Source organism: Suricata suricatta, chromosome 9 (assembly GCF_006229205.1).
Source record: "Suricata suricatta isolate VVHF042 chromosome 9, meerkat_22Aug2017_6uvM2_HiC, whole genome shotgun sequence".
Classification (NCBI taxonomy): domain Eukaryota; kingdom Metazoa; phylum Chordata; class Mammalia; order Carnivora; family Herpestidae; genus Suricata; species Suricata suricatta.
Genome location: NC_043708.1, coordinates 110,874,088 through 110,941,522, shown reverse-complemented (window position 1 = coordinate 110,941,522; position 67,435 = coordinate 110,874,088). Strand labels below are relative to the sequence as shown.

At 50.3% G+C, this 67,435-nt stretch overlaps 5 protein-coding genes across 19 annotated transcripts in view; 4 read left to right on the top strand and 1 right to left on the bottom strand.

The window, feature by feature from the left end:
- LOC115302924 (cytochrome c oxidase subunit 5A, mitochondrial) overlaps positions 1–2,013 on the top strand; it is a 13,064-nt gene extending 11,051 nt beyond the window's left edge. The window contains exon 5 of the mRNA XM_029952917.1: positions 1,850–2,013. The gene's annotated coding sequence lies outside the window, so the exon portion shown is untranslated. The remainder of the gene's footprint in view (positions 1–1,849) is intronic.
- Positions 2,014–15,585: 13,572 nt separating this feature from the next.
- On the top strand, positions 15,586–21,365 carry FAM219B (family with sequence similarity 219 member B). Of its 4 annotated transcripts, none has more exons than XM_029950692.1 (5): positions 15,586–15,860; positions 16,062–16,149; positions 16,847–16,924; positions 17,310–17,468; positions 18,889–18,977. In XM_029950692.1, the coding sequence occupies exons 1-5, from the start codon at positions 15,647–15,649 to the stop codon at positions 18,893–18,895; spliced, it is 546 nt and encodes a 181-aa protein (XP_029806552.1). In that variant the 5' UTR covers positions 15,586–15,646; the 3' UTR covers positions 18,896–18,977. The 4 variants fall into 4 exon arrangements, with proteins under 4 accessions (XP_029806552.1, XP_029806553.1, XP_029806551.1 ...); XM_029950693.1 differs by having other exon boundaries at positions 18,892–18,958; XM_029950691.1 differs by having other exon boundaries at positions 15,587–15,860; positions 17,310–17,358; positions 18,892–21,365.
- Positions 21,366–22,396: 1,031 nt separating this feature from the next.
- On the bottom strand, positions 22,397–29,830 carry MPI (mannose phosphate isomerase). 3 transcript variants are annotated; one of them, XM_029950688.1, is made up of 8 exons: positions 29,742–29,830; positions 29,133–29,260; positions 27,851–28,051; positions 27,051–27,192; positions 26,562–26,744; positions 24,624–24,797; positions 23,646–23,848; positions 22,397–23,099 (listed from the first exon to the last, which is right to left on the bottom strand). In XM_029950688.1, exons 1-8 carry the CDS (start codon positions 29,755–29,757, stop codon positions 22,881–22,883), a joined length of 1,266 nt encoding a protein of 421 aa, XP_029806548.1. In that variant the 5' UTR covers positions 29,758–29,830; the 3' UTR covers positions 22,397–22,880. The 3 variants fall into 3 exon arrangements, with proteins under 3 accessions (XP_029806548.1, XP_029806549.1, XP_029806547.1); XM_029950689.1 differs by having other exon boundaries at positions 27,851–28,067; positions 29,742–29,807; XM_029950687.1 differs by lacking the exon at positions 29,742–29,830 and having other exon boundaries at positions 27,851–27,991; positions 29,133–29,342.
- A 5,760-nt stretch (positions 29,831–35,590) lies between these two features.
- SCAMP2 (secretory carrier membrane protein 2) lies at positions 35,591–57,879 on the top strand. 3 transcript variants are annotated; one of them, XM_029950928.1, is made up of 10 exons: positions 35,591–35,769; positions 48,716–48,784; positions 49,207–49,320; positions 49,887–50,000; positions 51,085–51,202; positions 51,739–51,867; positions 52,548–52,707; positions 53,779–53,880; positions 57,289–57,409; positions 57,597–57,879. In XM_029950928.1, the coding sequence occupies exons 1-10, from the start codon at positions 35,713–35,715 to the stop codon at positions 57,729–57,731; spliced, it is 1,119 nt and encodes a 372-aa protein (XP_029806788.1). In that variant the 5' UTR covers positions 35,591–35,712; the 3' UTR covers positions 57,732–57,879. The 3 variants fall into 3 exon arrangements, with proteins under 3 accessions (XP_029806788.1, XP_029806786.1, XP_029806787.1); XM_029950926.1 differs by lacking the exon at positions 49,887–50,000 and having other exon boundaries at positions 35,592–35,769; positions 49,207–49,305; XM_029950927.1 differs by lacking the exons at positions 49,887–50,000; positions 53,779–53,880 and having other exon boundaries at positions 35,592–35,769; positions 49,207–49,305.
- A 1,699-nt stretch (positions 57,880–59,578) lies between these two features.
- ULK3 (unc-51 like kinase 3) lies at positions 59,579–66,140 on the top strand. 8 transcript variants are annotated; one of them, XM_029952363.1, is made up of 16 exons: positions 59,579–59,759; positions 60,423–60,563; positions 60,652–60,772; positions 61,290–61,394; positions 61,995–62,138; positions 62,355–62,437; positions 62,782–62,937; positions 63,078–63,183; positions 63,383–63,423; positions 63,650–63,752; positions 63,881–63,945; positions 64,028–64,106; positions 64,185–64,225; positions 64,614–64,661; positions 64,867–64,933; positions 65,052–66,140. In XM_029952363.1, the coding sequence occupies exons 1-16, from the start codon at positions 59,658–59,660 to the stop codon at positions 65,066–65,068; spliced, it is 1,419 nt and encodes a 472-aa protein (XP_029808223.1). In that variant the 5' UTR covers positions 59,579–59,657; the 3' UTR covers positions 65,069–66,140. The 8 variants fall into 8 exon arrangements, 7 of the variants coding, with proteins under 7 accessions (XP_029808223.1, XP_029808224.1, XP_029808219.1 ...); XM_029952364.1 differs by lacking the exon at positions 61,995–62,138; XM_029952359.1 differs by having other exon boundaries at positions 61,995–62,437.
- The last annotated feature ends 1,295 nt before the right edge of the window (positions 66,141–67,435 follow it).

The following is a 67,435-nucleotide window of genomic DNA, read 5'->3' as shown; positions in this document are numbered from 1 at the left end:
TTCAAAAATAAACATTAAAAATAATTTAGAAAACTTATTTGATACCTCGTTCTCTGTGGGAAGGCAGGTAATAAAAGCAGCCATAGATTGTCTAGGTAGTGAGGAATGTGCAGAAAATCCTTCATAAAACAAAATATATAAACAGTAACTCATTTAACACACATAGTGTGTATAACTCTTACTATGTTAGGTATTGCTTTAAGTGCGCTAAATAACTTTTTTTAAGTAATGGAGCCCAGTGCGGGGCTCTCATGACTCTCAGATCAAGACTTGACCTCAGATCAAGAGTCACACACTTAATCGACTAAGTCGGTCACCCAGATGCCCCTATATTAACTCATTTAATCTTCATAAACTGTGCCATGAGGTAGTTACTATTATAATTTTTCCCCTTTTCCTATTTTATTGATGAGGAAATTGAGACACCTTGTCCAAAGTCATATAGCAAAATAGTGGAACTGAACTGTCTTATTAAAGTGCACCCAAGTGCTACCTGCTGGCTCAGTCAGTGGAGCATGCAATTCTTGATTTCACAGTCATGAGTTCAAGCCCCACACTGGGTGTGGAGCCTACTTTAAGAAAAGAGAAAGAGAAAAGTGCACCCAAAAATATTAAAGGATTTAATATCAGATCCCTCACAAGATAAAGATCCTTTGATCCTGGTTAAAGGTTGTTTTGCAACAGGAGTCTTAATTTTATCTTTGTCCACTCCCATACCTCCTCCTCCTCCTCCTCCCTCTCCCTGAACACAGATAGCTCATCTTTGTAATAAATGGAGATATTTTTTATTGTGTGTACTAATGATTTCAATGAGGCATTCAGAATAGAATATTTCCTACTTATATTTTTGAAGCCCTTGTCTGTTCTTCATATTCCGTAATAGATCTTACAAGGTTGTCTAAACCCTTTAGCTTAAATTTTATTTTATCAAGTAGTAGTCCAAGGAGTCTAGAAGATCTTTGTTACATAAGATATATTCCAACTGTGATGACATCCTTTTTAAAATATATTTGTTTAAATTTTTAAAAAATTGTTTTATTATTCTTTGAATGTTTTATTTTATTTATTTACTTTTTTGAATGTTTTATTTTTGAGAGTGAGAGAGAGCACACGCACTCCTGCGGGGGAGCGGCAGAGGGCGGGGGCGGTGCGGGGGAACGACAGAGGATCTCAAGTGGGTTCTGTGCTGACAGCAGAGAGACCTGTGCAGGGCTTAAACTCAGGAACTGTGAGATCATGACCTGAGTCAAAGTCAGGGGTTAACCAACTGAGTCATCCAGGTGCCCCTAAAAGTTTTTTTGAAGGGCAACTCCCCAGCATTTTTCTGACTGGAAAAGAGGACTACCCCAGTAAGTACTAGGTGTATAAGCCACAAAAAAGCCACAGATCTAGTCCCTTGTGAGTTGGGTATAGGCAGGATTAAGTAAGACCAGAAAAGGCTACACAGAGGCAATGATTTCCCTAGACTGTTGTTCTAAAGAAGGTTATTTTTGGGGCACCTGACAGGCTCAGTTGGAAGAACATACAACTCTTTATTTATTTATTTATTTTATGGCTGTTGTTGTTTTTAATGTTTTATTTACTTTTGAGAGAGAAAGAGACCACATGAGCAGGGGACGGGCAGAGAGTTGGAGACATAGAATCCAAAGACAGGCTCCAGGCTCTGAGCTAGCTGTCAGCACAGAGCCTGACATGGGGCTCGAACCCACGAACTGTGAGATCATGACCTGAGCTGAAGCCAGATGCTCAACTGACTGTGCCAGCCAGGGGCCATTAAAAAGGTTATTTTTAGTAAGATTTCTACCTTTCCTTTATTTTTCTGGCTAATGCTTTCTGTTTTCTCTTACAGATGGACTTCTCAAGGATTTATTCATAATGCTACTTGATTGTAAACAATGACCTGGAAATAACTGATGATAACATATTACCTTATTTGAACAAGTTTTCCTTTATTGAGTACCAACCGTGTAATAACTTGGACTTTAATAAAAGGGAAATGAGTTTGAACTGAAATTAGGTATTGTTCCATGTATTTGCTTTGAAAAAGCAGAAAATGAATTATCATAGAGCTGTTGGTTTCATGGGCTTTTTGCCGCTATATGCTGAGAAAACTTCTTAACTGGCTGTGATAGATTTGGAGGCTTTTCGGTGCTTAAAGAGCTAATGAATAGGTTTACTTCTTGAGAAAATTAATAAAATACACAGTCCCATCTTACTTCAGAAGTCTGCAGTAATATTGGAGACCAGCTGTTGGAGAACCAGACTTCTAGGTCTGAGTGACTCCTAGTATAGCCATTCAGACTGCAGTACCAGGGGAATAGGATCAGTACTAGGTTGAGGGTAAAGCTAAGGAAATGTTAGTGAAATCCATTTTGATAAGATGTCAACACAAATAACCTTTTATGAAAAAGACTGATTCCCTATGAAAAAGCTTCCCTCCCATTTTTAAGGAAGTAGAAACGTAAATATACAAAAACAGCCACATATGTTTAATTGTGTAGTTGGGAGGTATGGTTCTTAGCTTTGACCCCTTCCCCCTCGTTCCATGTAGCATAATGTCCTGCTCTGTTTTTCCTCCAGATTCTCATGCTGCTTCCCCTTAGGAATGACATCAACCATCAACATAGGTCTGCCCTCTCAAATCCTAGGGGTTCAGGGCAGGCGGTAAGTGGAACAATCACATATATAAAGACATCACAGCAGGTTTTAAAAGTTCTGTGAACATAGGTGCACCTGGAAGTGTCTGACATCAGCTCAAGTCATGCTCTCACAGTTTGTGGGTTCGAGCCCCACATCGGGTTCTCTGCAGTCAGCACAGAGCCCACTTGAGATCCTCATCCCTCCACCCTTCCCCAGCTCATGTATGTGTTCTCTCTCTCTCTCTGAAAAATAAACATTTAAAAAAAATTTTTTTTTAGTTTTGGGAGCTTACATATGGGACCTGTGAGAGAAGAAACGACATTTAAATTGAAGCCTAAAAATTGGTAGTTATCTGCACCTTTTCTAAAAGTTAATTTTATTTATTATATGACATGTTTGGCCTTTTTTGACAGCTCCCATATGTGCATACATAATCACATTTAAATTTGCTTTTTCAGTTCCCCAGATCTAAAGGATTTATTATAACTAGATGAAAAAGGACTGTGTCAGCATCATGGGCATATAATATATAGGAGGAATACAAAATGATGGAAATGGTTTTTGTTCTTAAGATCATGGGAGGGACCTGGGGCGCCTGGGTGGCTCAGTCGGTTAAGCATCCAGCTTTGACTCAGGTCATGATCTCATGGTTCGTGGGTTTGAGCCCCACATCAGGCTCTGTGCCGGCAGCTAACTCAGAGCCTGGAGCCTGCTTCAGATTCTGTGTCTCCCTGTCTCTCTAACCCTCCCCTGCTCACGCTATCTGTCTGTCTGTCTGTCTGTCTGTCTCTCTCTCTCTCTCTCTCTCTCTCTCTCTCTCTCTCTCTCTCACAGACAAAAATAAAAACATTTAAAAAAAAAAACAATAACACTGTTAAAAAGATCATGGGAGGGGCGCGAGGAGGGAACGTAGATTTATAACTACAAGGATAAGAATAGTGTTATGTGGGTTTTCACACCACAAACATTTTTTGAATACCTACTGTATACTAAGCATTGTGCTGGACACTGATAATAGAGCAGTGAATAGGAGAAACAGATTTGGAGGTTGGAGAAACTGGAGTTAGGGTCCCCAGTTCAAGAAATTATACAGTGTTGTTGTAACTTAAGGATTTTGAATTAGGGTGGTAGCTGTAGAAATGAGAAAAGAGGACTTTTTTTTTTTTTAAGTTTATTCATTTATCTTAGAGAGTGCACACAAGCATGAACCAGGGAGGGGCAGAGAGAATCCCAAGCATGCTGCAGGCTCAGCACAGAGCTTGACATGGGGTTCAAATCCAGGAACCATGAGATCATGACCTGAGGTGAAATCAGAAGTCTGATGTTCAGGGGCGCCTGGGTGGCTTAATCAGTAAAGCATCGGCTTTGGCTCAAGTCATGATCTCACGGTTCGTGGGTTCGAGCCCTGCATTGGGCTCTGTGCTGACAGCTAGCTCAGAGCCTAGAGCCTGCTTCAGATTCTGTGTCTCCCTCACCATCTCCTGCTCGTGCTGTCTCTGTCTCTCAAAAAATAAATTAAAAAAAAAAAAAAAAAGTCTGATGCTCAACCAGCTGAGCCACCCAGGTGCCCTTGAAAGAGATGAGTTTTGAGTCACATGATTTAGGTGTAGTTACTAATTTGGTGAGGGGGAATGAGAACTCGAGAAGGGCCATTGTACAGATTTGAGTGATGGTACTTAACATTCATGGGAAAATTGGAGTTCGCAAAACTAGGAGCTTAGTGCAGGGGCAAGAAAGTACTGCATTTGGGGCACCTGCCTGATTCAGTTGGTAGAGCATGTGACTCTTGATCTCGGGGTTGGGAGTTCAAGCCCCACGTTGGGTGTCAAGATTACTTAAATATAGGGGCGCCTGGGTGGCTCAGTTGGTTAAGCGTCCAACTTCGGCTCAGGTCATGATCTCACAGTTCGTGGGTTCGAGCCCCGCGTCGGGCTCTGTGCTGACCATTAGCTCAGAGCCTGGAGCCAGTCTTCGGATCCTGTGACTCCTTCTGTCTCTGACCCTCCCCTGCTCATGCTCTCTCTCTCTCTCTCTCTCTCTCTCAAAAATAAATAAAAACATTTAAAAAAAAAGATTACTTAAATATGAAAACCACAAAAGACTCTGAATGGGTAAAGCAGTCTTGAGAAAGAAGAACAAAGTTGGGTGCATTATGCTCCCTGATTTCAAACTATATTTCAAAGCTGTAGAATCAAAACAGTATGGTATTAAGAATGAAATTTGTTAGATACTAGTCCTTTATCTGATACGTCATTTGCAACTATCTTCTCATTCTGTTGGTTGCCTATTAGTTTTCTTGATTGTTTCCTTTGCAGTGCAGAAGCTTTTTATCTTGATGAGGTCCCAAGAGTTCAGTTTTGCTTTCATTTCCCTTGCCTTTGGTGGTGTGTCAAGTAGGAAATTGCTGCGGTGGAGGTCTAGGAGGTTTTTTCCTACTTTCTTCTCGAGGTTTTTGATGGTTTCCTGTCTCACATTCAGGGCCTTCAGCCATTTTGAGTTAATTTTTGTGTATGGTGTAAGAAAGTGGTCTAGTTTCATTCTTCTGCATGTTGCTGTCCAGTTCTCCCAGCACCACTTCCTAAAGAGGCAGTCTTTTTTCCATCGGATACTCTTTTCTGCTTTGTCAAAAATCAATCGACTGCACATTTGTGGGCCCAGTTCTGGGTTCTCTATACAAGGAACTCACCAAACTTCACACCCACAAAACAAATAACCCAGTGAAGAAATGGGCAGAAGACATAAATAGACACTTCTCCGAAGAGGACATCCAGATGGCCAACAGGCAGATGAGATGATGCTCAACATCACTCATCATCAGGGAAACACAAATCAAAACCACACTGAGATACCTCACGCCAGTCAGAGTGGCTAAAATGAACAAATCAAGAGACTATAGATGCTGGCGAGGGTGTGGAGAGACAGGCACCCTCCTACACTGTTGGTGGGAATGTAAACTGGTGCAGCCGCTCTGGAAAACAGTGTGGAGGTTCCTCAAACTATCAATAGAACTCCCTTATGACTCAGCAATAGCACTGCTAGGGATTTACCCAAGGGATACAGAAGTGCTGATGCATAGGAGCACATATACCCCAATGTTTATAGCAGCACTGTCAACAATAGCCAAAACATGGAAAAAGCCTAAATGTCCATCACCTGATGAGTGGATCAAGAATATGTGGTTTATATACACAATGGAGTACTACATGGCAATGAGAAAGAATGAAATATGGCCATTGGTAGAAAAGTAGATGGACTTCGAGGGTGTCATGCTAAGCGAAATAAGGCATGTAGAGAAGGGCAGATACCATATGTTTGCACTCATAGGTCTAACAGGAGAACAGGAGAAACCTAAAGGAAGACCAGGGGGAGGGGAAGAGGGATGCAAAACTTGAGAGACTATTGAATACTGAAAATGAACTGAGGACTGAAGGGGGAGGGGGGGAAGAGGTGGTGATGGAGGAGGGCACTTGTGGGGAAGAGCACTGGGTGTTGTATGGAAACTAATTTGACAATAAACGACTTTAAAAAAATAATCAGATTTAAAAAAAAAAAAAAACAGTATGGGGCACCTGGGTGGCTCAGTTGGTTAAGTGACTGACTTCGGCTCAGGTCATGATCTCACGGTTTGTGGGTTCAAGCCCTGCATCAGGCACTGTGCTGACAGCTCAGAGCCTGGAGCCTGCTTCAGATTCTGTGTCTCCCTCTCTCTCTCTCTGCCCCTCCACCTCTCATGCTCTGTCTCTGTCTCTCAAAAGTAAATAAATGTTAAAAAAAACAAAAATTGAAGCCATTTGTTATGTAAAAGCGTTTTAAAAAACAAAAAAAAGTATGGTATTGGTGTAAAAACAGAGATCAATAGAACAGAATAGTACAGAAATAAACCCATACATATATGATCAATGAATTTACAACAAAGGCAAGAATATACAATGGGGAAAGGACAGTCTCTTCAATAAATAGTGTTGAGAAAACAAAATGGAAGGCAACGTATGGAATGGGAGAAAAATCTTTGCAAATAATTTATCTGACAAGGGGTGAATATCCAAAGTATATGAAGAACTCCTACAATTTAGTAGCAGAAAAGGGAATGTTGGTTGCTCAGTCGATTAAATGTACAATTTTTAATTTCAGCTCAGGTCATGATGTCATGGTTCGTGAGATCAAGCCCCACAAGGGGCTCTGTGCTGACAGCATGAAGCCTGCTTGGGATTCTGTCTCTCTCCCTGCCCCTCTCCTGCTCATGCTCTCGGTCTCAAAATATAAACTTTAAAAAGGAAAAAAAGCCAATTTAAAAATGGGTAGAGGAAGGCACCTGGGTAGCTCAGTCAGTTAAACTTCCAACTTCGGCTCAGGTTTGCGAGTTCAAGCCCTGTATCTGACAGCTCAGAGCCTGGAGACAGCTTCTGATTGTTTCCCTCTCTCTCTCTCTCTGCCCCTCCCCTGCTCATGCTCTGTCTCAAAAAAATAAAATAAAAACATTAAAAAATATTTTTTAAATGGGCAGAGGACCCAAATATTTCCAAAGAAGACACACAAATAGCCAATAGGCACATGAAAACGTGCTCAAAATCACTCCTAAAGGAAATACAAACCGAAACCATAATGAGATACCACCTCTACCTATTAAAATGATTATTATCAAAAAGACAAGAACTATTGATGGGAATGCAAACTGGTGCAGCCACTATGAAAACATGTGGAATTTTCCTCAAAAAATTAAAAATAGAATTACTTTATGATCCGGGAATGCCACCCTTGGGTATTTATCCAAAGACAGTGGAAACTAATCTGAAAAGATATATGCACCTCCCCTGTTCCCTGTAGCATTATTTACAACAGCCAAGATACGGAAACAACCTGAGTGTCCATCGATGGATGAAAGGTTAAATAAAATATGGGATACATATACAATGGTATACTACTCAGAAAAAGGACAACATTTTGCCATATGCAACAACAGGGATGGACCCTGAGGGCATTATGCTAAGTGAAATAAGAGAAAGACAAATACTGTATAATCTCACATATATGTGGAATCTAAAGGTAACAAAGGGGCACCTGGCTGGCTCAATCAGTAGAGCATGTAACTCTTGATCTCAGGGTTCTAAGTTTGAGCTCCACATTGCGTATAGAGAGTACACTAAAAAATAATAAAAATAAAAGTGAGGTTCCTGGGTGGCTCAGTCCGTTAAGCATTCAACTCTTGATTTCTGCTTAGGTCATGATCTCACTGTTTCTGAGATCCAGCCTAGGCACAGAGCCTGCTTGGGATTCTCTCTGCTCCTCCTCCATTCACACACATGTGCTCTCTCTCTCTCAAATAAATTTTTAAAAAATAAATAAAAATTAAAAAACACCAAGCTCCAAGCTTGTAGATAGAGACAACAGATTGGTGAGTAGTGGGTGGTGGCCAATAAATGAGTTAAAGGGATCAAAAGGTACAAACTTCAGCTGTAAAATAAGTCATGGGCACCTCTCAGATGACTTCATTCATATGAGAAATTTAAGATACAAAACAAACATAAGGGAAGGGAAGCAAAATTAATATAAAAACGGAGACAAACCACAAGAGATTAAAATATAGAGAACAAACAGGGTTACTGGAGGGGTTGTTGGAGGGGGATGTGCTAAATAGTAAGGGGCATTAAGGAATCGACTCCTGAAATCATTGTTGCAATATATGGTAACTTGGATGTAAATTAAAAATTAAAAGAAAACATTGGGGCGCCTGGGTGGCTCAGTCGTTTAAAGTGTCTGACTTTGGCTCAGGTTATGATCTCACGGTTTGTGGGTCTGAGCCCCATGTCAGGCTCTGTGCTGACAGCTCAGAGCCTGGAGCCTGCTTTGCATTCTGTGTCTCCCTCTCTTTCTGCCCCTCCCCCATTCATGCTCTGTTTCTCTCTGTCTCGATAAATAAACATCAAAAGATTAAAAAAAAAAACTAAGTCATGGGATGTAATGTACTACGTGGTAACTATAGTTTATACTGTATTGCATATTTGAAAGTTGCTAAGAGAATAGACTTTTAAATTCCTCATCACAAGAAATTTTCTTGTAACTATGGTGATGGATAGACTTAACTGTAATGATTATTCTGCAGTGTATACAGATATCAAGTCACGCTATACACCTGAAAAAAAATAGTATTATAGGTCAATTATACCTCAACTAAATAAAAACCAAAAAACTTCACAACTGTCCCCTTTCCCTTCATATGTCTAATCCCAGATACTTGCCCAGATGAAGGAATTCAGTTCCAGTGGAGAGCAGAACCAAAATTCTCAACAGATGATGAAGATTCATCTGTCCCACCACGAAAAGTTAGGGAATGGGTGAGATTCCCGTAACCTGGAGTAAGGGATAAAGGATGTGACTACACAGTGAGGGCCAGAGAGCCTGAAAACCCCAACCATGAAGACTAGAGTAACTCTGAGAATCAGAGAGAGGAGGTGCCTTACGTGTCATGCTCATCATTAGAGCTGCAAGGCCTGATACAGCACCTGCCACACTTTAGGAGATGAATGAAGCTTTGCTGGATGGAGGGGCTAAGGCTCCCCAGGTCCAGCAGGGGAGCCAGCCCAGTCACTCTGGGGCTTTGTGCCCTGAGGACTCATCCTCTTACAACCTAGGTTGTATTCTTTGCTGTTTCTGTCACAGAGACTGACGCAGAGGCTCGAACCCACAGACTGTGAGATCATGACCTGAGCCAAAATCATATGCTTAACCCACTGAGCCACCCAGGCGCCCCTGAACATGGTATCTTAAGCAGAAAAGAGAATTGTCCACACCCAGGCAAGCACAGTTGGGCAATCACAGCTTCTTAATTAATAAAGTGAGTTTGGACTCTGTGATTCTTAAGATTCCTCTCAGCCCCAAAGTTCTATGATTTTTTTTCCCCAAAGTCATGGTAATTTTATTGAAATGTTTATCTATTGGGAGCCATAGGGCTAATAGGACTGGAGTGCCAGGTGGGCAGTTACACACGTGGACTTCTACACCATTAAACAGGAATGGGGGGTGGGGGGGGTGGGTTGTTGGCCGCAATCAGGTCTGGGTCAGCAGGCTGTAGAATGCCGATTTCAAAGTTTTATGATTTTAAACTAACTAAAATTTAAGAGAAGATATAACATTCATTCAACAAATATGAATTACGAGGATTTGGTGCTAAAAACAAGTTACAAAACAAATGGGGCGCCTGGGTGGCTCAGTCGGTTGAGTGTCCAGCTTTGGCTCAGGTCATCATCTTGCGGTTTGTGGGTTCAAGCCCTGCATCAGGCTCTGTGCTTACAGCTAGCTCAGAGCCTGGAGCCTGTCTTCAGATTCTAGGTTTCCTTTTCTCTCTGACCCTCCCCTGCTCACGCTGTCTCTCTCTCTCAAAAATAAATAAAACATTAACAAATTTTTTTAAAGTTACAAAATACGTTAATCTGCCCTTTAGAAGTGTAAAGCCAAGTGACAGAGTAAACACTAAGTTCCTAGAACACTAAGCTTTGTAAAGGTTACATTTTTTATTTTTTATTAAAAAAATTTTTGTTTATGTCTTTATTATTTTATTTTGAGAGACAGAGCAAGCAGAGTAGGGGCAGAGAGACAGAATATGAAGCAGGCTCCAGGCCCTGAACTGTCAGCACAGCCCAATGTGGGGCTTGAACCCACAGATCCTGAGATCATGACCTGAGCCGAAGTCGGACGCCCAACCGACAGCCACCCAGGTGCCCCAACATTACATTTTTTGAAAAGATTTTATTTTTAATTAATTTATGTACCCAATGTGGGCTCAAACTTGACAACCCCAAGATCAAGAGTGTATGCTCCGTCCTCTGAACCAGTCAGATGCCCCCACAAGTTTACATTTCTTGAGTCTTATGAGGTGCGATTCCAAGAACTTTACAATTTAACTTCACAATTCTTTTAGATATATACTAGTATCATCCCCATTTCTCTCTTAAAGAAATGGAGACATAAAGAAGTTAAATACCCTGCTGGTAAGTGGTAGAACACATAATCAAAATTCAGTGTCCATGTTCAATCACATAGCAGTTAACTGAGCACTAATGATAGAAGATCCAGGAGGGGCATGGAGGAGGACACTCAGACTCTTGCTACAAGTCCCTGGAGATTTTGTTACATGTATGGTTTTTTAATTTTTTATTTATTTTTAATTTTTTAATGTTTATTTATTTTTGAGAGAGAGAGAGAGACAGAGCACATGTAGGGAAGGGGAAGATAGAGAGGGAGACACAGAATCCGAAGCAGGCTCAAGGCTCTGAGCTGTCAGCACAGTGCTGGACATGGGGCTCGAACCCACCAACGGTGAGATCGTGACCTGAGCCGGTCAGCCACTTAACCAACTGAGCTACCCAGGCACCCCAGACATCATGTAGGTTCTGATCACACTTTCTTTTGCCCTTGGTGAAGTCCCCATCAGTTTAACAGCATAGCTGATGTGGGAAACAAAGGCAAAAGAAGAAAATTAAATTTTTGTACTATTTACAGCCCATTGAGACAGGCAGAGTGACCTTCCTCTCTGAACTCAACTGCCTCCATGTTAATGATAAGGACCATAAGGCAAGCTGAGGGCCAAGCACAAGCTAGCACAACCTCCCCACCCCCACCCCAGGTGGGATTTGTATAATATTCCTTAGGCACTCTTGGCTACCCAAGAACAAGGGAAAGGATGCAAAACAAATGGTTAAACTGTTAGAGTCTCCCTCAGTTTACAAATATTTTAGGAATATTAGAAGAAAAGGGCAGTCTTATCAATAGCCTAATCTGCAGGAACTCCCTTCTGTCTTAACGATAATGCTTTGCTAGAGAGCAAAACAATTTTAGTTTGACAATAGCTAGGCCTCCAGTAATCTGTCTTCTTTAGCATATGGAAATCCCTTTAAGAAACTTTCTCTTGGAGCACCTGGGTGGCTCAGTTCGGTTATCGCTTGACTTTAGCTTAGGTCAGGATCCCACAGTTCCTGAATTTGAGCCCTGTGTTGGGCTCTAGGCTGACAGCTCAGAGCCTGGAGTCTGCTTTTGATTCTGTGTGTCCCTCTCTCTCTGCACCTCCCCCCGCTTACACTCCCAAAAATAAATAAACGTTAAGAAAAAAAATGTTTTTTATCAAAAATGTCCTCTTTACTTCCCCAACTCCTCAGTATATAACCAGTCACTCTGCACAACCTAAGTGCAGCTCTTTCTGCCTCAGGGTCCTGTCCCTGTGCTTTAATAAAATTACCTTTTTGCACCAAAGATGTCTTCGAGAATTCTTGGCCTTTGCCTCTGAACCCCCACCACCATTCCAAAACCCATCAATAATACTTTTTGCTAAGGGCAAAAGGCAATCTTAGCTTAACATTATTTGACCTCCAGGATCTTGTAAGTCTCCTCTAATATATAAAAATTTCTTTGGAAACTTACTTTACCTCCCAAGATATATGTTAGGAATCATCCTCCAAGCATATGGCCCCCTGACATACATTGGAAAGGTCTCCTGACTAAGGTGGTATTAGATAATGACTAATTGACTTTTTCCTAACAATAGCTAGTCCCCTCAAGGTCCTGGAAACCTTGCCTCCAAATTCCTTAGACTTATGCTATTCCTAACCCCTTCCCAACTTGAAAGTATAATCAATTGCTCTTCATAATCCCAGTGTAGCTCTTTCTGCCCATGGGTCCCTTGCCTGTGCTATAATAACATCACCTTTTTGCACCAAAAATATCCCAAGAATTCTTTCTTAGCCATTTGCTCATAAACCCAATTTCATAATTATGAAAATTAAATATAGAGTTGAGCCATATGAAGTTGCTGTTTCTAGACATCAAAGACAGGGGTGGAACCTACCAAAATAGTTAACATTCCTTTGTACTTCAGATTTTTCGATCCAGTCCTAAATTCCTCTTTCCTGTCCTAAAGCACAGTTCCGCTCAACTGTTTGGGTGGCCTTGGGGATTCAAACTTGCATGTTGTTAATCTACCCTGTGGAGACCAATCAATTAAGCCTCATGGCAGCCTCATAAGATTTGGCAGTTCCTACAAGGATCTGGAGCTTCCTTCCAGCAAGCCACAAGCACATCCCTGGGGGGCCAGAGAAGCCAAGAGCCAGGACAGCTTCATGCCCTGTCACACACAGACTCAGTGCACTTTCACCCTTCTTTTCCATGGGCTGTTTTGCATTATTTGTTGCTGTACGACGGGTAGTAACATTTGGTTCCATTTTATCTTAAAAAAACTTTTTTTAATGTTTATTTTTGAGTGAGAGAGACACATTGTGTGATCGGGGGAAGGTCAGAGAGGGAGACACAGAATCTGAAGCAGGCTCCAGGCTCTGAGTTAGCTGTCAGCACAAAGCCCAATGCGGGGCCCAAACCCACGAAATGTGGGAGATCATGACCTAAGCTGTGTAATACCCAAGATTTCTTTATCGTTCCCAAAAAACCAGAAACCGCCAGGGAGACCGAGTCACGCATGCAAAAGCAAAGGGCTTTATTACGGGTTTAGGCTCACCGGGGCCTAAACTCCGGCTCACAGACTTTACCGGCATGGTGGATCCATGCAGAGAGCCCAGAACAAAGGGAGGGTAGGGCCTTTATGGGTTTGGGAAGGGGGAGTTACAGGAAATGGTGACACAGGTACAGTGATCCAATTATTATTACACAATATTATTGACAGCAGGTTTATCCAATTACAACCTTTAGAGTGTTAACCAATCACAGAGTAGACCCAGGACTCAGGACCCTCACATAGGGTGTAACTAGCCTTAAGCAATAACTGATTACCTATAGTTTCTATTTCTAGGCCTGCCCTTAGGAATGTTAAGGGTATTACAAGGGTGGTCCCTCTTGCCTTGGGCAATGTGTGCCCTTCTATTGTCTGAAACCTGCGGTCCTTACAGCTGAGGGCCATAGCTTAACTGACTGAGCCATCCAGGCGCCCCAGTTTGGTTCCATTTTAAAATGTAGAAACTGGAGCGCCTGGGTGGCTCAGTTAGTTAAGCATCTGACTCTTGATTTGGACTCAGGTCCTGATCTCACATGGTTCATGGGTTTGAGCCCTGCATTGGGTCTGGATTGACGGGTGAGAGCTTGCTTGGGATTCCGTGTCCATCTCTCTCTGTCCCTCCCTGCTCTCTATCTCTGTCTTTCAAAATAAATAAACATTAAAGATTTTGGGAGCCCCTGGGTGGCTCAGTCCGTTAAGGGTCCGGCTTCAGCTCAGGTCATGATCTCAGCATTCCTGGGTTCCAGCCCCGCATGGGGCTCCGTGCTGACAGCTAGCTCAGAGCCTGGAGCCTATTTCAGATTCTGTGTCTCCCTCTCTCTCTGACTCTCCCCTGCTCATGCTGTCTCTCAAAAATAAATAAAAAACAAAAATTTTTTTTTAATTTTTGAAAATAATAAAGTAATATGTGGAAATTGCCGAGGGAGACACAGGAAAGCTGAGGGCAAAGAACAAGTTAAGAGTCCCCTCTCCCCCCAGGTGAGATATGAGTGGTATTCCTAGGGTGCTCCTGGCTGCCCAAGAACTAAGGAAGGGGAAAAACAAAAGGTTAACTGATAGAGATCACAGTCAGGCAGGACATAAGTCTCCATCTGTTTATAAATGTCTTAGTAAACTACAAGAAAAATGCAATCTTATCAATAGCCTAATTTCCAGAAACCCATAGACTCAAGTTTCCTGGAGCCCTAATATCACTCTCTCCTCCACAGTGATGTGGGGAACAAAGCCAAGAAGGAAACGGTAGATAAAATTAAAATTCATTATAACCTGTAGCCCATTGGCAAATACTTGAGGCAGGCGAGTATAACATTTCTCCAGAACTCCCTACTGCTTTAATGTTAATTAATGCTTTGCTAGAGGGAAAAACAACCTTAACTTGAAGACCACCAGGCCTCCAGTATCTGAGGAGTACTCTTTAGCATATGAACATCCTTTTGGAAACCTCCCTTTAAAAGAATTTTAAGTCTATTTATTTATTTGTTTATTGAAAGAGTGCAAACAGAAGTTGGTAGCTTGGGTAGCAGCAGAGACTGAGGGAAAGAGAACCTGAAGCAGGCTCTGTGCTGTCTGCTCAGAGTCCCATGTGGGACTTGAACTCAGGAACAGCCTTTAACTCAGGGACAGTGAGATCTTGACCTGAGCCAAAATGAAGAGTCGGAGGCTCAACCAACTAAGCCACCTAGGCGCCACCAGAAACCTCCCTTTTGCCCTTACTTCCCTCAATTCCATAGTATACAATCAGTCACTCCTCAGAACTGCAGTGCAGCTCTTTCTGCCAAAGAGTTCTGTCCTTATGCTTTAATTAAAGTCATCTTTTTGCTCCAAAGCGTTCTTAAGAAGTCTTTTCTGGCCTTCAGCTCCATCCCCGCCCCACCTCCCCCCGCCGCTCCACTCCAAAACCACATCAGAAACAGGCTAGAGAGGGTTTAGTACCAAGTGGTACTTGGAAAAAAACATGGGTTTGAAGTTAGGTAAGTCCAGGCGCTGCCATTAGTGTGTGACCCTTCAAGGTCCTTGAACCTCTTTCTCTGACCTGTTTCTTTTCTGGAGAAGGGCGCTAATATCTCCCTTTCTCATACAGCTCTTGTCGGTTCAACTCGGACTCTCCATGGCCCGCCTATGGCAGGTGGAGTGGTGGCGAGAGAACCCACGGGGAGACACTGCGGTAAGCGGCCGGTGCGCCAGGGGGCAAAGAGCTCCGCCCAGCGGGCATACAGTCGGGGCTTTCCATAAATATACTTTGTTTCCACTGGAGACAGACTAGGCCTCGACACCCCAAGTTCAGGCCGCCTACAAGTACCGCAGTGTGTCTCAAAAGCCGGAATTGAAACTCCGTAGCTCCCAGGGGTGCGGTACAATTGTGCCAGCCCACAGCAGGCGGGGCCGGAAGTCTTGGGCGGCTGCGGCCCGCGCCTGCGCACCGCCATCTTGCTCGGAAGAGACCGCCTCCTTCCCCGCCCAGGATCCGAAAACCGGGAGGCGGGGCTGTGCGTCGCAGCTGGCCGTGGCGGGGCCATGGCGAGCACGGAACCCAGTGGGCCCGGGATACGGACCTCTACCCCGGGACCCCGGCCGGGCGGGACCCCAGACTGCGCAGCGGGCGCCACAAGGCTGCCCTTCGAGCGAAGCGGCAGCGGAGTCCCCCGACTGGGGGAGCGGCCCCCGGCGATTGTGGAGAAGAGGGGGCCGTACATGGTGACTCGCGCGCCTTCCATTCAGGCCAAGCTGCGTGAGTGTGGCCCGGGGCGGGGGGGGGGGTGCGCTGTCTGGGGAGGGGGGCGTTACCTGGTCCCCTGGGCGGGCTCCGGAGGCCTACTGGGGATACCCAGCTCCCTCCTCGAAAATGTGTTCGGAGAGAGCGGGCTCCTGGCGTTTGGGAGGCACGGCGGAGTGGGGAATACCCCGCTAACCCGGGCCCTTTGACTTCCAGAGAAGCATCGAGACCTGGCCAAGGCCGTTCTGCGGAGAAAAGGCATGCTGGGGGCCTCGCCGAACCGCGCCGACTCTTCAGGGAAAAGGTCTCAGCAGACGCCATCTCCTCTGTGCCGGCAGTGTCCAGAAAAGGCCTTAGTCCTCACGCTGGGAGACAAGAGTTCTCACGCTTTTAGACCGAGCTAGTGATTCACCTGGCGCCAACCCATTTAGTTCACTGTTTTCAAATGGGAAGAGGAAGGACCTTGTCTTTTCCTTTAAGGCTGTGATGATGTCAGGGAAATGGCTTTGGAATAACAAGAGTTTGCCCGTGCTTAGGCTTGTTCACTGTCTGAGTGTCAAGCTAGGCAGGAACACAGTGGCTGGGGTCTCCAGGAGTGAAGTTAGCAGGGTGGGAACAATCAGTGCTGGATTTATTTTAACACAGTGGTAAACACTGAGGGCTGGAGGGGACCTTATCCAGTGCCTCTTATAGTTAAGAGCTAAAACTCAAGAGAGGTGAAGAGAGATCGGCCCAAGGACTTGCAGTTAAGTGAGGAGAGGGAGCTTTCCCAGGTTCTGGAAAAAGTAGGTGTGCTTTTTCTCTGGAGCAGTAGGGGGAGTGGTGTGGGGAACTGCATATTCCGAGGAGCTGTAGCAGGCACTGGTGGCTGTGTGTGTGACCAGGTAGAAGGCAGCAAGACAGTACTGCAGTCCATTCTTTTTCCATTAGAGCAGACTTTGGCTTTCCTCGTGAAATGTTGTGCTTCATCTATGCCTGGTCTCTTCCCCATCTCCCCTCAGGTCAGTGAAGTTTAACAAGGGCTACACTGCCCTTAGTCAGAGTCCAGATGAAAACCTGGTGTCCCTCGATTCTGACAGGTGAGTGCTGTCTTTGGAAATGTCCCTTGGGGAGTGATTGGGGTAAAACAGATCTCTTCCAAGACCCTTCGCGCCTGTTCCAGGGCTGTCTTCAGAGCATCGTCCCTTCCCAGGATAGCTTCAGTAGAGGACTCAGGCGATCATGCTGCTCTTGGATTTGGAGTGCCAACCTTGTTGGGTGGGGACTCATCCTCCCCTGTCATGTCTTCAGTGTTAGTGACAGTGGCCCTGTCCCTGCTTGAGCCCATGGAGAGAGCCAGTGGTACTCATGACTTGGGTTTGAGTTCTTCTCTGATGTGTGGTCTTGGTTTCACAAGGCCTGCAGACCCCCTTGCATGCTCTCCACAGGCATCCCCCTGAGCTGACTCTTTTCCTCTTCTCCTAGTGATGGGGAGCTGGAATCCAGATACTCCTCCGGGTATTCCTCTGCAGAGGCAAGTCCAGAGCGCCTTTCTGCACGGGGCCAGGCTGCAGGCAGCGTCACCGCCACTGCCAAATGCTTGTCTTGTGCCTGCTGTAGGCACGGCACTGTGCCTGACTTCCGGTCTGTTCTCCAATCTTCTACTCTGTCTTACTCCCCCAGCAGAGATATAGGTGTCCGAGGAGGGCTATTGAAAATCCAGTAGACCATAGACCCTTAGGCTGAAAAGCACTTCACAAGTCCTCTAGTGCAGGTGACCGCTTAGAAAAATCCCTTTGGGAGGTAGGAGAGAATTAAAAAAAAAAAAAAAAAAGAGTAACGGAATTCTCTTGATAAATCCCACCTAAGTGTTCACCAGCCTCTGCTTAAGTGCTTCTTGTAACTGAGTTCTGTCTCCAGGAGGCTTTGCTGCCTGCCCTGTCTCCAAAACACACACATACATAAACACATTCCTTTTTCAGGTAGCTCTTAGAGAAGTCTTATTGATTTGAAATGTCTCCTGCAGGCTGGACTCAGTGGTCCTAGGCCTGCCCTGGACCCAGGGTCACCCAGTAATTCTAGTGTCCCTTCCTTTGATTGCCTTTTATCAGCATTCCTGACTATCCTCCACCAAGCTCACTTTCTTCCAGGCCAAACAGCTTCTGTTCCTTCAGTTCCATCTATGGGAACTCAGACTGACATACTACTGGGCTGGGCTTTCTGGACGTTTCCAGAGTGACGGTCCCAGACACACAGACTGTGTCTGTTCTGCACGAGCAGCTTTCTGCCTTTATCAGATAGAGGTGAAGTGCTAGGGACATGATTGACTATAGGCCATGGTACTTTTTCCTTGTTCTCCTGGAAACCCTTGGCCACCCCCTGAGTTCCTGCCAAAGAAAACACAGGCACTCTGTAAATTTTATCCTTAAATATCTGGCTGCCTAACATTGTTAAACCTAAGAAAAGAAAAATGAGCCAAGAGTGAGAGAAAGTCCTATGCTGTTCCCAGTCTCCTGTTCCTCTCAGCAGGACTGGTAAGGCAAGGCAGACAGGTTCTGCTTTGCAGGGAAGGAGCTCTGCTGGCCTGGGAGGCTGACATGTCTAACCAGCAGTGCAGACAGCTGCTCCCCACCCCGTTTCAATGGAACTCATACTCTCTTCCACCCCATTGTTCTGGTATCATTGTACCATATTCTTCAGCCTTCATAGGAACCAGCCTAGGTTCCCAGTAGGAGTGGTCAGGCCATTGACTTCCAAACATAATTTGGAATCTGATATTTACATCAGATGCTTTGGGATTCTTTAGTGGGAACAGCTTCCCTGGGGGTTATTGACATTGCAGCCTGTACAGTATTGGCTCAGGGCACTTGGGGCCCCACACTGCTGGGCAAGGCGCAGGTAGAAAAAGGGGGCACTTCCTCACATAGTCCAGTGGTGTGTGGAAATGGTCTGAGGGTGGAGCATGAGCAGGAGGTTCTGGTAAGGGAATGTAGGTCTGCCTTTTGGGCAGCCGTTATTTCTGCTCTGCCGCCTGGCTTATAGTTCTCTCCTCTCGTGCTCTTAGCAGGTGAACCAGGATGTAAGCCGGCAGCTGCTCCAGGATGGGTATCACCTGGATGAGATTCCAGATGATGAGGACCTGGATCTCATCCCTCCCAAGCCTATGGCCTCGTCAACATGCTCCTGCTGCTGGTGCTGTCTTGGGGACTCTTCCTCCTGTACCCTCCAGTAGACATAAGCCCCTAAGATGCGCCCTGCTCACCATGCCTGCACAGCCCTGTTGGCCCTCTTAGGTCACAGAGTGCAGTGGGGACTGCTGTCAGCCTCAGAATCACTGGAGGCACTGACCCTCTGCAAAGGTCAGTGACCTATAGTTCTCCTTTCCCTGGTGCTTCTCAGGCCAGAGGCCCCCGTCTGGGCCATACGGTGATAGGTGGGATTCTGCAGTTTTCCTCTGCTGTTGGAGCAGAGTTTAGAGAAACCACCTTTATAAGAGCAGGGACAGGTGAATTCTGGTTCTTGTGGTCAGTGACAAAGCTGGCTGAGGAAAACTTGCAAATATCTCGACTGGTATTTGTCATGTTCTTTGGAGGGAGAGAGAGCTTTTGTGCCCAGACTACGCTGGATGGTGTTGTATGGAAGCAGAAAATAGCACTTTATGACTTTCGCTTCTGGAGTCCTTAAAAAAAGAATAACTATGTGGGACTGGTTTCAGAAATTCCACGTGCTCTCCTCCTCCTGGCTCCATGATGGGTAACATGCTAGACTCTCAAGAGACAAAGCATGGCCCTCTGGCCCTCTTCCCTTGTGCCTGCTTGCCTGCGACAGAGTACACAGCAGGTTGCTTGATGGCACAGCAGGATCAAGGCTTCCAGAATCCTGGACTCAGAGCATTCCCGGCTGGCTCAGACTGTCTGGGTGGTTGTAGTGACTGTGGTCAGCCCACCCCTAGTTAGAGAAAAATTGCTCCACTATGTACATATTTATTTATTTGTCTTTCCGTGGTGGCCATTCTCTGCCTTGTTCTCAGCTAGTTCTATATGCAGTCTTTGAGTGTAAAGGTCTGGTGAAGGGTCCGGAGCTCGCCCCCGAAGCCTGCAGGCTTGGGTTACCAGCAGAGGGAGCTGCAGGGAGTGGTCAGGTGCCTTCCTATTGAGCTTTTTGAACTTGGGACTAGCAGTGGGTGAGAAGCATAGTGGTACAGTTGTGAGGACTTTGATGTAGTCAGAGGCTCACAGGGTGGGGAGGAGGGACCCAAGCCAGCTTCTGAGCCCCTGCCTGCAGAGATAATAGGCCGTTGCAGAGGGTTTCCCTTTGTTCCAGCATCGGCCTCACAGGAGATTCAGAGGAATGGGCTTCACAGTAAACCTCTGGTGCCACCGCCATCAGAGTGAACAGATGGGATAGGCCTAATGTCCCCAGTGATCACACGCTCCCCACTCCAGGAGATCTTGCTATTCCAGTCCTCTTTTCAATGTTTTTTTTTTTTTCTTTTTTACCTCAGTTAGAGCCCTGGTGAGGATTGAATGAGAGTGGACACAGTTCCCAGCCTAAGGGATATGGTAGTCAGGATTGGGGTGTGGGCCCCACATGGGAAAGTGCCTGGTCTGTTGCTTCATTTGACATTCTGTGGCTTCTAAAGCTATGAGGAATGACATGGACTCTTGCTCAACCACATGAGGTGATCAGATGGCTGAGAAGGTCCTTATTTGTTAGATGTAATCTAGTAGCATCACAGCTGGGGGGTGATGGATCAGCAGCACCTCGAGTTAGGGTCTGGAGAATAGGGGACACATGCTCTCAGGAATGGAAAGGGCAGTGTCACAGGGGCCTCACATTCTGTGTTGTGTGAATGCCCGCAGGCATTTGGAGATGTGAGAACATCCTTATCTTGAGCCCCTTGCCCATCTACCAAGACTATTCAGGCCTTTCTGGTTTCTGCAGAGGGGCATGAAGAGAGGACTCCAGTGTAGGGCAGTGTAAAGAGACAGTGGTGGTAGCAGGAAACCTAGTGGGGGCCAGAAAGGGGCTGTGGAAGCCCAGTGAGGGGGGCACATTGCTGGGGGGGAATCGGTTAGGACAGGGTAGCTGAGCGTTTGGCAACGGCTGTGGTGAAGGCGGCAGGGCCCTAAGGTGGACCCCGAGCTGGTCGTTACTGTGAAACACTGCTGATGTATTTGCCTGCATCTGTTCCTGGAGAGCATGGTCCAGAGCTGGTTGACTCCATGTAGAAGGCATTACCTTTGTAGAAAATGTTTTGGGAATAGGGTAGCAAGGCAGGGGAGAAGCGGTCTGCGGTTGGGGCCAGAAGTCCCAGGCTAAAAGGTCACCAATAAAGGCATCAAGGTGCCTAGAGCCAAACTGCCTTAATTCAGAGTGCTGGATATTCTGCAGGTGACGGTGCCCTGGGGAGAGAGGGGTGTATTTGCACTTACCTTGCAGAGGGGAGCATGTGTATGGTGTTTACAGAGTACCCTACAGAACTCTTGGCTTAGGCTTCTGCAGCTCTGGAGGTTTCTAATAAACACAATAATGCTAGTAGTTGAGCTGTCTCTGTGTCGCAACGGGATTTTAAAGAAAGGCCTAGACCACACAGCCTTCTGAATTCTGAAATGAAGAAGTAGTGTAATAGCCCCAACTGTGACCGCTTCTCCTACGACCTCTTGTTCCTGCTGTTCCCAAGTGGGCATCATTTTCAGGCCTGTGTCTTGGAGACCCTCGAGGCCTTTGCACCACACTTCTCTTTAGATTGTGTTCCCTTTGACAGACCTTTTCTTCCAGGCCATCTTTGGTTTTTAGCTGAAGAAAATTTGGGGGCCAACCCCCCTCCTCCCAAACAAACAAAAACATAACAGATTGACCCGAACTTTTTTGAAGGTAGTTTCCTAGATTTCCATCGTGTAGGAGGTCTACTCTGGGCAGTAGCCCAGAAAGATCCTTTTGCCTGTCTAAACGCTTACTCCACAGGAAGGAGCCAATAGCCAGGGTCTCTGCATAGCCTGAGGTGACAGGATCAAGGACTGCAGCCAGGTACTTCAGTGGCAGGACAAACAGCTGTGCCACCTCTACAGACTAAAGGGTAGGCATGGGAAGAGTGGACGCCCTCTGGACTTCCCGCTAGTTTAGAAAAAATAGCTTAGGTTTCTCTTCACAACACAAATTGGATCACCCAGGCCCCAAATCCCTGCATGTACAGTGACTTGAATGTGCTCTAGAGAAGTGGCTGACAAACTCTGAAGGGCCAGTCAATATGTCTGGCATCGCAGGCCATATAGTCCGGTGCATCTACTCAGTTTTGCTGCCATGGCCTGAAAGCTGGGTAGCATGTAAATGACCAGTGTGGCGGGTCCAGCCTGATGGCCTTCCACATATGCAGGACACGAGGCCCGCCTGCAAGCTCCGCTTCTAAGGCTGAAGCCAGGTGCCCTGCCTATAAAAGGGCTCTGAAATCCAGCCTACCCACCACAGGGAGCTCTTAGAAGGCAGAAATTAAAGCAAAAACCGCACATCCAGGAAAGGCTCTATCAGCCCACCTCAGGGACTGGAACGCTAAAGGCTGACTACATCACAGCTTCAACACAAATGATCTTTAATTACTTTGACAGAGTCAGGGTGACAATGAGTAATGTAAGTCCACAGGCCTACTCTTTGCATTTGAGGAAATGGACAGTCCCAGGGCCAGAACCCTGTTCTTAGAAATTAGTCACCTTTCCTCTTGCTGTGAGTGATGCTGAGATAATAGGCTTTACCAGCCTGCCTAACAGGCCAGAACAGAGCTGCTGCCTCCTGCCTTGAGGAGAGCCTGGCTCAGGTACGGTGAGACTACAAGGGGAGTGCCAGCTCTGAGTTCTCACCAGGGTCCTTCTTTCCAAGAGAAAGATGCTTTGTCTTAGGCTTGCTCAGGAGTCACCACCTTCAAGTTCCCTACTCTACCCCCAACCCCTCGCTCTTCCAGGACCCCCCCAATTCCAGAACAGCGGAGGGGTTTGAGCTGGGCCTGAGAGAGGCTGGCTGGGATTTAGGACTGTCAGGGGAGAGCCAGAGAGGCTGTGGTCTCTACAGCAGGCAGCAGGCCCGGAACATCAGCAGGTCATCAGGCACAGTGAGCTTCAGTGAGACACTTTGATTGGCCCCGATGAAAAGCACCCCTCCACGCTGCAGGGGGATTGGGGTCTGGGCTGTGGGAGTGCTGGCTGTCACTCTTCCCTGTACTATCAGTAGGATGCTGGCCGAGTCCACTGCCAAGACCTTGTATTCAGTGATGGAGCCAGGGACCTGGGCAGAAAGAAACTGTAAGATGATGCACTTCATTTTCTGTTCCTGTCGGCTCATGGTGGGCCCAGGACAACCCCAAAGACGGTGAGAAGAGAGCTCTGCCACCTTCTTCCCCATTGCTCAGGCTCTCGCCAGCAGGAGGGCCACTTCTGGTCTCTGGTACAAAGAGGCATGGGTAGGCCCTGTGGCTATGCGTCCCCTACCCCCCATCAAGTGAGCTTAACAGAAGGGAAACCCAGCCCCAGGTGTACTCCACATTGTGGCCCTTGCCAGGCTTTCTGTTTTTCTTTCTTTTTTAATGTTTATTTTGGAGAGAGGGCATGAGCAGCGGTGGGGGGCAGAGAGAGACAGAATCTGAAGCAGTCCTTTGCACACTGTCTGTGCAAAGCCCGATGTGGGGCATGAACCCACAAACCATGAGATCACCACCTAAGCTGAAGTCCGATGCTCAACTGACTGAGCCACCCAGGTGTCTCTTGCCAGGCTTTTTCATGCCACACAAGGATACCCACCACAGCTGCTACCACCCCCACCCTCCCCACTCACCTCCATCTTCATGACGGTGAAGTCTGGCACAGGGGGGTTATAGATAGAGAGGTAGGGGTCTTCTTGACTCCGTGTTGGAAGAAAGAGCCTATCCTTGCTGGGGGTATAGTTGAGCATTTCACACAGAGTTGGCACATCGATGAACTTGGGTGTCAGGCCAGCACGGACAGTATTGTCTGAACACGCCATGCACTCCACACAGTCTGAGGACAGACAGTTGCCATGCACTAACCTGATGAAGGATGCCTTGGAGTCAGGCTCTCCAGGGCTGGGCCTCCTAAACTGAGGGCTGTGAACCCCCTGTAGAGTTGGGTAAAAATGTGTGAAATGCATAATTTGGGAGAATGGCCTAAGATATGTGAGACCAAAAGCAGGTGGCAGGTCACCTGCATAGTGTCAGTCACATTAGCTCCTGAGGGAGTCCCAAACCTCCCCAGACTCTATTCTACCATGGAATCCTGTCTGAGTGGATAAATAGCCAAAGGTCAAAATGTGACACCTTTCTGTGGCAATATATTTTCACATAAAAATCTCTGGATAAACAGACATGGAAAGAGGTATGATGATACAGGGGAGAAACAGCAGCCTTGATCCAATCTAGCCTGGGTTCAAATTGTTAACGGCCCATGCACACAGGCTTAGCATGAGAGTATTGGGACCTCACGGGGTTGGTGTGAAGACTCAAGCCATAACACTCAGCTGGCATCCCCCATCCCTACTGGCTACTTCCCCACCCTCCTCCAGAATCCTGGGAGATCAGAGCTGGATGGGACCTTAAAGGTGTCTGCTTGACCGCCACCTCCACCTTTTATCTGGATGAGGAAGCAAGGCTTCGTAGTGAGACTCACTGCTAAAATGTTCATCAGGGGCGCCTGAGTGGCTCAGTAGGTGGAACATGCAACTTTTGACCTTGGGGTTGTGAGTTTGAGCCCCACATTGGGTGAAGAGATTACTTAAAATCTTTAAAAAGTGGCTTACCTCCTTTCAGGTAGGCGTGGGGCACATTGGCCTCCAGAAACATGGCCTCTCCTGGTTTCAGGGTAAGCAGGTTCAGGAAGTAGATGGCAAAGCATCCAATATCACCTGGATACTGCTGATGCAGCCACAGCAGAAGCTCCCCATTGATGTCCTCCATGTTGTTTCCAGCAGCCACTGAGGGTCACAGAGGGCCCCAGGGCCATTTAGGAACCCTCAGTGGTCTTCACAGCCCCACAACAGCCAGCAAATCCTGGGGGAGTCCCTACTCACAGAAATCTAGAAACTATAGGGTATGTTTGCCTGTCTATATCCCCACCCTTTGTGGGCTGGCCTTCCTTGATCTTCCAACCCACAGAGGCGCCATTTTCCCTGTTCTGACCATCTGTACACTTAGCATTCCCCTAGCCATTGAGAGGGCTAAGGTCTGGGGCCAGATAATCCATTGTTGTGGAGGCTATCCTGTGCATTGCAGGACGTTTAGCAGCATCCTTGGCCTCTACCCACAAGATAGCACTAGCACTCCAATCCGTATTTTGAAACAAAAAATGCTCTAGACAATTGCCAGTGTCCCCTAATTAAGAACCACTGCTGTAGCATCTCCATCTACTTAAGGGATAACCCAAGAATTCCATGTGGAGTGACCAACTGTCCCAGCTGGCCCAGGCCTGCCCCTTCCACAGCACTGAAAGTACTCTGTCTCAGAAAAAGTCCCAGGCAAATCAAGATGGTTGATCACCTCAGACAGCAAGAGGCAGAGTGTGCCCAGGGCCACGAATGTGTCCTGGAGACTGACCAGGGGAGGGAGAGCTCAGCCTGGGCTAGATGTGAGGGAAGGCTTGGACACTGGAGGTGGGGAGGGTGGGGAGATGAGATTTCTTGAGTGTGCAGAGAAGGGGGGAGGGCAGGAGTAAATGAAAGCTGAGTGTGTCAGTGCTACAGTGAAGAAACCAGCTGGTCTAGATTGGAGGGGGGTTCTGAGCCTTCATACAGAGACATGCTGAATGCCTGTTCTGCGCTAAGCCCTGGGAGCAGTCTCAAGGAGCACATTCCTGGCCTGGAGAAAACCCCAGTTGTAACAAGTGTGCCTGTGGTGATATAGACTCACAGGTGCCACACCTCACATAGGAACAGGGTGCCCTGGGAGCTCCCGGCAAGAGTGTTCCATTTTGCCATGAGTGCAAGAAACCCTAAAGGGGAGGCATGCCAGCAGAGACAACCCCAAAAACAAAAGAACTCAACAAAAACAGTATGCTTGGGTAAGGTAGTTCCCTGTGGCTCGGAGGTGACAGGAGGCATGTGTTGTAGAGAGAGAGCCAGATGACTCTGGAGTCATCTAGAGAAGGGGCTGGGGCCTCATCCGCATGTGCCACATAAGTTTGGGGCTGGAATCCATCTGCTTGTCCTGATCTCCAGACCCAAGTGTGACAGCCACACCCATCACAGTCATTTCCAGAACTCTCCTTAGTTAGCACAAGGTTGGGCACAGATCAGCTACTTAAGGAAATATATCTGTCTATATTTATATCTGTATAATTTTTAAAAAGATCTGATTGAAAGCTCTGAGCTTAAGGCCTTTGCAGAAGAGAGGAATGAGGGTCCCCCTGTGGCCCTTTCCTGCTTCCTAGCCCCAAAGTATAAATCCATCCACAGAGAACAGCTGTAGGGCTTGGAAATCTAAGACGTAGGTAGAAAGTCCTCCAGGCCATTCTGTCTCCAGCCGTCTAGAGACAAGAGCCAGTTAAGAAGCAGCACTCTACCTAGGGCCCTGCTCCCCAAAGACTAGGAGAGAAACAGTTACTAACAGGTCACTTAAGTCCTCTCAGGCCTATTTTGGTGCTGTCCTTCGAGCAGAGGGGTTGAGAACCCCGTCTTCACTGCCTGGTGCCCAGGCTGGGGCAGTGCAGGCCAGGGCACTGCACCCGGGCCTACAACACCCACCTTGCTGGGAGACCCGCTTCACCAACAGGTTGAGCTGCTCCACCACCACCTTCTTCTCGCTCTTCATCAGCTGAGAGAAGCAGCTCCGCAGAGCGGAGGCCACACACTGGGAGTCACGGCTCAGGCTCTGCTTCAGCTGTTCGGCTGCGTTATCTCCAATTAGAAACTGGAACTCGGGCACTTCTGCAGGAAGGGCCAGGTCAGGGCCCGTATCAGGAATGGCAAGGCGGAATCCGCAGAAGTGGGAAGTCAGAAAAAGCCTCCCTATCCCATCCCTAATCAAGGATCCAGGCAGTGAAAACCGGCCACCAGCCCTAGGAACCACATGTGAGCCTGGTCTCACAGGTCTCCAGTGGCTTTAAGGACTCAGAGGGCCAATCAGCCCCTCAAGTCCTGGAATACCTGGCCTTTATTCGCTGCCACTATTCCAGCTCTGCCCTTGGTTTGCCCATGCACCCTAGGCCCAGTTCTCAGTATTTTGCCCCTTACTTGTCAGGAATGTCACAATTTCCGCAACTGGCCGGAAACCACATAAGCCCTGGAAGGAGGTGAGGGCGATGGCCATCTCTGGCTTATGGTTGGCATCGGGGTAGTGCTGTGGAGCCTGGAGGTGCAATTTCTCTGCCAGCTCCTGTGGGATGGCCAGGGCAAGTGGAGGATGGTCAAGATGCAGTCATCACCTAGCAGGACACCAGTTCCACCCAGCCCTTGCTCTCTACACTCCCTGGTCGCCAGACAGCAGTGGCTTCATGCTTTTGGCAATGAACCCAGTCAGGGCATAAAGCAGAAACTCAGGGCCTGGACTGTGAATCAGGAAAAGCCAAAACCAAGTCAAGCTCAGACACTAACAAGCTATGCGACTTTGGTTAAATCCCTCTTTTCTGGGTCTGACTCTGCCCATGTAGAAATGAGAAATTTGTACAGACAAATGCCTAAGAGTTGAGGCAATAGCTAGGCTGCCTGTCTTGCCCTGGATGGCGAACTTTCCGAAAGAGCCAGGTGGGAAAACAGCAGATAGAGTAGTTCTGGCTGCATGGGGGGAACCCAGGAAAGAGCATGGAGAAACTCCCTGGGCACAGGCTGGTCAGCTGTCCACTTAGACTTAGCTGCCAGCATGTGTCACCAGCCTCTGGCCTTCCAGAGCTAAATTGGGAGTCATCAGGCCTGGATTTAGCTTTGGGCCAGAGTGAGGCATGTGGGTGGAGTAAAAGCACTAGTAAAAGTAGTGGGAGGGCCTTGACCTGAGTTCTTCTGTACCCCGACCTCTGCACTCCACTCCAGTCCTGTACCTTGTTAGGGTGTGCTTGGATGGACAGGGCAGTTTCAACCGAGAGCACTTTGAAGAGAAAGGGCAGCTTGCCATTAAAGGTGTCCTTGACCTTTGCACCCAAGCAGTCCTGGTTCTCAGCAATCCACTGGCCTAGGGTCTTCTGTGAGATTCGATTGTCAAGGATCTTGGCATCTCCCCGGGGATGGCACCCCATCCACAACTGGAAAAACAGAAAACTTGGGAGGGCAAGAGGAAGAACCTGACACCACCAACTTGAATCCTGAGACAGGCCTCCCAGGCCTGGGTATACATGCTCATGTCACCAAAGATATACAGGAAGGCAGCAGACCCTAGCATACCAGGAGTAAGGAGACCCAATTAAGGTTCTGCCTCCAACCAGCTGTGGAAGCCTAGGTTAGTTATTTCCGGTCTCTTGGTCTCAATTTTCTCCTCGGTTAAATCAGAATGACACTGGCACTGTCAAGGTCACTGAAAATCTCTATCAAATGGCTCTGAGAAGGGTTAACATTCATTATTCCAATCTCAGAAGTAGAGGCCCTTCTATACTTTGGCTTTATCTCACCTAAATGGGCACGAAAAATACAGGTTAGTTATTAAAATGTAAAAGTCAAAGGTTTTTATGTTTTTTTAATTAAAAATTTTTTTTAATGTTTATTATTTATTTTTGAGAGATGGAGAGAGATAGCGTGAGCAGGGGAGGGTTAGAGAGAGAGGGAGACACAGTATCTGAAGCAGGCTCCAGGCTCTGAGCTAGCTGTCAGCACAGAGCTCGATGTGGGGCTCAAACCCACGAACCGTGAGATCATGACCTGAGCTGAAGCCGGACACTTACCCTACTGAGCCACCCAGGCACCCCATTTTTTTAAATTTCTTGAGAGACAGAGGAGAGACAGTGTGAGCCGGGGAGGGTCAGAGAGAAAGGGAGACACAGAATCTGAACCTGAGCTGAAGCCGGACACTTAACGGACTGAGCTACCCAGGTGTCCCAAAGTAAAAGTTTTAATTGTCAAAGAGGGCTGAATTAAAATTCAGTAAGTGCTGAGAGTTTTGGGGGGAAAAGGAAGATACCAGAAATTCCTGCCTATAATGACAAAACCTCTCTTCTTTTGGTGCTACCATCTGGATTCAGCGCCTGCCCAGATCTGAAGAGCCAAGAGGGCCTCCACCCTCTTTGCTGCCTCCCTCTCCCAGCTGACCCAAACGATTTGCCCCAGACCCTCTGAATGGAGGAATCCCTTGATTTCACCTGCTAGTAAAGTCAAACACAGCCCAAAGCTCACCTCTGCATATGGCTTGTCCTCTGAGATCTGGGCCAGTGAGTCACTGCTGGCCAGCAGCTGAGCCACTTCACTGTTGGAACCCATCTTCCCCCAGGCATACTGCTGCACCACACCGGAAAGTGGGAATACTGGGGGCACAGACAGTGGGTCAGCCTCCACTCCACTCCTGAGGCCTGACCTACTGTGTTGGGGAAATTGGACACGAGCTGAGGGCTTTGCTGGGGGATAAAGTCACATAAGGGGTTTGTAAGTCGTTAGTTTAGACCCTTCGCAGGCCTCGATGTTCCTATCTGTAAAGCGGGCGGTAAGGCTTTTCTGCAGACGTGAGTCAGGAGTTGCGCTGAGGAGACGAGCAGGGAGCAAGATGAACCTATTACACAGCATCCCGTCTCGAAGTGACCCATGCGCGCGGCCCCTCCCCTCAAGACCTTCCTTCGAGCACTGAAATGGCTCAATCCCCCCATCGCAGGTGTTCCCACCTCTACCCAGAGCTCATTCATCCTTCCGCGGAGCGGCAAGACTGGGTTCAACCTGGTATCATCAGGTCGGGAAGGGACCCCGCGACGCGACAGTCCCCTCCCCCACTGTCCTCGGCACCCGACAGCCCACCTTGCTGAACTGCCATTCTCGCGGTCCCGGACCTGGCTTCTGGCACGTATGCCCTTTCCGGCAGCACCCGCGACGCCCCTGAGCCCAGAGCTTCCTGGGAAATGTAGTTCCTCGAGTGCCTCCTCAGAAGGCCGCGTGCCCGGTGTGACCACTAGGAGCCCTCTGAAAGCTTCTCACACCCTCCAGCGATCAGCAGCCCAGCCCCCTCGCAATCTTAGGTCTCAGAATTCATTCATTCGGTCCTTCACAGGACACAGATTTACTGAGAACCGGCAAAATATCACGGGCTGTTCTAAGGGCTGGTGATAATACAAGAACAAGATAAGGTTCCCTATCCCTTTGTAGAGCTTACATTCTGGTGAAGGGAAGATGGGCCAATAGGTATAAAAAGTAAATCATATAGTATGTTGAGAGATAAGTGCTACAAAAATTGGAGGTGGGAGTGGGAAGCATTTTGCAGAATTTAAAATATTGTCTAGGAAAGTCTTATTGAGGAGATGAGGTTGGAGCACAGACTTGGAGGTGAGGAGGACTATTCTGGCGAAGAAACTGCTTGAGCAAAGACTCTATGGTGGGAACATGGGAATGTGTTATAGTCTGGAGTAAATAGCAGAGAGGCCAATGTGGCTGGAACAGTGAGCATGCCGGAGGGAGGGGGTAGGTGGTAAGAGTGAAGTGGTCATAAAGGAAAGGCAGTGCGCAGAACTCTGCAGGCTATTGTGAGAACTTCAGGTTTTACTGAGTAGCTCAGTCAGTAGCAAAGAATTTCTGTGATCGAAGAAGGGACACATTGATGCTTGATGATGTTAAATGTCACAGGCAAAGCCCTTAGCCCATCTGAACCTCGGTTTCTTCCTCTATAAGATGGATAGAATAATGCCAACCTGGCAGGTATGTTGGAAGGTGAGATGGGATGATGTGGGATGCAGGAAGGTAGTCAGTGCTCAATTCTCCTCTGATCGACCCTGCCTCAAGTACTGCAGGACACAAAACCCCAGCCCCTCCTGGAGGCTGAGCTGCTCACATGTCACACACGAGGAAGTCAGGGAGCTCTGCATAGTGAAGGCTGGGCTGGGCCTTGTTTGTGGAGTGATTTTACTAAATCATGGGGCGCCTGGATGGCTCAGTCGGTTAGGCGTCTGACTTCGGCTCAGGTCATGATCTCACAGTTGGTGAGTTCGAGCCCCGTGCCAGGCTCTGTGCTGACAGCTCAGAGCCTGGAGCCTGCTTCGCATTCTGTGTGTCCTCTCTCTCTCTGCCTCTCCCCCACTCACACTCTCTCTCTCAAAAATAAATAAACATTAATAACTAACAACTAAGTAAATAAATAAAATCCTATGGAAAAAGCCTCTGATACCCTGACCTCACTCAGCAGCCCAGGAGGAGGGCAGCCACCTGAGGCACCTGGAATGAGGGGCTACAGTACTGACTCTGCTCCCCTCCAACTAATTCCCCCAGCTTATACATCACAGGCCCAGGGGAATGAGGGGGTGCTGTTTTCTCTGCCCAGCTGTGGACATTGACCTCTCCTGGAGTCCTCTGGCTCAGATAAATCAGCTTGCATTTCAAAGGAAGTTTTACCATACACTAAGGAATAATAAAATGGCAAACACAAGAATCCTACAAACAGCACATCTCACATACCTCCTACCTTTGAATACCTCTCCTTCACCTCTTTCCTGCTCCTCCAGCCTTATGAAACTTCCAGTGTAAGAATGAGGGATTCGTTTAGGGAGGGGGGTGTGGGGGTGGAGTGTGTTCTTGGAGCCCTTCCCCCATTACTACCACTGAAGCCAGAGTTGGAGTCATTCCTTCATAGTATCTCTGCACCAGAAACAAGAACTTAGATCTTTGGGACAGATAGAGCCCCACCCCACTCCACCTTCCTTACAGAAAAATCTATCTGCAAGGGAAACTAGTATATTTGGAGAGCCTAGAACCTTTCACCTTTACCTCTTGCTTGTCTATCTCTAGTAGAACTGATCATCTAGTGATGATCTGCTTTCTTTTCTCTTCTTCCTGCTAGACCTTATATCTCATTCAGCTTCACATTTCTGCCAGTACCCAGCTATAGCTCAAGCTATAACAGCAGCTAACAGTTTGTTTTGCTATGTACTAAATACTGTGCTAAGCCCTTTTTGAGAATTGTCTTACTTCATTCTCAACATAGCCTATGAGATAGGTTGTGCTCTTAGCCCCATTTTAGAGATGAGAAAGAGGTCTTGGAGGAGTGAAGTAACTGTTCTAAGAGTATAGAGTTCCAATATGCTAGACCTCTTCCCCTGTTGAATAAGTGAATGAGTAAATAGTGGCATGATGTCTCTTTCACAGAGAAGTGGACAGTTCCCACCCAAAGTCTTTAGAGACAGATGGGTAGGCAGGCTCCACATTGGTGATATCAGGTCCATTCTTTCTTCATCAGCCCAGCATTGTAGTAGGCTGGGAGACAAAGAGGAAGCAGGCTCCCCTCATGCTGTGTGGACTGCTCTTTCAGGCTGCAGACAGCAAAGATCGCTATGCAGCCTATGATGTGATATAATGAGTTCCTAAAACTTTTGTAATGTCCTAAGCAATAAAAGCACTAGGGACATCTTTTGTTTCAATATTTTGCCTTTGACCCTAGTTCCTGACACGGAGCCCCTAAATCCCTTGGAATTTCCCGGGTGACCACAGCATCTTTGGTCCTAAGGAGGCAACTCTTAGTGGGCTCCTGGATAGCTTCAGGATGGATGACCAAGCCATGAGTAGAAGCTTGGGATCTTCAGCCCTACCTCTCTCATCCTCTGTCCCCTGGGGAGGGGAGAGAGGAGGGATTAAATTAACAATCAAGCATGCCTATATGATGAAGCCTCCATTAAAAAAAAATACCCCTTAAGTAAAGGGTTTGGAGAACTTGTGGGTAGGTGATCACATCCATGTGCCAGGAGGGTGACACACCCCAATGTATCTCTTCAACTTGTTAATCTATATATCCTTTATCATACAATAAAGCAGTAAATGTTCCCGGAGTTCTGGAAGCCATTCTAGCAAATTATTGAACCTAATGAGGGGGTCATGAGAACCCTGGTTTGTAGAAGTACAAGTGACAACCTGGGGCTTGGGACTGGCATCTGAAGTGGGGGCAATCTTCGGGGGGACTGAGCCCTAATTTCACCTGTGGGTTCTGATGTTAACTCCAGGTAGACAGTGTCCAAACTGAAATGAGTGATGCCAAGCTAGTGCCAGAGAATTGTTTAATGTAGGGAAAAGAAAACCCACATGTCTGGTTACAGAAGTGTTTTGTACAAATATTAAAGGAGAAACCCAAGAGTTTTTCTCTATACTGACCTCGGACGGGGGGTTTGGGGATAGATAGTTTTTAACGGCATACAAATATGTATTCTTTTGCTTTCTCTTGCTTGAGGAAATTTCCATGGAGAAAAGTTGAACAGGGCCTTAAAGGATAGTTGGAATTTAGGCAGGAAAGAGGAAGGTAAGAAAAGTGAATGATAGTGAGAATAAATATTTACTAAATTCTTATCATGTGTTTGGTACACTGCTAGTGCCAGAAATATAACTGAGCAGAGCAGACCCTATTCCTGCCCTTCTGGAGCTTCCAGTCTAGTGGGAGGGCTAGACATAAACAAATAACCACCTATACAAGTGTATACTTAAAATCTGCAGTTCGTACTGTGAAACAAAGCTATAGGGTAATATAAGCATTTGTTGTGGGGGAAGGAGCTGATCTAACCTATTCAGTAGAGAGGCTGCTCCTGAAAAAGAGGCCTCTGAGTTTGGATAAAAGGATAAATTGGGGTTAACTAGTTATGGACGATAAAGGCCAGGCAGAGGCCCCCAGGCAGGGGGAAGTAAGGAATGTTTAAGGAAATTAAAAGCCACTAGGAGGGCTGGAATCTATGAGGGTGGGGACAGGAAGGAGTGGGAAGAATAGATAGGTGGGGGCAGATCCTATAGGACCTAGAGGCCGCACCAAGAATTTGGGCCTTTATGGAAAATAAGTGAATGAGTTTAAGCAGGAAGGTTTATAATAACATATTACTTTAGAGGGATATTTGTATAATGATATTTTAAATAAACAATTTTATTTATGATATTTTATAATATCTTGTCCCCTTTATTATTTTTTTTAATGTTTATTTTTTCTTTTTGAGAGAGAGACAGAGACAGAGCAATGGGGGGGGGGGATGGTGCAGAGAAAAGAGGGAGACTCAGAATCCAAAGCAGATTCCAGGCTTTGAGCTGTCAGCAGAGCCCGACCAAACTCATAAACTTCGAGATCACGACCTGAGCTGAAGTCTGACACTTAACTGACAGAGCCACCCAGGCTCCCCTATTTTGACCCCTTTAAAGAGATCTCTGGTTACAACATGAACGACTGTAGACCAATTAGCAGCTCTGTATCAGTCCAGGGGAGGGAATGACAGTGGCTGGATTTGATGGCAGCAGAGGTGAACAAAGCAGAAAGTATGAAGAAAGAAGGGTAGTCGGAAGTGAATCAGCCATCTTCCCCATGGCTGATGGTTCAGTTGTTGAAATTCCTCATACAGGAACAAATGCTTGATGCCCTGATTCAAATTCCAGCTCAGGTCCTAATCCTGTCTCTGGGCTCAGGGATCCTCAACCCTTAAATGATAAAATTTGACAACAGGGGGCAAGACCTAAAAACAGCCAAGAATCAGGACTTGTGTGGTGATGAGGGCAAATTGAGGGCAAAGTATAGGTTAACAGCAACCCCTCTTCCCAGGTGGAATCTGTGTGATATTCCTTGGACACTCCTGGCTACCCAAGAACAAAGGTAAGGGATTTAAGTACTTGCCATGGTGATGTGGAGAACCTAGGCAAATGAAAAATTAAATTCCCTTACTGTCTACAGTCCATTGAGACAAGTCCTTGAAACTGGCAGAATGACCTCCTTCTAGGAACTCAGCTGCTTTGATAATGACACTTTGCTAGGGGCAAAAGGGCCTGTAAATCTACTTTAGCATATAAAAATTCCTTTGAAAACTTCCTTTCTCAACTCCCCTAAGATATATGCTGGCAATCATACTCCAAGTTTATGGCCCCATGATACACATCAGAAGGGTCTCATGACTGGGGTTTTACCAAACAGTAATAAATAGCGTTTTCCTAACAGCAGCTAGCCCTTCAAGGTCATGGAAGCCTTGCTTCGAAAATACCTTAGAGACTTTATCCCCAATTCCTTCCCAATCTAAGGGTATATAATCAGTGACCTGGCATAACCATAGTGTAGCTCTTTCTGCCCCTGGGTCTTGTTGCCGTGCATTAACAAAATCACCTTTTTGCACCAAAGACATCTTCAAGAATTCTCTCTTGGCCATCATCTCTGAACCCATCACCCCAAAACACCATCTTGTGGGACAGTTGCACGTTGGCTCTTCCGAAAAGATCCCCCCAGCTGGGTCCTACAACCAGAACTCCTCTCCTAGCTTGACTAAGTCCTCTCAGGTCAGAAATTCGATTCCTCACTCCCACCAAAGTAGGTCCACACTCCATTCTCCTGCCTGAACCAGTTCGACTTCCCAAACTTGCCCTCAGGAAAAACGAAGGAGTTAAGTTTCCGGCTCCACTTCACAGAATTTACTTGGGAATTTTCCAATACAAAGTTGAAAGCAATCAGATCAGGAGGCTGCTGGTAACAGGCTGCTGGGAACGGTTCCGGTCCCGCCTCCCGCTCCCTCGTGCCTCAGAGCCACCAAGACCCTCCAGGCACAGGTTACAAAACTAGTGCCTGGAAACCAAATGCCCACCCGCTGTTCCGCAGAGGGCTCGGCAGGGGGGCGGGCCGGGCATCTGTGACGTCAGGACCACGCCCCTCTGGGAGGGTGCTGCGCCTGCGCCAGAGCTGCTGCCTCGCTCCCGGAAGTGGAGGGTTGGTTCGGAGAAAGCCGCTGGGTCTGGGTGCCCGGAGGCAGAAGCGCTCGCGGAGCTCGCCGGTCAGTCCCCGGCCGCCATGTCGTCCTTCGACACCAATCCCTTCGCAGACCCAGTGGACGTAAACCCCTTCCAGGTAGAGCCCCAGACTCAGTTCTCTTCAGTGCCAAAGGCCACCGCCCGGGCCTCTTTCGCCGGAGCTGGGAGACGTGGCGTAGGAGAGACGGCCCTTCTGCCCAATGGGAGAATGGGCTTTGAGGGCTGGCCTTTCGTAGTGTCTGGGGGGCGGGACTAGCAGCAGGTGGATCAGCGGAGGGGGCGGGCGCTGTACTCAGGGGAGAATTGGTAGGACCCTCTGGCTCCCTGGGCGTAGCTGGCCTCTTTGGCTGTGGACACTGCTGGAGAGGGGCCCTGAAGTAGATGCGGTGGGGCTAAGAAGCGACTTGACCTGTGGGGGGGGGGTGTGGCTGCCACATCCCGCAGTCTTGGGAAGACACCTGCTTTGAGTCACATTAGGAAAGGGGGGGTGACAACAACATAATGAAGACGTGGAAACTTCTAGTGGGACAGAGAAATGTGAGAAGATGCCAAGTTCCACTCTCCCCCCAACCCCCGGAACACCCAAGCTAGCCTGCAAGGTATAGGAGACTCACCGAGTTTTGCTCGGAAGGAAAGGTTGGGAGAGGGCGTGGAGGTAACGAACGCACGCTGAATACGGACTTGAAAAGAATTCCTCATTTTGGCCATGGGTCTAATTTGGACTGGGATTTGGCTAGATAGGAGAGAGAGCCCAGGTGAGGGAGGGAGGAAAAGTGAGGGGGCTCTGAAGGTTTTGAAACACAAGGAATGTTGGTCTGATGGACGTGTGTGTTGGCAGGGTAGTTAAGATGTGCTGACCTTTGAGCTGGCCTGACCTTTTGAACATAGGATAGCCGAAGAAGTCTTCCTACCTAAAGTGGAAACCTTGCTGCTTCTGAGCTAGGATACAGGGGTATTCTTTTTGCACAGTGAAAGGCTGGGGTTCCTCTTATCCTGTGCCTCTGGTTTCAAGTCTGCTCAAAACCAGTTCTAGGGAAGCTTAATTGTGCTGACTGGTGATTTATGGCCCCGGGGTTGCTGCTCTGTCAGGATGTCACTAGGCGCATTAACTCATCCCGCTTGTGTTTTATTCTGGTCACTGGCAGCGACAGAGTTTCCTGCAGGTGTGGGGGAAGTACTTTGAGGGATCCTTCCTGCAACTCACAGCATGAGCTTTCTCACCTTGAATTCCTTCAAGGTCAGAGCAAAGACAAGGGGGACTAGAAGGAAATAATCATACACTATCAGGAGAGTGAACATTTTATGTTTCTTTCTTGGTCTCAGGGTACTTAATCAAAGGGAGCCCTCAAGGCAAATTTTGGTAGCTTGGTCTTTGTAATATCCTGAACATTCTCTTGCAGCGTAATGCTTCCTGACAGAACTTTGCAAGAACCTTGTCTCTTATGTAATGCAGTCATCTCTATTAGTTGAGTAAAGAAAAAAACATTTGCATTTTTCCCCCTGCCAGTGTCATCTGCTAACAGTTGGTTTAATTACAAAACTGCTGTGTGATGCTGGACTTTGAGTTTTAGGAAGGCTCTAGTAGTGTTGGGAAATAAAATGTCTGCTGCTGTCTGCCAGAGGCAGTCAGCCTTCCAGAGACCTGGAGAGCTTGTCTCCAGCGCTTAGTGGTGGGCAAGAGAGTTGGCCCGGGCGCAGCCCTGGATTAATAACAGCTTTAAAGTCTTAGTCTTAAACGACATCTCCGGCCCCAGGAATGATTGTGCAAAATGTGGTAGCAGTAACTTCTGCAATCAAGCGAGACAGTCTGTCCGTCAGGCAGCCCCAGGATATAGCAGGACAGGAAACAGCTGTGGGCCTGTGGAGAGCAACATCTGGTGGGGGGACTCCTGTGTGGGGAGACGAGAGAGAGCTGGCTGGCTGGGACTCTGCTCTTCCTTACCCTGGGCTATGTTTTTCCCCTTGGCACACAGTTCTGGGGAGGGGGAAGGAGCTTTGGATGTGAGCCCCCCACCCCAAGCTCTTTCTCCTAGAGAGCTGCCTTCCTTTCCTTGTGATGCCAGGGCTGGGACATGGGAAGGGTGAAGCCCTTGGGTGACTGGGTGTGAGCCCAGCTTCATTTACCCAGGGTGTTAGCACAGAGCTCGGGAGAGAACAAGGGGAGAGGTGATAGGCTCAGAAACTGTCACACCTAGCTGGCTTTCAGAGCAGAGTCATGCTTTCCGTCACTCCGTGGTGGGTCATGAAAGTATATCGCTCAGAGTCCATGGTTGAATATTAGAGCTGATCACATCCTCAGGAATCTGTTCTCACCCCTCGGTTTAGAGAGGAGGAAACCAGGAACCCAGGGAGGATGGTACATGCCAGAGTCACCAGCTGATTTGCAGCGGGCAGGGGCCCAGATTTGGGTCTCACTCTCAGGACATTGCTGTTTTAAAGGTTTTTGATTCAGATATTGGTCTTAAACTGCGTTGAGGTTATGTAGGCCAGCTAAGGAAAGAATGTACCGTCATCATCGCTGTCCCCATTCTTTAAATGAGAGTACCGGTAGGGGTGATTAGTACTAGCTAAGTACTAGCTAATTATTATTTGCTAATTAGTATTAGCTACGCAAGTTTTCTTCCCCAGTGTGTCCGGCTGGGATAATCAGTTTATACTGTACCTTTTAAGATAGTACTTTATTTATTTATTTTTTAAAAGTTTGAGAGAGAGAGAGAGAGAGAGAGAGAGAGAGAGAGAGAAAGCACACTTGTGCGTGCAAGCAGGGGAAGGGCAAAGAGAGAGGGAGAGAGAGAATCCCAAGTGAATCTCAGTCCCAAGAACCATGAGATCATAACCAGAGCTGAAACCAAGAGTCTGACGCCTAATCAACTGAGCCACCCAAGTGCCCCAAGACAGTACTTTATAGCAGTTATGTTCTGAGGAATACCAGTCCTGAAAGGTGCCCAGGCTTATGTGGTCAAATAAGTTTGGGAATCACTGTTTTTCCTTAAAGATTGACAGGGCTTGTTTGTTAGAGGCTCTGAGCAGTCCTACAATAAAGACATTTGCTCAACCTTATCTGACCCAGCATTTCTCAAAGTTATCCACCCATGGAATCCTTTTCCTGCTAACTCTTGTGATATGCCCTGTGACTTCTGGTGTGCTTTTACATTGACTCCTTTACCCTTGTTTTTTATCCGCCTCCTACTTCCGCCCACCTCCCAGCCCTGCAGCATGGGCGTGGGCTTTTATGACCTCTTCCTTGTGAGGAGTTATACTTGGGATTCTTAGCAAACTTCCTGCAAAGCAGGAGTACGGATTCAGTTGTCACAAGAGTGCAGCAGAGGTTTTACCAAACTTCCAAGCGGAAGCAGGAAACTGCAAGCCAAGTGTTGCCGGTTTCACAACCTCCCCGCTGGCACTCCTTGTTTCCTGTGTTAATTATGGTGCATCTGCTTGTAACCTTTGGGTCTTCGGGTCCTGCTATGGACCGATTCCAGCATGCCTTTCAGGCAGTCTTGTCAGGTGGTGAAGATGTAGAGGGCTAAAGGTGGGCATTGGCGTGCCCATTTTGTGTTTGCAGTGCTCAGCTACCCAGCAGGTCCCCAGGCCAGGGCTGCTTTCCTATTGGGCGTTTCTGCCGGGTTGCCCCAGGCAGGTGGCCTCGATTTCAAGGAGGGGGCAGTGAGCTAGTTGGTGGTGCTGAACAGAGAGGGCCTTTCAGTGTGTGAGTTGCCAGATCACACAATATCACTTTCACACGTTGCCTCCTTGCAGTTAAAAGATAATCTGGGTGGTGTGGCTGCTTCCCAAGGATTTAAAACTTTTCTCTCCCGTGGGAGCAGAAAGTGGTGGCAGATTTGGGTGTGAACAGAGTTCTCCGCACAGACGCTTCCCAGAGAGGCTGTGCTCCAGCTTGACTGCAGCTTTGGGGATTCTTAAAACCACCAGATGGGCCTGTTAGAACTTTCCTGTGGAACAGGAGCATGGTCTCAAGAAATTTGAAAATGGTGCAGTTCATTTAGCTTGAGTCCAGAAGACAGCTGCCAGATTCAGGGTGGGGGAGTGGGGGTGGAGGTGAAGGGGGTGGGAGTCTTCTCCCCTGCCTTTGTGGTTGGCACCTGAAGCCAGGCCGTCTGATCAGAAGCACTTGGCCAGAGACACACCTGAACTTTAACCCTCCACTTCTGTTGAGTTTTCTTTGGAGCTACTTGGTGTAGGATAATCCTGAGTTCAGAAAAATGGTAATATTTAACCAGGACAAACAAGGGGGTCCTTGCCACTCTTTGGAAAAGAGTGCCAGTGCGCATTAGCAAGCTGTGACCTGCCCAGCAGTGCTCCTTTGAGGTGCTGACACATTTCTGCGCATCACTGAGCTCCTGCTGCTCCCGAGGGCCTGTGCAGGAGATTGAGGTGAATGGGCTTCTGATCTGGCAGGAGAGCCAGGGAATGCTAGGTGTTCAGTGACAACACTGGGTATGAGGAAGTGTGAGGGATCTGAGGAGAAAGGGCAGAGTCCTGTGGTAGAACGGCTCAGGCCGAGAGCTGTGAGCCTGGCAAGTGGGAGGAGAGGGTATTCCATATTTCAGGTGCCGGAGCACCAGGAACCAAAAGGCACTTGTTTGTGCTGCTATCCCGCAGCCCCAGGCACCGCTCCCTCTTACAGCCTGCCACCTCTCCGGCCACTGGCCTGGCACACATCTTCTGCTTGGGGCACTCTCGCTCGCCTGGCATCTCTCCTGTATTTCTCTCTGCCCTCGGCCTCTTTGAGGCTGGGACTCTCACCTCCTTCCACCCACTTCGAGGCTGTGAAGGAAGGCTGGAGTACTGTCCTTTGACTTTGTTCTAAGGTCTTCCATTTACCCTACAGCCGAAGTGCAAGGAGCAGGCTTGGCCAGTGGCCACTGACAAAATCCAGAGGCAGAGAGACGAGTGGTGGTGGAACAAGAAAGGAGTTTATTTCAGTGAGGCCAGCACCGGGAAGACGGCGGACTGGCGGCTCAGACTGGCTCCAAAGTGCTGAAAATACTTCTCGGCTTATATAAGGAAAACGTGAGACAGTGAGTGGCGGGTGGGCACACGCAGGCAGGCAGTGAAGGTTCACTGGATCCTTGTCTTGGAGTCAGTCACACGGGGTCTCGAAGGCTCAGGGCAGTTCTCGTTGCTGGAGGGGGTAGTTTCAGTTCCCCGTTCTCCTCAGGGGTGGCTCTGCCTTTAGGGTCTTCCGCCTGAGCCCAAGAGCCCAGCTGGAAAGAACCGAACTAGAAAGCTTGAGGTCACAATGGAGGCAACTAAAGTCTTTCACTGTGGCTTCAGAATAGTAGCAATCCTAAGTCTAGAGTTTACAACTCTTTTTTCTGTTTTTTAATTTTTTTTAATGTTTATTTTTGAGACCGAGAGAGAGTGCGAGCAGGGCAAGGGCAGAGAGGGAGAGCCCAATGCGGGGCTCGAACCCACAAACCCCAAGATATGACCTGAGCTGAAGTCAGACCCTTAACCAACTGAGCCACCCAGGCCCCTCTTTTTTTTTTTTTTTTTTAAAGAACATGTAATTCGTTTTTTTAAAGTTTATTTGAGAAAGGGAGAGGGAGAGGGAGAGTACACCCATGAGCAAGCAAGAGTGAGCAAAGAGAGAGGGAAAGAGAGAATCCCTAGCAGGCTTCTTACTGTTAGTGCAGAGCCTGACTTGGGGCTCAGTCTCCGAAACCGTGAGATTGTGACCTGAGCCGAGATCAAGAGTTGGATGCTTAACCAACGAAGCCACCCTGGTGCCTTGAAACTCTTGCCCTCAGAGTTGTGAGTTGAAGCCCCACCTTTGGCATGGAGCCTACTTTAAAAAGACAAACATGCTTTGGGCTCTGTGCTGATGGTGTAAAAAGCCTGCTTGGGATTCTCTCTTCCTCCCTCCTCACAATAAGTAAATAAAACTTAAAAAAAAAAAAAAAAAGACAAACATGGGCCTCCTGCTTTCACACACCTGCTCCTGAAAACCCTGTTCGTCTCCCACCATCACTCATCTTGCTCAGTGATGGCACTGTTCCCAGGTCACGCATGCTAGCTGCTCAGTTCCTCAACTTCCCTTCCCCTCCCCTTTCCTTGCCCTGGAGAGTGGCGGAGCCGGTGGCATCTACCTGGGCAGGGCCTCTGGAGTCTGTCGCCTCTTCTCCATGCATGGCTATCATGCCTTAGTTCAGTCCTCACTGTCACCCCTGTGGTCCTGGCTAGTTCTCCCTCCCCGCTTGCTGTGCTCTCCTCACCGCCGCAGAGACAACGGTCAGTCTCTAGTTGTCCTCCACTGCTCATGGGTGGAGTCCCAAGTCCTGCTGTCTGGCTCGATTCTTTGTTCACTGGCACTCCTGGCTCCTGTCACTCCTCACGTCACTACGCAGCTCCCAGAACCTTCTGTATAGAGGCCACTTCTCAGCAACAGGCTTGAGTGGGAGAAACCTGGGTCTGGAAAAAGGGCCCAGAGTGACTACTGGGCTGTATGCAAACAGGCTCATTAGGTGACCCACCTTAAAATAGCTAGTAGTCTTGGCTGGCCAGTGTATTACTTAGAACTGGCTACAGGTACCAAAAAGGAACATTCTGTGCGTTCCCATACCTCCTCACCTCCCCCCCATAACTACAGCCCTCCAGCACTGCCTCATGTCAGACAGTCTCTCTTTTGCTATCCTGCCCGCTGTTCCCTTGCCGGGTTTTTAATAAACTTCGGTGTCCTTTGTCCTCCTATCTTGGGTGAATTCCAGCCTCCACCCTGTTGGGTCGCCCCACATCCTGTGCCCTGAACACATAGAGATGCTGTGCCTTTGCAAATGCCGGTTTTTTTTTTATGTTTATTCATTTATTTTGAGAGAGAGTGCAAGCCAGTGAGGGGCAGAGAGGAGAGCCAGAATCTCAGGCAGGTTCTGTGTCATCACTGTAGAACCCACTGTGGGGCTCGAATCCACAAACTGTAAGATCATGACCTGAGCCGAGATCAAGAGTCGGGTGCTTAGCTTACTGAGCCAGCCAGGCGCCCTGCAATGCTGCTCTTGCCTCCCTCCTTTCTTCTTGCTGAACTTGTGCCCTCTTTCAAGATCTGACTCAAGTGCTATCTCCGTGAAGCCTGCCCCGACCCCCAGACCACTTACTCCCCCCTCCTCTGTGAAGCCCTCCCATCGGTCCTTGCCCTGCACGGGTCACATGCTGTCACCTCCTGCCCTGGCTTCTGGTTCTCTGTACTGTCCGCTTCTTGAGGGCAGGAACCAAGGCTTTTTTCTCAGTGTCCTAAGCCCTGCACTTGGCACAGGATGGTTTGCGTAGGGAGTACACAAAGGTGGAAGGAGATGGCAAGTGTCTCTCAGTTTGGCCAAGGACAGACTGCCGCCAGGGGTGCGGGCACCAGGTCCTGTAACAGGGCCTCGGGCACCAGGCTGGGTGGGTCAGCAACCAACCAGTGGGCCTCTGTGTCCACTGCTGGGGCAAGGAGAGAGGCCCGCATGCACCTTGCTCATTTGATGGGTCCTCAGGCTGTTTTTTAAAATGTGTGGGTATGTGTACTTTTAAGGTAAAAATAACATCACATTATGAACATTCGGAAGACAAAATAGATCATTTCTATGTCTGCCAGTCTTTTGCAACCATTGTTGCTCTGATGTGTTTTCCTGCCAGTCTCTTCACACGAATGCTTTTGACAAAATTGTTATGTGGTATTCATACAAAGCCTTTTCTGTATTGCTTCCCTGTGTTTATAGCTGTGATTGGTTATTTACTTTAAAAATAAAGTTTATTTATTTATTTTGAGAGGGATGGTAGGGGCAGAGAGAGAGAATCCCAAGCAAGCCCATACTGTCAGCACAGAGCCTAATGCCGGGGCTTCAACTCACAAACTGAGAGATTGTGACCTAAGCCAAAACCAAGAGTTGGACACTTAACCAATTGAGCCACGCAGGGATTTCTTCATGGCTGTGTAGGCCATTGAGGGGATGTGTACCAAAACATTCTTGTGCTCACTGTTGTTGGACATTTAAGTCATTTAAAGTCATATTTTCCCCTCCTATTGTAAACACTGGGGCAATAACTATCTATCCAGGTACAGATTTGTACAGATTTGTATCATATTTCCTTAGGATGGATTCTCAGGTAGAAGAGTACCAAAGTGAACTTCGACTCTTTTTACTTGGGACCCAGCCACGCAGTTTGGGGATGATTGCTCTTTTTTGTCCCATGACTCACAGCCTTGTCTCCAAAGCAAGTAGGACGTCCCAAGAGTTCCAAAGTACTGGTAACTCTGCCTCCTAGAGAGAATGGCCGAGTCTTTTTAGCTCATGAGGTATTAAATGATGTGTTTATTTGGAGCCTGAAATAAACCCCACACGGGGAGGTTGGGTGGAGTGTAGGAGGGGAAACCAAGGAAGAGTCACCGCTCAAGCACTGCTGGCACCTGTGACATGGAAAGTGATTGCCAACCTGGAAACAAGTGTGTTTTTCAAGGCCCTTCCCGGCAGAGCTCCAGCACCTACCTCCTTTCCTTGGGGCCCTCACGCCCCAGCTACACGAAGGGTTCCCCTGCCCCAGAGGTGGTGAGCCTTTCCTCCGCTCCCCTGTCCCCCCTTCCCCTCCCTTTTTCACCCTGCCCTGGGCTCTTGTGCCATGTGCACATGTCTCTGCCACAGTCATCCGCTCCAGAAGGTCAAGAGCTGCATCCTGTTGGTCTTGGTGTGTCACTCCCACTGTTTGTGACTCTTTCCGGAATGAAAAGAACCGAGTACAGGAGCATTTTCTTTGTTAGATATTCAGTAAAGAGCATTGGCCAGGCTTGGTCCTTTGGGTACCAAGGGGGTTTTAGGTTACCTCTCTGTAGGTGAAACTTAGCTCTTGCCATGCTTTGAAATAACTACTTGACCCACTTCCGAGCCAGCTGATGCTTAGTTAGAGGGAAAGAAGCTTCTGCTGTTGACTTGTTATTTGTGACTCAGAGTGGAAGCTGAGGGTCTTCATTCAGACCAGTCAGTGTGGTTCTTCGTGCAAGACTGGCTGCATGTCTCCTACCACGGATGTTTCCCCAAGGACTTCCCTGAAGTCCAGGAATAAAAAAAATGAGCAGAAGCAGTTGTCCTGGTCGCTTTGGTGCCCCGTCAGTGTCCCTCAGGAGTGGAATTCATTCATTCAACCACGCATTGAGCACCTTCTGTATGTCAAGTGCACCAGGCTTGGGGGAATGCTGCTGAACCCACCTTGCCCTCTCAGGTTCACCACTCGTGTCCCTGGATGCAGACAACTTGAATTCAGAATCTGGCTCAGCCACTAACCCCTGGGATCTTAGACGAGCCACTTTCCCCTCTCTGAGAGGGGACTTCTTTTAGCTGCAAACTAAAAAGACTACCCTGAGGGATAGTCATGAGGCTGAATGAGGGGACACCTCAGCTGAGCCACGGGGTTCAGTAGCGGTTGAAGTGACGATTATCTCCATTCTCTCAAGGATGGAATGGAACCAGGACTATTTTAGAAGCACAGGAGAGAAGTCAAGTCATTGCAGAGAGTGGATGCCTTAGGGCATGAGCCTTAATTCATTTAAAGAATCAGGTTGAGGAAGGCTGGTAGAACTTTGTTTTCTGACAGCTTGACACAGTGGCCAAATCTGGGGTGACTAGAACTTCACAGTAGCATCACTGTGTATTGTGTAAGCCTGGCAAATAGTAGACACTCAGTTAATGTCAGCTCCCTTCTTCTTTCACTGGGCCTGAGCTTCTCATCTTTGAGAAAGCACCCAGGTCTCACAGAATGTTCTAGGCCCCTCTTCCGAGGCAGGGTGCTTTGGGCCCTGGGGCTGCCACAGTGATGCAGGTACCCTCCTGCTTTGAGGCAGCCCCTTCCAGAGAAGGTGGAATAGAGCACGCATCGGGTACTCTCAAACATCATTTGACCTTCTGCTCTTCATCAGCCCTTTCCCCGGCACTAGGAGCCAGAAGTATGAACTTGATACTGAAGCATCTGGCTGTGGAGGTTACAGCATGCTGGTGGAGACAGTGTGTGTTTATGGCGAGTCTGGTGTGGGGTAAAGGACCAAGTGTTTAAGACTTTAGAAAAAGGAGGAGAGATCACTGTGGACAGAGTAGTCAACTTGCCCACCCCAAGAATCCTCTTCTGGCTGAACTTGGTGAAGAAAATGACATCTCTGCATGGGTCTGGAGGTTGCCTATTAAACGCACGCACCTCAGCCAGCTATTGGGCCAGCACCCAGAACTGCTACCAGAGCCGCCCCTCTGTCCTGTCCTGTGACACACACTCAAGTAACCAGTTCCTTGCGTGGTGGATCTGATCTCAGTGACTTCAGCTCACTCACTATGCTGTGGCTTGGTGTTTGCTTGGTGTATGCTTGGTCGGCAAGGGTAACAGAGCCTGAGCCCCAAATCTTTCTTGCGGAAAGCCAGCCCAGTAATTCTGGGAGAAATCTACTAGTTATTCAGCCAACAGATAACTTCGAGGCCAGTTCCTTCAGCTCAGGTGGCCTTCTGAACCTCACCTTGTCCCTTTGTCCAAGTTGCGGGGGCCACCAGGCAGGGATGGTGTCCAGCAGAACGGACAGAGCCACGTTACCTCCTTGCAGAGGAAATTGGGCGGGGCTCCAGAGATGAGGTACGTCTAGAGAGAAGTGAGTTGGGGCTGTGTGCCCAGCTCTGGGCTGGGCCCAGGGACCAGCCAGACACAGTCTCACTGTTCAGGAACTAGAGACCCAGGTGAGAAGATGAGAGTCAGTATGTGTGAAAAACATCAGAGAACAAGCTCACAGCTGACATTCTTTGAATGTACAGAGTAGGAAGCCAGTCATCTTGAGATCTAGGACACGTGTGGCCCCACGGCAGGGTCTGTTTCTACATCTGAGATTTGAGGGGGTTGTTCCCTGAGGGTCTGTCTTATGTTAATACTGTGTCTGGGAATCTAGTCCGTGGATTCTTCGTGGAGGTGATGATGCCAAGACAGCAGGACGGGAGTGTGTGGACCTGAAGTGAGGGATGGGGGTTAGGTACACAGAGTGGGACCCTTGGGAGACCTTGTAACCTGGGCCCTGGCAGAGTCCAGCGACAGTGTGCTCAGCCTTCACAGCTGTTCCCAGAGCCCAGGCATCGCTGTCAAGCTGGACCTGAGCCCCATACCTATTATGTACGGGGGACAGGGAACGGATGACTGAGTGCAGAGAGGGGGCGGGATGAGGCCCACGGGCCCCAGGCAGTAGGGAGGCTGCTCAGTGAAGATGACAGGGAGTGCCTTGCAGGCCCTAGGCTGGAGGGCTGGCCTTGGCAGAGGTCAGATGGAGAAGGTTCTGAAGGACATTTTTGCATTTAAAACAAAAACATTCTCTTCACTTTTCATCTGAGCCCTTCATGCCTCTTCTGTTCCTAGCAAGTGTGCCTGATTTAACAAAATCAATACTGGCAGCCAGCAGTGGGTTTTTGTTCCAGAACCTTAAAACATCCTTTAAAAAAAATAAGAGGAGCGGGTGTCTGGGTGGCTCAGTCAGTTAAGCGTCCAACTAACTCTTGATCTCAGTTTAGGTCATGATCTCATGGTTTGTGATTTCAGGCCTCACATCGGGCTCTGTGGTAACAGTGCAGAACCTGCTTGGGACTCTCTCTCTCTCCCTCTCTCTGCCCCTCCTCTCTCTCTCAAAATAAATAAGTAAACAAACATTAAAAAAATAAGAAGAGGAGCACTTGGGTGGCTAGAGCAGGAGAGAGAGAGAGAGAGACAGACAGAGAGAGAGAGAGAGAGAGACAGAGAGAGACAGAGAGAGAGGGAGAAAGAGAGGGAGAGATGACACAGAATCAGAAGCAGACTTCAGGCTTTGAGCTTTCAGCACAGAACCCCACACAGGGCTTGATCCCATGAACCATGAGATCATGACCTGAGCTGAAGTCAGAGGCTTAACTAGCTGAGCCACCCAGGTGCCCTTTGAGCGTCTAACTCTTGATTTCAGCTCAAGTCACTATCTCAAGGTTCACAAGATGCAGCTTTGAGTTGGGCTTTGTGCTGACAGTGCAGAGCCTGCTTAGGATTCTCTCTCCCTCTCTTTCTGCCCCTCCCTATGTATGCGGGCACAAGCACGTTCTCTTTGTCTTTCCCCCTCTCAAAATAAATAAGCTTAAAAAAGAAAAGAAGGGGTTTCCTGAGTGGCTCAGTCAGTTAAGTATCCGACTTTGGCTCAGGTCATGATACTGCAGTGTGGAAGTTCAAGCCCCTTATCAGGCTCTGCTTTGGTGGTGCAGAGCTTGCTTGGGATTCTCTCCCTCTTCTCTTTTCCCACTTGCACACACTCTCTGTCTCTCAAAATAAACAAAGTTTTTAAAATAAATAAGAGGAATAAATGCTTTCTGTAAAATAGTAAAACAGTACAGAAAAGTCATAAATTAAAAAATGAGTCTCTATTCCTACCATGCAACGCACCCCCCAAAAAACCCCACCCATTTTCTCGAGGTAAATACTGTAAACCCTTTTGAATCTGTAAAGGGCACTAACAAGGACATGGTGGTGTCTATTTTGAGGTCTCAGAGTGTAAAGCTTGCTCTGGGTCTCTTCTGGGAGGTCATGGGAGCTGAACTCCTTTCCCAGAAAGGGAGGAGAGATGGCGGCTCTGGTGTGGCAGGGGCCGGGCAGAGGAGCCTTTCTGGAGAGGCCTTTCAGGGCACCAGGAAGGGCCTTAGCAGCTTCACCTCGGCCATGTATCCCTGGGAGTGCCTTCTGGCCTGGGAGGGCCCAGGAGATGGCAATGTGCCTCCCCTTCATCAGGGTTGTCTCTTCTCCCCAGCGGCTCATGGCTGTTTTTGTTGTTCTGTTTTTTGTTTGTTTGTTTTTAATTTTATTTATTTTTGAGATAGAGACAGAGCATGAGTGGGGAGGGGCAGAGAGAGAGGGAGACACAGAATCGGAAGCAGGCTCCAGGCTCTGAGATAGCTGTCAGCACGGAGCCTGATGTGGGGCCCAAACCCACGAATGTGAGATCATGACCTGAGCCGAAGTTGGAGGCTTAACCGACTGAGCCACCCAGGTGCCCCTGTTTGTTCTGTTTTTTACCTTTGCAGGATCCCTCTGTGACCCAGCTGACCAATGCCCCGCAAGGTGGCCTGGCTGAATTCAACCCCTTCTCAGAGGTTGGTGAGCGCACCCTCTTTCTGAGTCCTTGGGTCCCCTGGGTGGTGCCAGGCTTCTGGGCCACGGAGTCTTGGCAGAGGCAGAGACAGCTCTGAGAAGCTGAAGTCCTAACATGAGCTTGAGGTAGGGGTAAGGATGAAGAAGTCAGCAATTCTGCCCTTGGGATCTGTCATCTGGGCCCCTTCCTGAAGAGGACAGGCCAGTGGTGGGGAGCTGTGGCTCCAGCAAGGCCAGGGGTGCCAGGTGAAGCCCCACTGCCTGAGGCTCGAAGGCAAAGAAGCTGCAGAGCCGAGCCCAGGCCTGCCCCAGAGGGAATGCCCCTCACAGGCAGGGCATGGCACTCACCCTGCTGTGGGTCTGCCCCTGTGCGGCCAACTAGCGGAGCCCCACTCACCTGCCTCCTTTGGTGTGTCCCACGTAGACAAATGCAGCCACAACAGTTCCTGTCACACAGCTCCCTGGGCCCTCGCAGCCGGCGGTTCTCCAGCCCTCAGTGGAACCAACCCAGCCAACCCCCCAGGTACTGTTGACAAAAGTCCCTTTTGCCTCTCCTTTCCAGAGAGGGTAGCACCAGTAGCTGAGCCCTGAGGTGGGGGGAGGAGGTGGACAGAGGGCCTTAATTCCTGGCGGGCCTGGAGCTGGTCATTTGCATGTGGACGCTCTGCTCAGCCAGCCTGTATCCTCACCTCCACCCCACTACCACCGCCAAAATGTAAGCTCTGCTTACCAGGCTAGGGACTTTGGTGTCTTCAGAGAGAGCATTTGCCCCTGTTGTACCATTCCAGATCCTTGCGGGGCCTTTGGTTTGTCCTCTGTTACTCGGGGCCCAGAATCTATCTGTCTGTTTGTCTGTCTGTCTATCTATCCATCCTCCCTCCCTCCATCTGTCTCTCTCTCTCTCTTTTTTTCTTTTATTAACCTCCTTGTTTTCTGCCTTCCTTCCTATTTTCCTTTGTCCCTTCATCAAATACTGTGAATCTTGTCTTTTTTGTACCTGACCCTCGCCTCCATCACCTCACTTGCCTGCTCCAAGCTCCCCACTGCCCCGGTGGGCGTGACCCACAGTGGAGTTGTATGTTGCAGCTCCTGCGTAGTAGACAGGCCAGCAAGTTCCTGCCTACCAGAGTCCTGGCAGTGAGTGAGCTCTCAGAGAGGCAGGTGCTACTAGGAGGAGATAGTATTCTCAGAGACAGCTACATGCAGAAGCTTCCGAAGGTAGGCGAAGTGTAGATGAGCACGAGGGAGGGCAAGGCCCAAGCCGGGCTTTGGACTTTCGTGGGCCCTAAGTGGTTCTCGCCTTCTGACCAGACTTGGGAGGGAAGGCTGAGACCTTCAGCATGGTCCATTCTGGTCCTGCTTTTGCCCCCAGTGCCTGAAATTTACCTCCTAAAGTCAGCCTTGGCTCTTTTGGAGAACTCATTTTGGAGAGAGAGAACGAGTGTGTGTACATGCATGTGAGCATATGTACACATATGCCGGGCTTGCCATTCTGCAAGGTGACTGGTCTGATGTCTGCTTCTGAAAACGACTGTAGACTTGGGGAGGAACCTGGCCCCAATAGCTGTAGCCCCTGGTGGGAGTGGGGGCCTGGGCTGGAATGCCAGGGCCAGCTCTGCTCCGCTACAGTCCCTAGATGCCTCACTCAGAGGCTCTTCCTGGACAGGGGAGGAAGCTTGGACTCCGCACGGCCTCAAAGCCGGGCAAGCCTAGGGGGTTGTGCTGGGGTGTAGTCGGATCACATTTTCAGCTGGACCTCAAGGGGGCGGCTCCTGGGGGCAGGGCAGGGTGGTAGTTAAATATGGCTCCCTGAGGCTCCAGGTGCACATGATCTGTCCTCAGGTGTCCCCTCCGCACTCACTGCTAGCAGGTTTGCACTGTTTCCTTTTCACACGCACCCCCTCCAGGCTCTTCAGATGAGGTGTGACTCTCTGGGTTTCTGGCTACAGGTTAGTCTCTTGTGAGGCCATTTTCCCTTTGCTGTTACCAGAGCTCACTGTAACTGAACTTTGCCTGGATTCCAGAATGGGGGAGAGTTCTCTCATCTCAAGCTCAGGGGGTCTCCCCTTCATCCCTGAGCCCTGGTTAAGGCTGGTTAATGGCTAAGGGGTAGAAGTGGTGTCGAGGCTATAAGAGACACGTCACCCTGGCCTCTCTGTGGTGGTCTCTGGTTCCCAAGACCACCTGGGGCTGGGACTGGCTCTCCCTGCAGGGGCAAGGCCCTTCTGACTTACTGCTCACACTAGCTGATGTTGTCCCTCTGTCTCCCGTATTCGGCTGCCCCATCTCTGTGCCTCTCCAGGCTGTGGCCTCTGCAGTGCAGGCGAGCCTGCTCCGGCAGCAGGAAGAACTGGACAGGAAAGCAGCTGAGCTGGAGCGCAAGGAGCGGGAGCTGCAGAACACTGTGGCCAACCTCCATGGTAAGGGAGGCTGCCGGGCCCTGGGCCGCCGGGCGTGGCACACTGCTTGTTCCGGGGCGGCCCTGGACCCCTGTCGGGCTCTTGACTGTCTTAGAGCAGCCCTGTTGCCAGTGCCAGGAAGGGCAGAGAGGTGGAGGCCAGGAGACCCGCGCTGTGGACCTGACGGGTGCAGGTTATTTCCGCACTCCTTCCCAGCCCTGAAATTTTTGCTGGGGTAGGGACATGGGTCCTGTGATTCCCCCTCATCTTCATGATAATGACCCCTTGCGCTTATGGGCTGGTTGTTCATAAAAATAATCCCATAGCTTATTTTGCTCTGTTTCCCAGTGCATTTGGGACCCATTATCTTGGAGCGGGCTCATGTGTGTTCGTGCCCCATCACCCTTTTCCCACCCCACCCCCTACCCATGGACACCCTGAGCCCCACTTGCTAGCACCCTTCTGGAGCCCTGGTTTGGCCCGTAAAGTGTGAGAGCGTGCACCCCACCATGCTGTGGTGGAGGCTGGGCCTCACCTCGTCGCCTCCTTCCACACAGTGAGAGAGAACAACTGGCCGCCCCTGCCCTTCTGGTGCCCTGTCAAGCCCTGCTTCTATCAGGATTTCTCGGTAGAGATCCCTGCTGACTACCAGCGGATATGCAAGATGCTCTACTATCTCTGGATGTGTGAGTTGTGTGCCTGCCCTCTTGAGCTTACGGGTGAAATGGGGTGTGACTCCAGAGCCCTTTCTGTGCTCTGGCTGTTCCTCCCCACAGACTCCAGCCTTCTCAGTGCTGGGCCGGAGTGGAGGATACGTGCTGTCCACCTGGTTGGCCCTCTACAGTCTACTCCCTGGGCTGGGAACCTCTCCCAGAGGGCCAGTCCACACCATGGATCACGCAGAGTGAGACTAGTGGGAGGCCTCAGAGTTCCTGTGGGCCCATTGCATTGAAAGGCCTCCCTCCCCACAGGCCCTTGGGCTCTTAGGGGTGTGGGTGCATAACAGACGCCCTGTAGCTCCAGTGTGGGCCATCTAGGGCCAGGGACAGGAGTCTCCAACGGCTTCCTCCCCCCAAGGACCAGCCCTTGAGTCTGTATCCTCCCTTCACTGCCACCCCCACCCCATCATATATCTGTGGTGTCCTTTCACTTCTTAGGAACTTGGTTTGGTCCCTGGTTTTACAACCCCAGAAAATCAGGATCTGGGAAGTCACCACACCTAGGTGCAGACGAAGGTCCTGTGGTATTTCTGCAGCTCCCCTCACTCTGTGGACCTCACACGCTCCCCAGGGGGCGGTTTGCCATGCCTGGGAGCCCTCAGTCACCTTGGCACGAGCCTGTCTCTCTCTCTCTTCCCCTGCCCCAGTGCACTCGGTGACTCTGTTTCTGAACCTGCTTGCCTGCCTGGCCTGGTTCTTAGTCGACACCAGCAACGGAGTGAACTTTGGCCTATCGATCCTGTGGTTTATCATCTTCACCCCCTGTGCCTTCCTGTGTTGGTACCGACCCATCTATAAAGCCTTCAGGTGAGTGGGCTTGGATAACGGTCAGTGTATGGCTGGCATCCCAGGTGGCAGGACAAGGGCCTTAAGCCCAGGGGTGCCATCCTACTCTTAGAGCAGAAGAGGCTGGTGGGGAAATCCATTTTTCCATTCCCGCCCACAGCTAGAGCAGATAGGGGTCAGGGGCTGTTTTCCTGAGTTGTTGTTGTGTCTGGGGTCTGCTCTGGACATTGTCCTTGGGTGAGGCATGGGAGATTGAGGGACAGGTCTGCAGCCCTTCCCTGTGTTCCCACTGCTCCCATTCGGTCTGGTGCATTAGGATTTCAGCCTCTGGGGAGAGGGAGGGGCTGCTCAGCTTCCTTCTGAAGCTTTAACCACTCTCAGAGTCAGACTCTGAGAGTCCAGCGTTGATAAGCTCTCCATGGCTTATCACTCCAAGCTCTCTTGAGCCTGCCGAGTGCCAAAGCAGTTGACCTAGGATAGATACTGTGGATGTGAGTGGAGCTACCTCACAGACCCCTAAGGCTTGTGGAATGGTGCCTTGGAGTCGATGCTTTCAGGCCTGGGAGTCTAGCAGGCCCCAGGAAGCGGGGGTTACGGGGGCATGGCTGAACCCTCCCATATCCTCAGCCTCACTGTGGCCTCACTCTGTTCTAGCCCTTAAGGACATGGAGCTGGAGGTCTGGTCTAGAGTTCTCTGCTCCCCAAATACCCTTTATTTCATCCAGGCATACAGTTTCATTATTAGATATTTATACCTTTGGCTTAGTTTTCCTTGCTTTTTATAAATGCAAACACATACACCTGGAAATGGACTGTTAGGCTCTTTATATTGTCTTTTGGGTGAGCAACTTTATTAGCTCTTTGAGTAAGGGGTCAAACATTGACCCCTTAAATTGGGAGGCAATGAGTGACACACCCTTTTTGATTATGATTGTAGGTGTCTGTGTCCTTATGAATAGTGTAGCGGGTCCCCTGGAGCTGTCTGTGCGCCCATCCTGCCTCCTGATGAGGACAGATGCCATGCCAAGTTAGGAATACTGAGAGACAAGCCCAGGCCCTCTTGTGACTGTGGATTTCCCCCTCTCTCCACAGGTCTGACAACTCTTTCAGCTTCTTTGTATTCTTCTTCGTATTTTTTTGTCAAATAGGGATCTACATCATCCAGTTGGTTGGCATCCCTGGCCTGGGGGACAGGTGAGACCTGGGGCAGCACGATGGAATTATGCTTTAGAGGTGGCTTGGCCTCTCTTGCCCTCTGTCCTCTCTCTCAGAGGGCCTCGCAGATGACCTCTTGTCTTCCCCCCGGGCCAGGAGAGGGGTGGGTGGACTGGCTTGTATCTGTCTGTGACCCGCCCCCCACCCCAGTTCCTCACCGATCACTTACTCCTGCCTTGCCTTGCCCACCACTTTCTGGGGCATTGTGGATGAACTTGCCCTGAATCCCTAGGCCACTAGGGCTCTGCCTTGTGGAGGACTGCATCCTATTCCTTTTCTCCTGCCACATGCCCCCCTCCCCACCCAGAGGCTGAGGCTACTTATCTAGACCTTGGGTTTGGGTAGCTGCTGACACATGCCCTGGCCTTTGCAGACTCTATGCTGTGACTTTTCCCAGAGGCCCTGTAATGTCAGGAGATGGAGCCCTAGCCTCTCCTGGATTGGCTCCTTCTTTGAGCATCTAATTGGCTTGAATTTCCTGGGCGCTGTAGTCCTCGGCTCAGAATTAGCCTTAGGAAGAAAAGCTGATGGCTGATGTTTTCCATTCTGCCCCAGTGCACAGGGAACATTACAGAATGGTCAGGCTGATGCTTGGCTGAAAGCCTGAGCCTGGAAGGGCTGCACTATTTTGGTCCCCTCCCACCGCCCCTCTTCTGGCTCACCTTGCTGTCTCTTTCTTTTTTTCTTTCTTTCTTTTTTTTTTTTTTTAATTTTTTACCATTTATTCTTTGAGAGACAGACACAGAGCATGAGCAGGGGAGGAGCAGAGAGAGAAGGAGTCACAGAATCTGAACCAGGCTCCAGGCTCTGAGCTGTCAGTACAGAGTCCACTGCAGGGCTTGAACTCAGGAATGGCGAGATCATGACCTGAGTCCAAGTTGGGCGGCTTAACTGATAGAGCCACCTAGGCGCTCCTCACCTTGCTGTTTCTATTAATTTTTTTTATGTTTTTTATTTATTTTTGAGAGACAGAGAGAGACAGTGCGAGCAGGGGAGGGTCAGAGAGAGAGGGAGACATAGAATCTGAAACAGGCTCCAGGCTCTGTGCTGACAGCTCAGAACCCACAAACCGTGAGATCATGACCTGAGCTGAAGCCGGACACTTAACCAACTGAGCCACCCAGGTGCCCCTCACCTTGCTGTTTCTAATCTGGCCCTTTTCTCTTTGATTGGTGACCAGTTTCATTACTGACCACTCTAAATGAGATCCTGGAAGACAGGCTGTGGCCTAACTGCTGTTTGCTTCTGGACTCGGGAGTCAGAAGGCTTGAGTTCTGGTCCGGACCCCTCTCCCCAGGCCCTCTGCCCCCTGCCCTGCCCAGGCTTCCCTCACGAGCTCTGCAGCACCTTCCTCACCTCACCTCCCAACCCCCACAGCTGGGTGGATAAAACCCCTCTTTCTTGTTACTGGTTGTGAAATACCCATAACATGTCTTATTTACTACCAAAACTATTTTAAAGTAAAGCATTGAGTGGTGTGTAGCAGACCCACAGTGTCGTGCAGCCCTCACCACTGCCTGCCTCTAGGACATCCGTGTCAGCCGACAGGAAACTCTAGCTATACTTCTCCCCTCCTTCCCTGAGCCCCTGGCAGCTGCTAAGCTGCTGTCTGTCTCTCTGGATCAGCCTATTCTGGACATTTCATAAAGTGGAGCCGTACAGTAGGTGGCTTTTTGTGTCTGGCCTCTCACTCAGCATCATGTTTCTAAGGTTCAGGTTGTCACATGGATTAGCACTCCATCCCTTCTGACGGCTGAATAATAACATCCCATCTTCCTGCTCATCCATTCATCACTTGATAGACCCTGGGTTTTTTTCCCACCTTTTTGCTGTTGTGAATAGTGCCACTATGAATATTTTTGTACGAGTTGTTGAACACCTATTTTCAGTCCTTTTGGGTATTTACCCAGGAGTGGAATTGCTGGATCATATGGAAGTCCACACCATTCATTGGCGGTATGAGGGCTCTCATTTTCCGACATTCGTACCAACTCTGGTTTGGTTTATTTTGTTTTTTTTTTTCCTCAACCTAAAGGTGTGATATCTCACTGTTTTTGTTTTTATTTTTTTAAGGTTTAACGTTTATTTATTTTTGAGAGACAGAGAGAGAGAGACAGAGCATGAATTGGGGAGGGGCGGAGAGAGGGAGACACAGAACCCGAAGCTGGCTCCAGGCTCTGAGCTGTCAGCACAGAGCCTGACGTGGGGCTCAAACCCACGAACTGTGAGATCATTACCTGAGCTGAAGTTGGCACTTAACCGACTGAGCCACCCAGGCGCCTCTCTCACTGTTTTTTTTGATTGACATTTCCTGAATGATTAATGATGTTGGCCATTTGTGTATCTTTGGAGAAATGTCTATTCAAGTCTTTCTCTAGTATTTGGGTTGTCTTTTTGTTAAGTTCTTTATATATTCTGGGTACCAGCTCCCAATCAGATCTATAATGAACACATTTTCCGCCTCCTGTGTATTATTTTTCTCATTCTTGTGATAGTGTCCTTTGACATACAGAAATTTTTTGTTTTTTAAAGTTTATTTTGAGAGAGCGAGCTGGGAAGGGGCAGAGAGGGAGAGACAGAATCCCAAGCAGGCTCTCCACCACCACCAGCACAGAGCCCAGTGCGGGGCTCCAACTCCTGAATCATGAGATCATGGCCTGAGTCGAGACCAGGAGTCAGCCGCTTACCTGACTGAGACCAGGCGCCCCAGGTCTCTTATCCATATTGAGTTAATTTTTGTGTGTTGAAGTAAAGATCCAGCTTCATTGCTTTCCACGTGCAGTCTTTCCCCATTTAGTGGTCTTGGCACCCCCATGAAAAAATCAGTTGATAAGAGATCTATCAGTTTCTAGACTCTCAGTTGGATTCCATTGATCGGAATGTCTTTATACCAGTATTGCCCTATTTAGAGAACTGTGGATTTGTGGTAAGTTTTTAAATCAGGTAGTGTGAGGATATCTTCTTTTATAGATAAGGACACTGGGGCCAGAAAGTGATGCTGGAGGCAGAGGGGCTGCCCTGGGCCCCAGTGGGAGGAACTGAGGGGACAGGATAAATGAGATGACTTGGCCAGTGGTCCTCCTTCCCAGAGGGGGGCCCTCAGGAGTGAGCAGCCAGGCTTTCCATGTCCCCCTAGAACAGCAGGGAAAGGCCCTCCCCCATGCTGCTCCTGCCTGTGAGGGCCGCAGGGGTTCCTTCCCTTTGGCCTTCACAGAGGCCTGGCCTCTCACAGGCAAAGGGCTCGTGGCCCCCTGGGCTCTGTGCTGCAGGGAGGTGCCTGGGTGCTGGCCAGTCAGCATATAGCAGCCACCTAGGGAAGAGCACCTCTCATGGACCTTTGGGGCCCGCTCCCACTGTGTCCCCTCTGGCCGCCTCCTCCCTTTGCAGTGGTTGGATTGCGGCCCTGTCTACACTGAAGGAAGACCACTTGGCTGTGTCGATCATCATGATGGTGGTGGCTGGCTTCTTCACTCTGTGTGCCGTGCTCTCCCTCTTCCTTCTGAAGCGAGTGAGTGTGGGTGCTGGCCCAACAGCCACCCAAGGAAGCTGGCACCTCTCCCCCGACTTTGCCTTGAGCCCATCACTAGACCAATTGGGCTCCCTGGATCCCAAAGGTCCAGCGGCTGTCACCAAGGCTCTGGATGAGAGGGTAGCGGGCCCCAGGGCAGCCCTCTCACCCTGGCCTCTTTCCTCAGGTGCACTCCCTGTACCGCCGGACGGGGGCCAGCTTCCAGCAGGCCCAGGAGGAGTTTTCCCAGGGCATCTTCAGCAACAGGACCTTCCGCAGCGCTGCCTCCAATGCTGCCCGAGGAGCCTTCCAGGGGAACTAGCCCTCCTGACTGACCTTCCTCTGCCCCAGCCCTTTCTCTTGCCTGCCTTCTAGCTGCACTTTCCGTGGGTGCCTTAAACAGTGGTTATGCCCAGCACAGACCGGAGGAGGGTCTTGTCTTGCCGGGCTGCTTCCTCCTTCCTCAGCAACCAGCTCTCCGTTCTGCCCAAGGGAAGGGGAGGGAGGGACAGGGACTTATTTTTTACATAAGAGAAAAGAAAAAAAAAGCGGCCTTACCTTCTCTGGTGGTGGTTTGGTGGGATTTGAAGCGGTGGGGCTAAGTTCACTTCCCCGTATCCATGTGCACATGCACATATGTGTATAAACTTGGGATCATCGGCTGACCTGGGCCCATCCCAGCTGGAGTTTTACTTTTGCCAGGGTCCTGGGACTCCACTCCTCCCCTAGCAGGCCTGGCCCAAATCTGGCTCCACAGACCAAGGCTGTGGTTTCCACAGTCCTTCCTTTCCTTCCCTCCCAGGCTGGGGTAGCCTCCCAAGGGCTGCCCTTTAGGTGAACTGCAGTCCAGGTGGATGGCAGGCTCTGTTCCCCAGACCACTCTGGGGTGGTCTCTGGCCTTCCAGAGCCTCTGGTGTGGTTGCCCCAGGCTCTTCCCTGACTTAACGTTTCTCACAGATTCATAGACCTTTAGTGCCCATTGCACCTTCCTGGCATGGGCAGCGCCTGCGCCCCTGGGGCCCTCTCTGACTTACTGAATGTGCAACGGGATTGTTGGGATTTGGGGCAGGGGGGAGGGATAGAAGATGTTGACCCCACGTTGTCTTGCCTAGCCTCTGGCAGTTTTCTAGGAGGATGGAGTCGGATTGGTCATGGTGTGGTTTGGCCCTGTTTGTTTTGATTTCCTCTTCTCCTGAGGGACAGCAGCCCTTTATCGTGGCCTTAGGTGCTACCGCACTCTGCCTTCTACTATCAGCAATATCTCGTTTGTATGACTCTTAGGGCAGGAAGAATCAGTCCAGAACTGCATCCTTCATGCTGGACTGATGAGCCATTTTTCTGAGGGGTCCGGACTCCATACCCCGAGTAGAACCTAGGTCACCTTTCAGTGTTCCTGGGGATGCCTCAGGTGTGTCAGTGTGATGGGCACCTGGGAGTCCACAGGTAAAACCTGTACCCTGTCCTCCAAAGGCTGTGGGGGTGGGGGTGTGGACTGAAAGAACTGCTCAAAAAGCTGGCCAATTGCCTGCCCCTGGGACCTGGGGCCCACCCCGAGGCAGCCCGCAGACTGCCTACCAGCCCCAGAGCCACTGAATGATTGTGGCAGTGACCAAGGTTTTGTAAACTTTCTGGTGTTTTTTTCTTCATGTATAAATGTGTATGTTATGTCTCAATTTTTGTGCTTTAAATAAAAACATTTTCAGACAACACTGGTCCTAATGTCTGGTGGACTTGGGAGAATGGGGATGGCCTATGGAGCCTGAACGGAGCTCCTCCGGTGCTAAGTAAAGGGGCAGTTAAGATTCTGCATCTGGCCACCCTGTTCTGGCTGGTCTAGGAGGGCCAAGCCCCTTCCTGAGACTACTTGGTCTCTTCCAAAGGCACCTTCAATCTCTAGAGCTGCTGATCTAGGTCGGAGGGGGACCCTCGGGAGCCTCTTTGACTCTTCCTCCTGGTGACCTTGTCTGCTGGCCTCGGCCTGCAGGGGCCTCAGTATTCCCAAGTAACCCTTTCGGGCACTGGCGGATCACGCAATCACAAGGCGCCCGGAAGCTGCACCTGGAGAAACTGGGGGAGGCGGGGCCGCGGGGCGGTGCGAGGCCAGCGCCCCGCCCACCGCGCTGCAGTCCCGGCGGGCGGCGCTGGGGGCAGCGTGGAGTCCCCGCCGTGGCCGCGCGTTCTGCCCTCTGGGCTGCGCGCCGGAACCCCGCGCCTGAAAGCAGGAAGCGGCGGGAGCGGGGCGGCGGGGATGGCCGGACCCGGCTGGGGCCCCCCGCGGCTGGACGGCTTCATCCTCACCGAGCGCCTGGGCAGTGGCACGTACGCCACAGTGTACAAAGCCTACGCCAAGGTGGGTGCGGGGCGGTGCATCCCCGGGGTCCGGGAACCGACGAGGGCCGGGCTCCGGTGCCCGCTAGACCCCAGCTAGTCCAGCTGGGCGTCCGTCCGAGAGGTGAGACGCGGCGTTCGAGCAGGGAGCGGCCCGCGGCCGGCAGCGTCCCTGTGTCTTTCGGTGGATGCGGTGGGAGCTGAGAGCTGACTGCCACCCTTAGGTGTTAAACACAAACACACTCCCACGCAGCCCTGTTGTGTCTGGCGAGGCCGGCGGAGACCTCGTTGGATCTCGGGGTCACTGGCTGAAGAACCCGCGCAAGACAGGGAGGATGCTTGGGCTGGGAAGAGTCTGGGACAGGGTTCTAGAAGATGACCCAGTTAGGAAGTGGAATGCGCCGGTCTAGAACACCGAATGACATGCCTTAGTGGGGGCACTTTAGAATACAGTGGAACAGATTCTGGAACAGGGTTGGAGAACACCAGACTGGGTGGGGAGGCGGGGGTAGCGGGGGCGGAGAGGGAGATTCCAGAATCCGGGTAACTCCCTCTTGTTAGAATGGGAAGCCTGGAGGCCCGGTCTGACTGGGTAGGACCAGTGTTGTAGGGGGGAAAGGGGCAGAGGGAACCAGAGCCCTCTGGCCCCCTCAAGGGAGACCTGTCAAGTCTCCTGTCCCCATAGAAGGATACCCGTGAGGTGGTAGCCATAAAGTGCGTGGCCAAGAAGAGTCTGAACAAAGCATCCGTGGAGAATCTACTGACAGAGATTGAGATCCTCAAGGGCATTCGACACCCCCACATTGTACAGCTGAAAGACTTTCAGGTGCGGGCCTGGGGTGGGGCCGTCCCCCCAAAGGGAGCTGGAGAAGGGACATTCTCTTCAAGCTGTTTCTCTCCTTGTATAACCACAGTGGGACAGCGACAACATCTACCTCATCATGGAGTTCTGCGCAGGGGGTGACCTGTCTCGCTTCATCCACACCCGCAGAATTCTGCCTGAGAAGGTGGCTCGCGTCTTCATGCAGCAGTTGGGTAAAAGCCTCTGGCCCCAGCCTGACATCCTGTCCCATGGTCTCTGCCCCTCTCAGCCCCCTACCCCAGGCTAGAGCGCTTCTTAGCAGTTGCCTCTGTCCCAGCTTGGGTTCCCAGGGCCCTGTCTTTCCCGTGTTCCTATCCCTGGCTTAAGGATGCCATGAGAGACAGAGAGGAGTCCCCATGGGCGGGGGGAAAGTCCAGGTTTCCACACATGGAACATAATATAAGGAACTCATAGAATGTTCCAGAGCCCAAGTGCTTTGTCAAGGAAAAGTACAAGACCTTAAGGGCTGGGGAGGCTTCTGGGAGGGGGAGCTTGTGAAGAGGTCCCAAGGGGTTAGGGGGCAAATTCTTAGAAGTGGCAGGAGCCTGATACTTAAGTATTAAAACATTCAGTAGACCAACCAGAGAAGAACTGAGGTTGTGCAGGCTTGAAGAGTCGGATGGGAAGGCGACAGGCAGGTGGGAGATGGGCTTCTCTGACCTGTTGCCCCACATGGGTCTTACTCTCCAGCTAGCGCCCTGCAGTTCCTGCATGAACGGAATATCTCTCACCTGGATCTGAAGCCGCAGAACATTCTGCTGAGCTCCTTAGAGAAGCCCCACCTCAAACTGGCAGGTGTGTCTTGAAGAGCAGGGATGAGGTTTGGAGGGTGGGTGTGCAGAGGCCGCCTGAGGCCTGGGCTCATGCAGCAGCCCCGGTTCTCCTGCACCCTCTCAGCATGTGACAAGGGGAAGGGCTCAGTATGTGAGCTGGGTCAGGACTTGGTCTGTCACAAGGATTGGGGCTCAGCCTATAACTCCGAGTGTGGCATTGCTGGAGGGTGGGAGGTGAGGGAGGAGGTGACTGTGGCCCCTGATAGAATTTGGAAAAGAAAGGACTTAAAGCCAGAAAGCCAGGTATAACCTGAGTTTCTAACTCCTCGTGGGCCCTTATCTTCATAGCGGATGCTATCAGGGTGGGCTTCCTGGAAAAGGGTGCCTGAGGAGGCTGTGGCAGAGTGGGTGGGATTTATTCTGGCTCCCAGAGGAAGATGTAGGTGGGTGTTCTAGACTGATCTGGAGTGAAGGGCTGTGAGCAGAGGCTGCAGGGTAGGATTGATCCTGGTGAGCTTGGAGGGTGGGGTGAGCCCTGCCCTTGAGCCCAGGGTGAGGCTTTAAAGGTCTGGAGCAGAAGCAGCTACTAGCGGAGCCCTGCTGCCTGGCCTCTTGCTCGCAGACTTTGGCTTCGCACAGCACATGTCCCCTTGGGACGAGAAGCATGTACTGCGTGGCTCCCCTCTCTACATGGCCCCTGAGATGGTGTGTCAGCGGCAGTACGATGCCCGTGTGGACCTCTGGTCCGTGGGGGTCATCCTGTATGGTGAGAGCTCTGTCCCCCACCCTACCCCGGGGCCCCCGGGGCCTGCAGCCTGCACCATGTGTCCCCGCACCAGGTCTCTCTGGGACACTCCTGAGGGGTCTAGTGAATGTGACTGTGCGGGCCCAGGGACATGGCTCTGGGGGTGTCTTCCAAAGTGGGGCGAGGCCAGGCTTGGCCCTCTCCCCTCCCAGCCTGCCCTCTGCCTCCCTTCCACAGAAGCCCTCTTCGGGCAGCCCCCCTTTGCCTCCAGGTCATTCACAGAGCTGGAAGAGAAGATCCGGAGCAACCGGGTTATTGAGGTGAGTCTCTAAGGGCCTTGGCCATCTGTTGGGCAGAGGGATTCAGGGCTCTATGTTTGGAGACCTCACTGCCAGCTGCACAGATTGGGGTGTGGGCTCTGGGCCAGCTTTGTGGGGCTGGGGCGTGTTCTAGAGGGGAAGTCAAGGTCCCATATGGTTCTGGGAGCCCAGATCAGCTCACAGCAGGCAGTGAAGGGCTGGCCCTGGGGATCATTGTGCAGGTGACCTCTGGGAGAAAAGCCTAGCAGGCCCAGGCCAAGGTTGGCCCCCCCAGTCCTGAGAGGCCCCCAGGCAGGGTTGAAGTGTTGGAAGCCCATGTGATCTGTCCTCCATTCTCCCCACAGCTCCCCCTACGGCCCCCACTCTCCCGAGACTGCCGGGACCTGCTGCAGCGGCTCCTAGAGCGGGACCCCAACCGTCGCATCTCCTTCCAGGACTTCTTTGCCCACCCCTGGGTGGACCTGGAGCATATGCCCAGTGGGGAGAGCCTGGCACGAGCAGTGAGCAGGGGTGGCATTGGGTGAGGGCAGATTGGGGGGCTGGCTCATCTACCCCATTCGGTGGTAAGCAGGGGGCCTGCCCTTTCTGTTCGTGGTGAGCACAAGGGAGGGATGGGCATGACTCCCGATCTGTCTCCCAGACCTCCCTGGTGGTGCAGGCGGTGAAGAAGGACCAGGACGGGGACGCCGCGGCCGCTCTGTCTCTATACTGCAAAGCTCTGGACTTCTTCGTGCCCGCCCTGCACTGTGAGTGCCTGGAGGCTCAGGGTGCCGCAGGGGTGGGGTGGCCGCAGCTGCAGTGGATGGATTCCAGAAGCAGCTCCCTACCCAAACTTTTGTGGGAGACAAAGCAGAGGGTAAATCTGGAACTTCGTCCTTCTGAGGATTCCAGAGAGTTTGGTGTGGGGCAGGGCAGACTCCTCATACGAACTCCCATTTTCTACAGACGAAGTGGACACCCAGCGGAAGGAGGCAATTAAGGCCAAGGTGGGTGAGGGAGTCTCCTGAAGGAAGCAGGTGCGGGATCCGGGGGCCTCTGCAGACTGGTTCCTTAGAGCCTAGAACCAGAACTTCCTTTCCTAGTTCAGCCTCAGATGACCCCCTGACATGACAGCTTGGAGTAGTCCCTGAGGACCCAGAGGGAGAACTTGGAGGTGGGTGCTGGTAGCGGGGAAGGTGGGACGGCCCCTCCTCAGCCCCTCACCTTCTGCAGGTGGGGCAGTACGTGTCCCGGGCTGAGGAGCTCAAAGCCATCATCTCCTCCTCCAATCAGGCCCTGCTGAGGCAAGGGACCTCTGCCCGAGACCTGCTCAGAGGTAGGCCTGGCTCCTGGCCTCAGGCCCCAGCAGCGTCCCACTGGCTCGAGGGGGAGGCGGCATGGGGTGGTCTCCCTGAGATGACCCCAGGCTGCCTTCCTCACCCTGAGCCCTTGCCCTCATCCCAGAGATGGCCCGGGACAAACCTCGCCTCCTTGCTGCCCTGGAAGTGGCTTCAGCTGCCATGGCCAAGGTTTGTGCCCAGCGAGAGGGGTCCTGGTGGGGCAGGGAGAGTCCAGGTCATGACCCAAAATGATGTGTTCTCGTGGCTGCAGGAGGAGGAAGCTGGCGGGGAGCAGGATTCCCTGGACCTGTACCAGCACAGCCTGGGGGAGTTACTGGTGCTGCTGGCAGGTGAGGCCCCCTGATCACCACGCTCCCCCAGGCCCCGGGTGGCCAGGCCCTCACCACGTGCCCTCCCTCTCTTTGTAGCGGAACCCCCAGGCCGGAGGCGGGAACTGCTTCACGCTGAGGTGCCCACTGGGGTTGGGAGCACTGGGGGGCTTCCTCTCACCTTCTTACCCTGCTCCCGCATGGGGGACCGCCTTAGCTTCCCTCGGGGTGTTCCAAGTCAGGGAGTCAGTCCTTACAGTCTTGGTAAATCGGTGGCCCCATGTGCTTTGTAGGGGCCACGGGTGCTGGGGGTCAGGGCACTGGGACAGACAGGATCTGGGAACCCAGCAGCAGGAAATGGGCTGGGTTGCCTCAGTGGAAAGGCTTTGTGGAGAAGGAAGGGATAAGGAGGCCCCAGGGGAAGCTGTTCTGATGGGGGAGAGGGCTGTGCAAGCATCAGGAGTGAGGAGGAAAGCAGTTTGAAGGCCCTTGTGACCCACACCCCACGGGCGTGTCTTCCATTCGCAGGTTCAAAACCTCATGGCCCGAGCTGAATACCTGAAGGAGCAGGTCAAGGTGGGCACACGGGCCCAATGAGTTCTGCTCCTGGCTGGCTGTCTCCTGCGCCCCTTTGTGTGTCTCCCTCTCTGGTCTCTGAAGGTCTCCCCATTGCCGTCTCTCTCCTTTGCACTTGTGCACTCAGTGGCTCGGTGGCTGCTAGGCGGCTCCCGTGTCTGCCTCTGGCCACCTCTCACCCTTGTGCTGCCTTTCTGTTCCACAGATGAGGGAGTCCCGCTGGGCAGCCGAGAGCCTGGACAAAGAGGGGCTGTCGGAATCTGTTCGTAGCTGTGAGTCTTGCCCTGGGGTCTGACCCTCTACCAACAAGGGGTGAGGCCTGTGGGGAGCCCTAGGTTCTGCCTCTTTGCCAGATACTTGAGACTGACTTTTTCCTTTCCCCCTCCACAGCTTGCACCCTGCAGTGACCCCAGGATGACTGGACAGACCACAAGCCACCTGAAACTGGGGACACCCTCACCTAGACTGATGCCCAGACTTCTGTGGCCTTCTGCAGTGCTGTGGAGTAGGCTTCCTGGATGGGCAACTCTGAGACACCCCCATCCCAGCATCCCCCCCACCCCCAGGGGGTTCCCAGACCCTGATGGCCCGTCTTTGTGTTGGAAACACTGGGCCTCGTCCCCTGGGGGAAGGGGAGCAAGACTCTGTGAGAAGTTTCTTTCATATGACTTTTGTTATTTGGTGGTTGCTGGACCCTGAGCTGGTCAGTTTGGGGGCATCAGGCTTCTGTTTTTGCTCTGGGAACAGGGAACCCTCTGCAGGGCGCTTCTGCGCTTGCCCCTTCCCCATCAGTGGGCAGCTGTGCCTGTGCCCAGCCCTGCCCCTCCTGGGAGCCCTAATTGCAACTCACTTCACTCCTTGCCCTGGAATGGGGCTCTCAGGGACCACCCACCCCATGGTATGCATCCCACAGAGCTCTCCAGTCTCCCTGCCCACCCTCTCAACACTGTAAGATAATCCTTCAGACATGAAAATAATGTACTTTGTATGGGTGGGCAAATTGAAGAAAGCCATGCCTTGTTCCTGCTCTGGCCCCAGGGGCACAAGGGGAGGTGTCCTCAGCCTTCATCCTTTGCCCCTACTTGCCAAAGAGCTGGTTCTGGCCTGGAAGGGCAGGCATAGGGGCTGCCTGATGCATCAGGCTGCCGATTACCCAGCAATCCAGGAGGTCTGATGTTGCTGCTACCCCAGTGTGTGACCCTGGGTGCCTCCCTTCCCTTTTCTGGCCTGGGTCTCCCATCTCTGTAATGGCGCTGTTAATACCTCCTCAGCTCCCTACGTGGGCTAAGTGGCTTTAGTCTGGAGGAGAATGTGCACACGTGGAGTTACTTGAGGGTTCTTTTTAAAAAGTCCACAAGGGTGTTGATGATCTCTAACCTTTATGCCCTTCAGTGCCTCCTTGGGGCAAGGAGTTGGTCTTCCTTGCCGGAGGCTAGGTGTAAAGAATGTAATGGTTTCTCTAATAAATTATTTTCTGAACTTGTGTCTCTCTTCTTGCTCTGGGGAAGATGAGAGGTAGCACCTGTTCTCAGGCTGGGACTGGAGAGGCCCCAGGAAAAGCTGGGAAACCTGAGGGAGGGCAGGGGAAGGCCCCAAACAGGACCCCTGGGCTCCCAATCCCCTTTTCCCGCACCAGTAAGTGAGCCGGACTGGGGCAAAAGGCATCCTCTAGGATGTCTTGTGCTCCCACCCAGCTCCCCAGGGCCCTGCACACCCACCACCAGCTCTCAGGGGAATCTCTGGGGACTTAAGACCCATCCCCTGGGGCAGCAATCAAGGCAGCAGTTGCCTAGACTTCTCCGATACCACCAAGATGCTCAGCCTCCCATACTGGAAGGGACCTGATTTCCCCCAAAGGCCTTGGCCTGGCCATTGGGGGGCAGTGTAGAGCAGTGGTCCAGCGGGCAGAAGGCATGGCTAGGATCTTGGCTCTGCCATTTGGCCCTGAAGCTTGGGACCCATAGATGAGCCGGTTTATTGGTAAAATGAGGATGAAAATGAGCGCCTTGTGGCAATTTGCAAGGATTGCATTACTGTGAGCCTGACACATGGTATAAGTTCAATAACGTTAATTTTTTAGATTTATGGACAGGAACGCACTCCAGGTTATCTCTGGGCATGGGCTGCACAAGAAAGCTTCAGTGAGAAAAATGAGGGGAAGGAAGGAGAAGAATAACCGGACCCAGTGGGTAGGTGAATGGGGAAGCCTGGATGGGAGAGCGAGTGGGAATGAGGAAGGACAAGATTGAAAGATCAGTTGAACAGAAGGATGACAGGCTAGGGCGTTGGCCCACAGACCCCACTGTTTGTAATACCTGCATTGGGTGTGTAAGAATAGCCTGAAACTGTCACGTATGTGGGTGTGGAGAGGAGCAGCCCCACCTCGGATATAGGAAGGGCCTGGGAGGCTGAGGCCAGCGGAGGAGGCCCTGGGGAAGGGCCCTTTCTGAGCAAAACCTGCAGATTACCTCCCTGTCCTGTGTCTAAGCACGTGCCAGGGAGGGAGGCAGCCCAGCCAGAGGAGGTGGGACTGGCTCTCAAGGGTTCTCTTTGAATGACAGAGACCTATGGGAAATATGCTAATCTGCTTTAAAAACTACATATTTTCCTCCTAGGAGGAGTTTCCACCTCTCACCTTTATCACTTTGAAAGTGTGCAAAGCAGGGCAGACATGTCCCAGTGTCTGCATGCCTCACTCTGCCCTGTCCTCCCACCTTGACTTGGTCTCCTGAGCCCAGAGCAAGCACCAGGCCAAGCTGGGGGAACACCTGAGC

Excerpts from the sequence above, each read along its gene's own strand:
- FAM219B (XM_029950690.1), top strand. The coding sequence starts at position 15,647 with ATGGCGAGCACGGAACCCAGTGGGCCCGGGATACGGACCTCTACCCCG. Across the intron at positions 16,150-16,846 it reads GCCGACTCTTCAGGGAAAAG|GTCAGTGAAGTTTAACAAGG; the intron begins GTCTCAGCAGAC and ends ATCTCCCCTCAG. Across the intron at positions 16,925-17,309 it reads GTGTCCCTCGATTCTGACAG|TGATGGGGAGCTGGAATCCA; the intron begins GTGAGTGCTGTC and ends CTCTTCTCCTAG.
- MPI (XM_029950688.1), bottom strand. Across the intron at positions 27,193-27,850 it reads TCCAAGCACACCCTAACAAG|GAGCTGGCAGAGAAATTGCA; the intron begins GTACAGGACTGG and ends GCCATCCCACAG. Across the intron at positions 23,100-23,645 it reads TCACCGTCATGAAGATGGAG|GTCCCTGGCTCCATCACTGA; the intron begins GTGAGTGGGGAG and ends CTTTCTGCCCAG.
- SCAMP2 (XM_029950928.1), top strand. The coding sequence starts at position 35,713 with ATGTCGTCCTTCGACACCAATCCCTTCGCAGACCCAGTGGACGTAAAC. Across the intron at positions 51,203-51,738 it reads CACTGTGGCCAACCTCCATG|TGAGAGAGAACAACTGGCCG; the intron begins GTAAGGGAGGCT and ends CCTTCCACACAG. Across the intron at positions 57,410-57,596 it reads CCCTCTTCCTTCTGAAGCGA|GTGCACTCCCTGTACCGCCG; the intron begins GTGAGTGTGGGT and ends CTCTTTCCTCAG.
- ULK3 (XM_029952359.1), top strand. The coding sequence starts at position 59,658 with ATGGCCGGACCCGGCTGGGGCCCCCCGCGGCTGGACGGCTTCATCCTC. Across the intron at positions 63,424-63,649 it reads AGGAGGCAATTAAGGCCAAG|GTGGGGCAGTACGTGTCCCG; the intron begins GTGGGTGAGGGA and ends CACCTTCTGCAG. Across the intron at positions 63,753-63,880 it reads TGCCCGAGACCTGCTCAGAG|AGATGGCCCGGGACAAACCT; the intron begins GTAGGCCTGGCT and ends CCCTCATCCCAG.